At 45.4% G+C, this 60,948-nt stretch overlaps 1 protein-coding gene across 1 annotated transcript; it reads left to right on the top strand.

Moving 5' to 3' along the window:
• MIS18A (MIS18 kinetochore protein A) lies at window positions 2,894-19,159 on the top strand. Its single transcript, XM_021070912.1, has 5 exons — window positions 2,894-3,283; window positions 8,050-8,116; window positions 13,348-13,470; window positions 16,382-16,478; window positions 17,040-19,159. Exons 1-5 carry the CDS (start codon window positions 2,941-2,943, stop codon window positions 17,118-17,120), a joined length of 711 nt encoding a protein of 236 aa, XP_020926571.1. The 5' UTR covers window positions 2,894-2,940; the 3' UTR covers window positions 17,121-19,159.

Genomic DNA, 60,948 nt, shown 5'->3' with positions numbered 1-60,948 from the left:
GGGCCAGGGATCGAACCTGGGCCACAGCAGTGACAATGCCGGATCTGGGTTACTGCTAAGCCACACAAGAGCTTGACTACCCACTTCCTTGTACCAGAGGTATTGTGCTTCAAAACAGCAGAACCTCCACAAAAGAAGCAGGAGGGAAGGCAATTCTATGGATGAAATAAAAACCTAAAATATTTGAGGCATTTTCTTCCAGTTGGCGTTGAATTAACGTGGGCACGGTGGGCTACAGTAGTTTCATGCATATTGAACCACTCGATCCTTATACCAACCCTGTGGTGGTACTGACCCACTTAATCCATGAAGAATCAGACTCAGGGAAAGCAAGTAGCCTTTCCACAGTTTCCTATACAGTTATACCTTGCAGATGGGGTAGGTCAACCCAGGGCTTTTGACTCTAAATCTTTTGCTTTTTGCTAGCGGTCAGAGACATTTAAAGTAGAAGTCAAGTTTTCTTTGTAAATAGTTTATCTGACCAAGCAAAGTGGCAGAGACTTAGGACATACCCAAAGGACCAGAAGAGCAGACAGGGGATATCTTTATTCCAAGATACGCTGTCAGGTTGTCTGTGATGAAGCCCTCCCACCCTGATCTGCGGTGCTTTAAAGTCAGAGGCCAGTTTTCTGGGGCAGCTCGGGAAGGCTCTCCTCACCACCCAGAAGGGAGGCTTGCTAGGTGCAAGGGGCTAGTGTCTCCCAGATCCAGACAGCAGATCCAGTGTTCCACAGTTTCCAGCAGCACACCGCTTCCCACACCAGCTTCTCCAGCTTGTCTTTGCAGTGCTAGCCTGAGTGATCTGGGGCCCCTGCTGAAATGGCTCAGCATTTACGAGTTGAACCCAGCCAGAATCCAGATTGGGACTTGAACCCTCATGCCAGGACTCGAACCCAGCCCAAACCCAGACTGGCACTTGAACCCACAGTTTTTAAGTTAGAATCACTCACCTGATGTCTGGATTTACTGAGGTTCAGGTTCTTTTTGCCTCAGTGCAGAGTGAGTTCAGTGAGAGACAAAGTGATAGGCAAGACGTAGCTTTATTAAGATAAGACCCTTGGGAGAGATGCCAGCAGGCAGGCCAGGAGGCTCCGCCCCAAGGATTAGGTGGGCTATGTTTTTATAATCCAAGGGAAGCAGAGGGTGGGACAAGACCACCTCTTCCTCAGAGTAGTAGCTCTAACTTTGTATCTGGTAAGAGAGTATTTGACCATGTAAGGTCAGACTAGGACTCTTAAGGTGCTTATTCAAATCAGCAGAAAGGCAGTCCTTAAACTCCTACGCTTGGTCCTAAGGATCATTGTCTTGTTGAACTTGAATGCAGGCTTCATTTTAACAACCCGAGGCATATCATCTCATGCTTTTATTTGTGCTTGTCTAGTTAAGTAAGCCTGCCTCGTTCTGATGCCTTTCTCGAGCGAATATTAACTTACCGTGGTCTCCCAAGTTTCCCTAGGTTTTCCTATCTACGGTCCCCTATTGGGATGTCTACAACTAGCTGTGTAATTATCCTACTCTATCCCTATCACTTCCAGGGTCTCATCTGAGCAATAACATGGCAGAAAAAGAACCTGTGACGAGTGGCTCCCCAACAACCCCAGCCTTCTCCACCTTGGGGAAATTAGGCAGACAAACTGGAGCAGGGGCAACCAAAAGTGGAGGTGTCCTTACTGACAGTATTTGTGTCACCCAGGAGCTTGTTAAGCAAATTCTTGGGCCCATCCTGACTTTTTTTTTTGCTTTTTTAGTGGCGTACCCTCGGCATATGGAGATTCCCAGGCTAGAAGTCAAATCGGAGCTACCGCTGCCAGCCTACACCACAGCCACAGCAATGCCAGATCTGAGCTACAGCTGCCAGCCTACACCACAGTTCACGGCAATGCCGGCTACTTAACCCACGGAGTGAGGCCAGGGATTGAACCCTCAACCTCATGGTTCTTAGTCGGATTTATTTTTGCTGCACCACGACAGGAACTCCTGACCTATTGATCGAGAACCTTCAAAGGTGGTTTGGAGGAAGAATGTTGCCTGTCCTGTCAGTAAACAAAGGATGTTTCAGCTATCAAGCCATCGGCCACTGCAACCAACCCAGTTGTGCTTAACTAGATAGTTAAGATGCACATCGAAGGAATGATTTCGATGGGCCCAGATTTTTGCATCTTCCCAGTCTTAGAAAAGTGCTCAATTCGTTAACTTAAGTTGTCTGGTTTTCTTCAGTCAACAGCAATTTTTTGATGTTCCAACTATCTGGGGTTGCTTTTGTTTTGCAAAGACTCCTACATACCCTGGCTCCTCCCTTGCCTCTAGGAGCAGTCCCTCACAGCTATCTGAGAGGCTGACTCCAGGGCAGAAGTCCTTAAGCAAGTCCACCAAATAAGACAAAATTTTCAACTTTTAGGTTGTGCACCCCCCCCGCACCCCGCCCAGTGTACCGGGGGAATCAGAAATCTGTGTTTTAACCAGCTTAGGTGACTCTTAGGCATGCTAAATTTGATGGGTTGTAGTACTTGGAGATGGGACACGCCATAGAAAGCAGCAGTGTAGCCAACTCCTCTATCTCTAGGTGGTGGGTGGGTTGCACATTTGCTTTCCTAACCATTGCCAAGGTCTCCGCGATGGGTCGGTAGTTTAGTCTGCCATCCCTAATTTTTTCAAAGACTCCTCCCCTCCTGTGTTAGAGGGTGAACCCTCCTCCCGAAATAGCCTACGGAGCGGGGCTCCTGCAGTCTCAATTTTCTAAGGTTGGAAAACCTGAGGCAGGAGCATGGACCGCCTGGCTCAGCCCAGCTCCTCTGCGAGCATGCGCGCTACTAGGCTGCCCGCGGTTCCTCTTCCCTTAGACCCCGCCCCTTCGTCACCGCCTCGCTCCGCCCCTTCGCCTCGCGCATGCGTAGGGGCGTTTTTCCCGTCACGCTCCGCGGCGCGGGCAGTTTGTAGCTAATGGCGGTTGCTTGGTCTCCAAATAGTTGCAAAGGATGCTCCTCTACTAGCTGTGCATGTGGCGACAAGGGCAAGTGGAGCGACTCCTTGCTGTTAGGCAAGCGGCTCTCAGAAGACTCTAGCCGCCAACAGCTGCTGCAGAAGTGGGCGAGCATGTGGAGTTCCGTGAGCGAGGACGCGTCGGTGGCCTGCACGGAAAGGACGCGGCGCGAGGAGGCTGCGAAGACCGCGGACGAGGAGGACAGGCCGCTGGTGTTTCTGTGCTCTCGCTGCCGGCGGCCTCTGGGGGACTCCCTGAGCTGGGTGACGAGCCAGGAGGACACCAACTGCATCCTGCTGCGTTGTCAGTTCGGGCCATGGGAGCTTAGGGCTTAGGGCTGCCTTCTTCCCGGGGGTACAGTACCTGCGCGGCCTCGGAGGAGGCGGGGTGGGGGTGTGTGTTTTCTGGCTGCTTGGGGTCTTTAAAAGCAGAAAAGTCTGAGAGGATGAGAAAAGGGGGAGGAGGAGAGTCACCCTTGCACTTTGGGCTCACAAGTGACAAGTCCTTTTCTGGGGTCTCCCATCATTATCGCCGTGAGCATTTCTTAGAGAAAAGTGACAACTAGGTTGTAAGCATTTGGGGCGTGGCCACTCTGTATTACTCCTCGTGGAAATTAGTGGGCTGTTCATCGGTAAATAATAGTGTTCCTGGTTTATTTAGTAAACCAAGCTTCTCAGCTACCTGCTTCTTGCAAGAGATATCAGGTTTGATTTATCAAATCTTATTTGTATCAGCGGAGACTTTACAATCAGAAGTGCTGCAGCCATACAGTTGACAGAACATAATGCTATCCAGAAAATTAAAGGAGACTTGCAATGAAAACAGCAATGATCCCATCAAAATTGGAGAGGAAGGAGGATGTAGTAAAAGTTAAGAAAGTCGCGGCTTTAGCTTTTAATACTGGCTCTACCGATTATCTGTATGTTTCTCCGTTTCCTTGTTTTGTTGTTTCCATAGTGTTTCTTTATTTTTCCATAGTGTTTCAATATTTTTTCTGAGTTGTTGTGAAAATCTCTATTCTTTTTGGACTTGTGGTTTTCAAGATGAAGTTTATATGCTCTGTTTGGATTCTGCAGATAATTTGGTGGCATACATTCACCACCAAAATTTATTAACATTTGTGGAATGTTTGCCTTCCTGGGATATATTAAGAAGAAAGTAGGGCAGCGGGTGTCCACCTGAAACTTTTTGCAACCTATAGTTTTCCTTAAGGATGCATCAGTTCATTGACAATAATTGCCGGGAGTCCCTTTCAGTTATTAAACATAAGCCTAAGGACATACATTTCCCATAGTAATTCACTAAGATTAACCCTTTGCACCTATTAAATTGTGCAGAAGGATGTAAAAGTAAAAAGAACTTATCCTCCTGACCCTGATATTCTCATGGTCCCAGAGTTCAACGTGCTTTATTCTCGTTTATACTTCCAGATACTCTTCATGCATTTATGAGCATATTTAAACATATATCTTAAAATTTTTACAGTATAGTTGATTACAGTGCCAATTTCCGCTTCTGCGGTATAGCAAAGTGACTCGGTTATACACATATATACCTTCTTTTTTATTTTCTTTTCTATTATGGTTTATCCCAGGAGATTGGATATAGTTCTCTGTTCTATACAGTAGGACCTTACCCGCTGTGTGTGTAATACTTACATCTGCTAAACCCAACATCTCTCAGTTCATCCCCCTCTTCCCCTGTCTATGAGTCTAAACATGACAGTATGAGAGGGTTTTTTTTTGTCTTTTTGTCTTTTTAGAGCTGCACCTGTGGCATATGGCTAGGGGTCAAATTGGAGCTGCAGCTGCTGGCCTGCACCACAGCTACAGCAAGACGGGATCTGAGCTGCGTCTGTAATTTACACCATAGCCAATGGCAACGCCGGCTTAACACTGAGCGAGGCCAGGGAAGGAACCTCGAGTCCTTATGGATACAAGTCGGGTTTTTTAATTTTGTGGCCACACCCATGGCATATGGAATTTCCTGGGCCAGGGATTGTTACCTACCATGCAGCTGTGGTGACACTGGATCCTTTAACCCACTGCACCAGACAGGGGATGGAACCCACACCTGCACAGTGACCTGAGTTGCTACAGTTGGATTCTTAACCCACTGTGCCATGGTGGGAGCTCCAACATGTAAATTAAAACACACACACTTGAGATTATATTCTTTTTTTTTTTCTTTTTTGTCTTTTTGCCATTTCTTGGGCGTCTCCCGTGGCATATGGAGGGTCCAAGGCTAGGGGTCTAATCAGAGCTGTAGCCACCAGCCTGCACCAGAGCCAGAGCAACACGGGATCCGAGCCTCGTCTGTGACCTACACCACAGCTCATGGTAACGCTGGATCCTTAACCCACTGAGCAAGGCCAGGGATCGAACCCGCAACCTCATGGTTCCTAGTCGCATTCATTAACCCCTGAACCACAACGGGAACTCCTGAGATTATATTCTTTATACTTGTAAGAATCCTTACTTTTTTATCCTTCACAGATATTCCGAGTGTTTTTCTATATTAGTGCATATAGATACACTTTACGTTTTTAACAGCTGATTGTTGTACCCTTGCTGAGAGGGTTTGATATAGGTGATGGCCCTCAACTGCATGGGTTTGAATCCTGACCTGCCACTTACTAGCTGTGTCTTTTGGGGCAAGCTGCTTAGCCTCTCTTTGCCTCAGTTTTCTCCTCTGAAAGATGGGGGTAATGAGGAGGATTAAGTGAGTTACGGCGTGTCATGTGCTCAGATGACATAGCTGGTGCCACTTAGTGATTTATTTGATGGAGATGCCATTCTTCCTCCCAGTCTGCCCCTCTTGATAGAGGTCTAGGCTTTTTACCGCGTTGCCACCGTTAGAACAGCTTGTATGTATTTGAGTTGAGATTTTTTTTTTTTTTTTTGGTCTTTTTTGCCATTTCTTGGGCCGCTCCCTGGGCATATGGAGGTTCCCAGGCTAGGGGTTGAATTGGAGCCGTGGCCACAGCCACAGCCACAGCAACGCAGGATCCGAGCCACATCTGCAACGTACACCACAGCTCACGGCACCGCCGGATCCTTAACCCACTGAGCAAGGCCACGGATCGAACCCACAACCTCATGGTTCCTAGTCAGGGTCATTAACCACTGAGCCACGACAGGAACTCCCTGAGTTGAGATTTTGATGCAGTAGGAGAAGCTCTTTCTTTTAGTAGGTGAGTTTATGTCATTTATAGCTTTTAGGAAATAATATGTTTGGTGTTAAATCTTTAATTTTACAATACTTTCTGTTTTTATATCTATTCTGTCCCTTCTCACATGGGCTCTTTTCTTTTTTATATAAAAACACTATTCTGTTATTTTGTTTTTCCATACTGGTAGTTTTTAAAATTTAAAAACTATGTAAATATCTTTTTTTAAAATCAGCTTTAGACAAATTGATTTAACTCCCCCTTCACTTTCCTTTCCCCCCAATGACATAAAGATAAATGAACTGTTTCTATCCTCCCCCTCGCCCAATTTGAGTTAATTTAATTACTTTTACTTTGTTAAGATTTATAACATTTATATACTGTTCTGTAGCCATAGCATGGTCATTTTAGCTTGTATGCTTCTATCAACTTTCAGTTCCAGGACTCTATTAGTAATGTTCTTTTTGTTGTTTTGTTTTGTTTTTTGTTTGCTTTTATGGAGTTTCCCAGGCTAGGGGTGGAGCTGGAGCTACAGCTGCCAGCCTACACCACAGCCAGAGCAATGCTGGATCCATAACCCACTGAGCGAGGCCAGGGATCAAACCCCACAACCTCATGGTTCCTAGCCGTATTCTTTTCTGCTTGCCATGATGGGAACTCCTGGGACTCTTATTAGTAATAAGAAAGCTTATTAATAGCTTTCTCATCCCGGATTGTTTGATTACTCATCATCAGTGGTCTCCACATCCCCAAGGAAACTTCAAGTTTGGATGCTCGGAAATGGCTTTCTGTCAACATTGCTGCATCTTCAGTTCTGGGGTTGTGCTCCTTCCTTTTTGAAGGCACAGGGAGCAGCTAGTGCAAAGGCCTTGAGGCTACTGTGGCTGAAGAGTAGAAAAGACTTAGGGAGGAAGGAAGGGGACAGAAAATTCAGGGCCTTGTAGGCTCTTCTATGGAAGGAGAATCTATTCTAGTGAATGCAGAGTTTAAGCAGAAGAGTGATGGGACCATTTTTTCTTGGAGGACCCAGTGAAGAGAAGAACAAGCGTGCAAGTGGGGAGGTGGGTCAGGAGCTAGTGCCGCAGGAAGAGGAGATGATGGTGGCGGTTTGGGGGCTGGAGTGAGGGTTGTGAGGTCAAATCGACAGGCCTCATCCATGGAGTGGATGTGGGGAGCAGGGTGAGGAGACGAGGCCTCAAGGATGACACCTAGTTTCTGGTTAGAGCAATGGATAGATGGAGGGGCAATTTACTGAGTGAAAGTAGACTACACAGGAGGGGAAATCGAGTCTGTTCTGGCCGATTTAGGTCTGATGGTCCTTCTTGGTGTCCCCCAACCCCCACCCCCCGTCCCCTCCTTTAGCGTGTCCTGGACTTGGGCCCCCCAGGATTATTTACTGCTGCATCTGGGGTTCAGCTGTGGCCCTTGTCCAAGTTGCGATTGAAAAGATTTTTGGCTGGGTTCCCAAGGACCCTCTCACTTGCTTCTGGAGAAATGAGCTCTGTGTCTGACATCTGGAGATGTGTGCACAGGCTTTTGCCAGCGTCCTTGGGTCGATAACAAGTTTGCCGTAACTAGCAGGTATTCTTGGTAGTCTGTGGTTTGAGATTCTGATTGTTGCAAGTTTTGCTGTCCATCGAATTTCTCCTCCTAATTTTATTCGCTTTGTTAATTTCGGTGATTTTTCTGGGGAGGGAAGGAAAGAACTCTTACTCTGTCCTCTTTTTTCCAGAAGACCATTTACACTTAGTATCAAACCACCCTGGGCATGTGTGACTCTGGGCCCTTATTTTTTTCTGACCTTCTGAGTTTTAAAAGTTGATTTAGATGTTCTCTAAATGTCTGCATGTGCATTTTAATAATATACATTAACAAATTGTTGTTACTTTCTTTTTTCTAGGTGTTTCCTCCAATGTTTCTGTGGATAAGGAGCAGATACTGTCCAAGCGCAAAAATGAAAATGGTTGGTGAGTAAGGCTCTATATCTATGTGACAATGTACGTTAGAGAAAATGCGTATTTTTCCAATAAAAATCTTTAAAAAAAATCATGAGCAGTAAGATTAGGGATAAAACTTTTTTCATGATAATAAGTATGAAATCAGTCATTCTACTATATCCATTCTTGAGTGATAGTGGTTTTCTCTAGATACGAGATGGAAGAATCTCTAAATTTCTCAAGGCACATTCTGGCTCTCTCTTTTTGGGTCTTCGGACTTGAGCTGAGGGAAATCAAAAATAAAAATAGTAAAAGAATATATCTTTATCATGAAATCTCAGAGCCAGATAGACCAAAGCTCCCCACCTTTTTCATGTCCCAGCCGCCAGAGAAAATGCTACTGTCACATGTACCCACACATACGGCCTATTGAGGTAAGCAGACAAGGCTGCAGAAGCAACAGCACAGGGCTCCAGCTGGTGCGGGCCCGGTGCTGCCACTCTCACGGGTGAGGAGGTCAGTACCTTGCTCTGCCTGCCACCCATCTGCTTCAAGTGGCATCCTCAGCAAACTGAATGGGAAGCTCAGCCTTACAAAATTGTTGCCTGACATGTGTCTTACTGTGTATTTGAATGAGTGGGACACAAGCAAGCAAACAGCAATTAATAGTCATATGTATTACTGTAGATCAAATATATACACGTATTTTGTCTCTTTAGGGCCACACCCACAGCAAGGCAGTTCCCAGACTAGGGGTGGAATCGAGGCTGTAGCTGCTGGCCTACGCCACAGCCACAGCAATGCCAGATCCAAGCCGGGTCTGCGACCTATACCACAGCTCACGGCAACGCTGGATCTTAGCCCAATGAGCAAGGCCAGGGATTTAACCTGCGTCCTCATGGATGCTGGTCATATTCATTTCTGCTGAGCCACTATGGGGCCTCCAACAGTCTCATATATATATATATATATATATTAATATATATATATATATATATATTTATTTATTTTTGTCTTTCGTCTTTTGAGGGCTGCACCCTCAGCATGTGGAGATTCCCAGGCTAGGGGTCTAATTGGAGCTGTTGCTGCTGGCCTACACCAGCAGCCACAGCAACACAGGATCCAAGCCACGTCTACAACCTACACCACAGCTCATGGCAACGCCGGACCCTTAACACACTGAGCAAAGCCAGGGATGGAACCTGCATCCTCATGGTTCCTAGTCTGATTTGTTTCTGCCTAGCCACGATGGGAACTCCAATAGTCATATATTTTTAAGTGTATTTTAAAATACTGTTGTTTTTTTTTTCATTTTTAGTAATACTCTGTTTAAGGCAAATTAACTTTATTATAGTACAAGTAGTATGCGGATGTAACAAAAATTGTACTGGTGGCATACAGGTGATTAAAGTTTGGAAAACCCAGAGTTCCTGTTGTGGCTCAGCAGGTTAAGAACCCAACTAGCATCCATGAGGTTCAATCCCTGGCCTTGCTCACAGAGTTAAGGACACAGCGTTGCCACAAGCTGTGGTGTAGGTCACAGATGTGGCTCGGATCCTGTGCTGCTGGGGCTGTGGCGTAGGCCGGCAGCTGCAGCACCGATTCGACCCCTAGCCTGGGAACTTCCATATAGCACAGGTGTGGCCCTAAAAATAAAGACATAAATAAAATAAAATAAAATTTGGAAAACCCAGCCTTAGATCATTTCTCATTTTGTAGATGAAGAAAGCGAGGCCTGGGAAGGTGGCAGCTTCACTAAGGACACGGGACTAGTTGGGAAGAGCTGGGATGATGTGTGTTATCTCTCTTTGCTTCCCACACTTCTCTGCCTCCTGGTCATTTTGATGTCAGCTTCACCCTTTTTGCCATATCTGTGTAACAGTCGTGCTATCACGTACTCAATATTTTCATAAAATCGACTCCAAGTTTTATTTAAATGTATTTAAAAAAGAATTTTATATTACTGTCGTAAATGTATCACTTGCTGTAGGTAGAAAGTAGCTGTGAAGATAATTACAGCGAAGACACATCTTATTAAATTCTAGCTGAGATACTCTTGCCTGGCTGGTCCTGAGGCTGAGGTCTGTTCTCTTACTGGTAAAAGATTTGCAAGCGTGAGACACAAATTAAAGACAGTATAGCTCCAGACTCAGACTTTCTTCTTCTCATGGTTGGGATTGCTAGAGAATTGAAAAGGGATTTGACTCTTGCTCTGAATCAGTGTGTCTTAGTCCTGTTTACCTGTGTCACCAGAACCCACCCTTTTTGTCTGTTACAGCGTCTTGAATTTCACTAGGGTCATGTGTTCCCCCTTCAGGAACCAGCATACTGGTTTAGGATGCTGCTTAAATTTTGATTTTTGTTTTTTGCCTTTTAGGGCCGTACCCGTGTCATATGGATGTTCCCAGGCTTGGGTTCGAATCAGAGCTATAGCTGCCAGCCTACACCACAGCCATAGCAACACAGGATCTGAGCCGCATCTGCGACCTACACCACAGCTCATGGCAACTCTGGATCTGTAATCCACTGAGTGAGGCCAGGGATCAAACCCGCTATCTCATGGTTCCTAGTCGGATTTGTTTCTGCTGTGCCACGACGGGAACTCCACTGCTGAAGTTTTCGATACATCTGTCCTACTGAAGAGCTGCCTGGGCCGTTCTGCAGGTGGTTGGCCAGAGCACTCGTGGGTTTTAGAAATAAGCTGTAAAAGTGGCGCTGCTGATTCCTCTTTCCCTCTGATTCTGTTACTGCTACATTTCTCATAAGCTAGTTCATTCCTTGTCTAAAATTACCTTATGATCTCTGGCCCTGCTTTCTCAGTATTTGTGAGTTCTGGCCAAATCCTTGCCAGCTGTGAAAGCAGAAAGATGCTGAGGTAATAGTGGCTACATCTCTTCATTGCTTCTCAAGAAGTGGGAATGGGCTTGCCTGCCCTCTGCAGTGGTGTTTAGTTTGATTTTAACAATTCAGGATAAATTGGTCTTATCCATTGATCAGTGCCTTCTCTGTTTTAGGCTTAGCTAATTATCTTTTCTTATCTGATGACTCCTGCATTAGGCATCAGTTCATAATCTTGGTAATTGTGAGTGGCAGCCTCATAATGATCATAGGTTCGATTCAGAGCAAATTTTCCTTTCACTGTTGGTGGTATAGGTAGGATCCCTGCTCGGAGCTTGCTAAAATGCTTTCATAGTTCTTATATAAAAACATACAGAAGTTTATAAAAGCCTGATATGTGATTAGTGATGTATTATCTAGCTAATTATATCACCAGTGAGAACTTAGAACTTATTAGGCAGTAATCCATTTTGTTCTTTGTTCCATATATTGCTGTGATAACTAAAGATGTCTCTTGAGTATCTAGGTAAACAGTAACGCAATCTAGAACATGTCATTTGAGTCTTGGTCGCTCCAGTTTGTGGATGGCAGGAATAGCTGTTTAGTTATTAAAAGTGGCTCACATACCAATACGAATTACAGTACTTTCGAAAGAATAGCTATCTTTTGTGATGTGTATTGCATTATCATCATCATTATTAGATTTGAATTTCCAGGGAGCAACTTGCTATGCCTTGGAACTATAATTTTATCATATATATTTCTAGAATGGTACATTTGAGTGAGTCAGTTTGACCATACATTTGGGAGACAGAAACTTCTAAGTGCTCAAGGAGACATGAATTGGCATGACAGGGAAAGTATTTTCCAATGTGCAAAACCCGAGTTGAGAAGTACTGGGAACGAAGGAGCAGTTTTGTGGAGAAATAACAGTGGAGCAGGTGAGGTCCTTGTGAATTACTTATGAGGAAGACATCTGTAGAGGACAGAAGAGTGTGAGTGTCAAAGTCTCCTATTAGAAGGCATCTCTAGGAGTTCCCGTCGTGGCAAAGTGGTTGACGAATCCGACTAGGAACCATGAGGTTGCGGGTTCGATCCCTGGCCTTGCTCAGTGGGTTAAGGATCTGTCGTTGCCGTGAGCTGTGGTGTAGGTTGCAGACTTGGCTCGGATCCCTCGTTGCTGTGGCTCTGGTGTAGGCTGGCGGCTACAGTTCCGATTCGACTCCTAGCCTGGGAACCTCCATGTGCTGCAGGAACGGCCCAAGAAATGGCAAAAAGACAAGAAATAAATAAATAAATAAAAGGCGTCTCTAACAAATACATAGTACATGTCAGAGGTTTATTTAACTCCTTAATGAGGGAACTAGGGCCTGGCAAAGCTGGTTTTGAGGAGGATACTATAGACGACAAATCTAGCTAATAACCTACAGGACAGTAAAACCTCAACCTTGGGGTTGCCTTTTTCAGACACCATATGGTCTGCAGCCTAAAATATTTGTTCTGGATCATTACAGAAAAAAATTTGCCTACCCTTGCCCCAGAATGTTAATGATCCTTGGTGGACAATATAACATTAAAAGGACATGTAGAAGCTCCTTGTCTTATTTCTAAATTTTAGATAATTTTTCTTAATACCAGGCATTTCTAGAAAAACACCACCTTAGTATACTGTCTTCTTGTCACTTTTGTATATGCCCTTTGTCCCTGGGCACGTAGGCAATGTGGCCTGGGGGTGACTTTATATTTCTCTCTTTTAAAAATTTTTTGGAAGTAAATTTACTATATTGTGTAAATATATGTATTCTTCTGTACAGCAAAGTTACTCAGTTATACATACTACATATATTGTTTTTTATATTCTTTTCCATTATAGTTTATAATCGGATAATGAATATAGTTCCCTATTCTATATAATAGGACTTTGTTGTTTATCCATCCTGTATGTAATGGTTTGCATCTGCTAATCCCAAACTCCTAATCCTTCCCTCCCCAAAGGAATATATTTCTTTCTTTTTTCTTTCTTTTTAGGGCCTCACCTGTGGCATAGAAGTTCCCAGGCAAGGGATTGAATTGGAGCTACAGCTGCCAGCCTCTACCACAGCCATAGCAACACAGGATCCGAGCCTTCTCTGCAACCTATACCACAGCTCACAGCAACGCCGGATCCTTAACCCGCTGAGCAAGGCCAGGGATCGAACCTGCATGCTCATGGTTCCTAGTCAGGTTCGTTAAGCGCTGAGCCACAAAGGGAACTCCTGGGAATATATTTCTAATGTAAACATCTTACTATCATTTTTTCCTCCTTTATACACATGACTTAGTAGGGTCAAAATAACATATTTTAGAATTGAAACATTTATGGATCTCAGCAATGGGATTTTTGTTCCAATCACTTGCTAAAGCACTGGTGTTTCTTGTTGCAGCATCCTGGAGGCTCTGTACTGTGCAGGATGTTCACTCAGCCTTGGCTACGTGTACAGATGCACACCCAAGAACCTAGACTACAAGAGAGACTTGTTTTGCCTCAGTGTTGAGGCCATCGAAAGGTACGTGTGGTGTATAAGTGAATAGCTCCTCACTGAATTCTCAGAAAGTTGTCTGCAGAGAACGTGGTATGAAAACATCAGAGCTAAGTCAACACTGTATGGTTAAAATATATTTTTAAATAATAATTTTTGACAATAACGCCAGTGATTTTTTGTTTGGACCTAATTAATTTGGTATTGGAAAAGTCTGTCATTCTAAATTGCGAGAACATTTTTCAGAGTAAAAACATGTTCAGTTTTTCTTACAATTGGATTTCGTTTAATTGTTTTTTTCTTTTAAAGCAATGTGTGAGTCTATATTTTGTCCACGTAGTTTTTTCCTCTAGTTTTTAGTCTGTGAGAATATTATGAAGAAATAGGAATTTCAAAAACTGTCAGGAAAGAAGTCCCTTTGGTGTTCTAGAAAAAGTAGGAATATGAAGTCCACCTGTTTCCTTGAGGGTAGTAAAGAATTGCCTGCTTTTTCGAGAGATGCAAGGAAGTACCTTCACTTTCAAGATGTCTGAAAAGTGTTAGGAGACAAGGTGAATTAGGGTCTGATGACAATTGTCTTAATGGCCTTAGTGTCGGCATTAGCCTTTTTTAGTAGGAAACAAAATGAATTGACCCCAATGTATATTCACTTATCTTGGAAAAGACGTAATCCTTAAGACTTTAAAAATGCCTAGGAAACTTTATGTATCAGGAAAGAAGAATAGTTTAAGAAAACAGGGTGCCTAGACTTTGATTACTCAAAGTATTTTGTCATGCCTGCTGAGTTTCTTAGTCTCTTTAAAATTTTTATTTTATTTTATTTTATTTATTTTTTTAACTTTGGTACTATTTTTTTTTTTTTTTTTCTTTTTACAGCCACCCCCAAGGCATATGGAGGTTCCCAGGCTAGGGGTCAAATCGGAGCTGTAGCCTCCAGCCTACGCCACAGCCACAGCAATGCCAGATCCGAGCCATGTCTGCAACCTACACTACAGCTCACAGCAACGTCGGATCCTTGACCCACTGAGCGAGGCCACGGATCGAACCCGAAACCTCATGGTTCCTAGTCGGATCTGTTTCTGCTGAGCCATGACGGGAACTCTTGTCTCTTTAAAAATTTTAAAACTGTATTCTTTTTATTATAATTTCTCATTTAATTATTCTTTGATAACTGCAGTTTTGCCACTTTCTTTGAAACTAGACAGGTTTGGATCAAAATTATAAAATCTGCAAGCTTTTTATTGTCCTTACATAAAAAAATAACTTAGTAAGGACTGCTCACTGATATAAAGCATGTAGGGCCACTGCTGGGAGAGAGCAGATCTCTTTTGGTTTTAACATATAAATAGAAGAACTAGGCCCAGACAACTTCGGCCTTAACCTCCATGAGAACCGTACCAAGATTTGTGAAAATCATGTCAACAAGAGTACAGGTTTTGCCGACATGAAATCTCAGTCTAGTGTGGTTGGTACAAAATTTTGAAAGATACAAATCTGTATAAAAGAAAATGCGTGAGAGGTTTCTCCATAGAAGTTCATAGCATTGAAGCTGTTTTTTCCTGAACAGTTGAACTTAAGGTAGTTACCTCCTCTTGGGGCGGAATTTTAATGCCGGTGAACCTGGTCTGTTTTAGAAGTGGCTGCCCTCTGTAATATTTATTTACAGTTTTATAAATTACTCAGTGCCACTGAGTTTTCCCCTCATCTCATTTTTCTTTTCTAAACAGGATATGAATCGCCTTTCACAGCTTCACCTCCCATACCATTTCTCAGAAAATCAATAGGTTTCTAAGAGATGACTGGTTTTTTTTTTTCCCCTTTTGTTTAGGGCCGCCCCTAGGCTGTGGAAATTCCTGGGCTAGGGGTGGAATTGGAGCCTCAACAACAGGAACACCGGATCTGAGCCGCATCTGCGACCTACACTGCAGCTCGCAGCAGCACCAGATCCTTAATCCACTGAGTGAGGCCAGGGCTCAAACCCGCACCCTCACAGGCACTATGACGGGTTCTTAACCTGTTGAGCCTCAAGGGGCACTCTGAGAAGACTGTTCTTAGTTGACAAAAGAAACCAAAGTTGTCCCATGTGATAAAAGACTTCTAAAGCAAGGCAAATGAATCCAGGTTTCTTTTGAGCAACGCCAGCACCTTCTTCATTGTGTTCACATTTATTTGGTTACCAGGGCTGGACCTGCTTCCGTCCCATTGCCAGGCCGGTTTTTTATTCTTCCTATTTTCTAAATCATAGTATCTCATCACCCCAGAGAGTGGAGCTAAACATAGCTCATAGAATAACTGGTGCAGTTGCCCAAATCTAGGTAAGCAAGAGTGGACTCCACAAATCATGTACTCAAAGTCAAATGCAAAAATGCACATGTTCCTGCAAAGTTTTAAGAAGCAAAAAAGCACTGGCTTCTTCAGGATCTTTTTAAACTTTAGAATAGAATTTTGAACTATGAATGTTAATGTTTTGCCACTGAGCTTGTTAAATAGCAAGTTACTCACATACTTATTATATAGGACTTATAGAATACTTGTGTTTCCCAATAATGATAATAATAATAATAATAATAATATTGGGAAATATGTAGGGCAATGTGGACAAAGCTGTTATGGAAAAAAACATGATTTTATGTAATATCGCTTACTAGGTAGGTTGCTATTAACACAGTTTTATGTGTTTACTTGGTACAAATAAATTGTTTAATACACAAGTTTTAATTTTATTATTATAAATTTAATTATTATTTTTTTCTTTTTTTGACCGCACCTACAGCATGCAGAAGCTCCTAGGCCAGGGATCAAACCTGCACCACAGCAACGACCTGAGCCACAGCAGTGACAATGCCAGATCCTTAACCCGCTGAGCCACACAGGAACTCTTAATATGAATTTTGCATTTACTCTTTTTGGCTTTTTAACTTTGTACTGTATACTTCAGTTATATTTTAGGGTCCGCTGAAAAGCAAATTGTGTCAGAAGATAAAGAGCTTTTTAATCTTGAAAGCAGAGTTGAAATAGAAAAATCTCTAAAGCAGGTAATTTTGTTCTGCACTCTTTGTATCTTTGTATGAACAAGTGCTCCTCCGCAAATAATCCTTACCATGTCTCTGTTTTGATCTTAGCACTTTCACGGTAAGAGAGTGCTTATTTTTATTTTATTCTTATTATTTCAGTTGTTAGTCAAATTGATTTTGGGAAGCCACACTACAAGTTAAGCTAAAGCTTTATCAAAAAAAAAAAAAGACATTTCATGCTAAAATCGATAGTATATATTCTAAAACTATTAAAATAGAAATATGACTTCTTAAATCGGCATTTCATTTGATTCAATTCGTTCGGTAAAAATAGCCTCGTTTTTGGATGTTAACACCCTTTCACAGACAAGATAATGGTGAATGTATAAAAAAGCTATAGATTAGAGGTTGAGAACTGCTATTACTAGGCTATCTTATTTAAATAGAATTCCATTAAATAAATACTGAATATCCATATGTAATGCATAACACTCAGAAATTGTATTGATGCATATTTTAACCATATTTAACTGTATGATTTTATTCATGTGTATTTTTTTTATATTTTTTTCAATCCAATAGATGGAAGATGTTTTGAAAGCATTACAAACAAAGCTGTGGGAGGTTGAATCAAAATTGTCCCTTACCAGTTGCGAAAGCTGAAGTCTCTTTTAAATTCCCCACTCTGGAGTCCTCCGCCAATGGATAATTCTTCCATATGTAGCGATTCTTATTATAATTTACTTTTTTTAGAACCAAAAGAATTTGAAGTGGTCCTGTGCATTGTATTCTCTCTCTTGTACCGATTGACTGATCAAATGAGAAGAACGTAGAATGACCTTTCTGGATGTTTTTGATGGTAAAGAGGTGGTTGTCTCCTAAATTCCAATTTTAGAGTCATGATACCTGTCGGAAGTGAAATTCAGTTTTTATTTTGGGTAACAAAGTGCCATGGTTTTCTCCTCTGTACCAAATCCACTCTTCTTTATTTCCTATTTTTTTTAACTTTATTTCACCTTTAATGCTTGAACAACATTTAATGTCGAATGGTAAGAAACTTAGAGGTTTTCCACCCACTGTGTGGCTGAATCTTCTCTGAAAACTAAGGCATACAACTCTTTGGAGAAACAGGTCAGTTGAGCTGTGTGTCAGAACTATTTGAAACTTGGTCCAAGAGCCGAATGGCATGTATCCTAGTAGGGGTAGAATTCCGTTTGATCCTGTGTATTTACTACAGGATGCCCCCTAAATCTGACAAAATATCTACCAAAGGGAGTAACAGTCATCTCTGAGGGTGGAATTCCGGGGAAGTTTTCAGTTTTCCAATTTTCTCTAATGTAGACTTAGAAAAAATAAAGGAGAAAATAAAGGTTCAAACAAAATGCTTTACAATTGCTTTTTATGAAACTGAATTATTTAACTGAGCTCAGAAATCCTGGAGCCGTAAAATCCACACATTTACTGGGGGGGCCTGGTCAGGACATTTACGGTGTGGGGGTCTGCTCAGGACTGTAAAGGTAACCCCAAGTTTCCCCAGCCCCCTTTCTGTTTCTGAGTACAGACAAGGCCACATAACATTGGGACTTAGCATGTTTGAGTAACTAAACTCAGTTTCTGCTCAGAACGTCTCTCATTATGTCTGAGAATTCTCAAAGTTGTCATAGCAAAAGGGCCCAAGTCAGATTAACTTGATCCTTCATAAGTTTTCAGTTCTTTTGAGAGGTGGTCAGCAGCCTCTAATAATTTGCAAATAGTGAGCCCTCCCGGTCCCTTCTCAACACTTGCTGGCAGTAAAATAGTCATCCTGCCTCAGTAAGCTTGATGAAGCCCCAAGGGTCTGTCCTTTTCTGTGCTTCAGTGGCACTGGCATGAAAGTTCATTTAGAACAGATGGGAGACTATTTTAATAGCAAGATGCAGCTAACTTTCTGGTTGCAGGGTAACACAATTCTCCAACCACCACCTGCAGGGCTGTTCTAAAGAGGAAGGCAGTTTGGCTCCCTAATTCCTTTTGCCCTGTTCTTTCTGGGGCCGGATTTCTAGCCAATCCATTCACCTTGCAAACTCCTCATTTCACCAGTGAAAAGTCGTTTCCACTATCCACAGTGCTAACCAAGCCTCTGTTGCGGGTTGAGAAGTAAACTGCTGAAGTGCCTTTGTGGTTCTGCAAGGGAGGGCCTGTGGTTGGCCTTTCCCTGCAGACCCCCCCCCCCCGCCGCCACCACCACCTCCGGAGTTTTATTTCCAGTGAGATGAAGTTAATTAGCCATCCCTGGGGTGCCGGGGGAAGTTTGTGCACATTTGCATCACATCATCTTCCCTGAAGCATCTAAAGGCAAATCCCAAGAAACAGTCGAGCTTCCTCCTAAGGCTCCATCTGCATCTTTGGCCTCTGCCTGTGATGTCACCGAAGCGGTGGCCTCGCCATCACTGTGGGAGAACGAGCTCTGAGGCACCCACACGGCTTACTTTTGGGGTCCACCTGGGACTGCGTCCCCCTCCCTGTGCACTGCTCTGGGGCACTTAGAGGACAGGAGCCTTTCCTACCTTCTGGGCCGGCCTCTCCTGAGGCCACCGGTTTCCCTGAAGCCTGGTTTCCTGGCTTTTCTGGCTTTGCATTATGTCTCATCCAAATGCCCTGGTTTTTTGTTTGTTTCTCACTTGTTCTATAAATCCACATACTAAATAAAACCTATGCTTCGAGGGATGAGTTCTTGTTTCTGTTCCTAATAAGTGAATAATAAAGCTGTGCTCTGTTGTTTCTGGTTACCAAACCCTGGCGGAGGACTGCCTTGGGCAGGCATGAGGGTCCTGAAGCAAGAAAGGGACCTTCCAGCCCAAATCGCACAGGACCCAACAACAGACAGGATCTGCCTGGAATTTGTTTCTCTGGCCGTGCCTGTGAAGGCTCCTCCCCAGTCCTTTAAGGAGAAGCTGTGAGACTGGGATCAGGGCCTCTTACAGATTGTTGTAAATGCGTGTGTGTAGAACGTTGTACGTGGCTTTCACCCCACCGCGTGGCTTCTGCTGTTCTCAGCAAGCGCTCGTGTTATGGTCATACCTGTCCAAGCTAAAGAGCTGCTGTGGCTGTTGTCACCTGGGTGATGCAAGGCACACTCAGGGCATTTAAAATGGGGGAAACCAGGAGAGTGGCTCCTTGCAGAGTTGGGTCTAGGTGTTCAGTAGGAACCTCTTAACAGAAGGAGCCATGACGAGCAACGTGATGTATTTTTGAGGGAAGTCTAAGGGGTAAGACCTGGGCCAGAGTCCCCCCTTTAACCTTTTATTAGTTGTGTGACCTTGGGCGCAAATCCTTTGTTCATTTTGAGCCTTGGTTTCTTCTGTGAAATGAGGTACAATAGCCTGCTTTCCTTGCATCGAATAAGTTGATGCTGATGATGGTACTTTGAAAACAAAGCATCTCAAAAATAAATGACAGATTTAGCCTTGTTTTTTGTTGTTTTTTTTTTTTTTTTGCTTTTCAGGGCTGCACCTGCAGCATATGGAGGTTCCCAGGCTCGGGGTCCAATCGGAGCTACAGCTATCTGCCTACGCGGCAGCCACAGCAACACAGGATCTGAGCCACGTCTGTGACCTACACCACAGCTCACGACAATGCCAGATCCTTAACCCACGAGCGAGGACAGGGATCGAACCTGCAAACTGATGGTTCCTAATCGGATTTGTTTCCACTTTGGCGTGATGGGAACTCCTAGCCTTGTTTAAATAGAGCTGATCTGATTCAATCTTCTAGTTTATCTTTAAAATTGTATGTATGTAAAAGAAAAAAATATTAACACTGGATTTAGTTTTCTCCAATTACATGTACATGAACATTGTCGGAAATGTGAAAAGCAAAACAATAGCACAGGGAACAAAATAAAACACACACCATCTCATAACTAGAATAATTACTATTTGGAGTATACCCTTGCCATCATTTTATATGCAAATTTGGGATTGTTCTGGACATACTGTTTTAACTTAAAATATTTCACAAACATTTCTGCGTGATTAAACATTCTTTTATAACCTGATTTTTAATGACTGCTTAGGATGAAACATGCATTTTAAAACCTGTTTAAATGTGATTCTGTGGTATGAAATTCACGCTTCTTTAGTGGCTTAACAACTGAGTTTACTTGTCAAATAAGAGAAGGAATGAAAGAAATCTTAAACCAGTCACCTCCTTGTATAACTCTAGGATGTGCTGAGAGCCAATCGCCAGGAATTGGGAGCTGGTTGTTTAATCCTTGGTAGCTTCAAGTTGGCCGTGATTAGAAGAATTTACACCAGAGAAATCAGCAAGTTCTAAAAAAAATAAAAATAAATCAGGATGTCTTCCCCCTCAAAAGCCAGTTTGAATCTTTCTCCATACTGTTTGACTTAAAGTTTGAGAGGAGAGAATGACTTCTGCCTTCAGTGCCCAAAAGGCCCACGTCCTGAGATCTTTTCATTCAGTATGAAATCTAAAGCACTGTAGGAGTTCCCTGCTGGCCCAGCAGTTAGAGGATCTGGCGTTGTCACTGCTGTGGCATGGGTTCAGTCCCTGGCCTGGGAACTTTCTTGGGCCATGGGCGCAACCAAAAAGTTTTTTAAAAACATACTTTAAAACTGTTTTGCCTAAATTCTTGCGATAATCTGGGAGGCAGAGAGCATGACGTGAGGGGATCTGAGGAAGTAGTGTCCTGGAGTCCAGGGTTTTATTGGCCCAAATGTGATTTCTTTTTTTTTTTTTTTTTTTTGTTTGTTTGTTTGTTTTTTGTCTTTTTGCTATTTCTTGGGCTGCTCCCGCAGCATATGGAAGTTCCCAGGCTAGGGGTCGAATCGGAGCTGTAGCCACCGGCCTACGCCAGAGCCACAGCAACACTGGATCCAAGCCGCGTCTGCAACCTACACCACAGCTCACAGCAACGCCGGATCGTTAACTCACTGAGCAAGGGCAGGGACCGAACCCGCAACCTCATGGTTCCTAGTCAGATATCGTTAACCACTGCGCCACGACGAGAACTCCCCCAAATGTGATTTCAAAGAGAACTGGCCTCATTGCATTCCAGTCAGTCCCTATTGACCTCGGCTAGCCTGACAAAAATTACAACTCTCTCTTTCCCCGTGAACAATTACCACCACGGTTTTTAGATCCTCCATCTAATTTTAAGGTGGAGAGATGGACAAGGTAATCGCTCAAGGGCGCTTTGGACCTTATAACTCACTTAAGCCAAAAGGAAACCGGAAATAATTTGAAGGGGGGAAAAGAGAATCCAGGACCCGACCTGTAAGGTTTGAGGAAATGGGATCATTTAGTTTTCACTGCCATCACCGTCGCATCTCAGGAGCTACAGGCTTGTAACTTTGGAGGCTTCTTGAGAATCAGAAGTTCTGAAAAGTAGGATGTATGAGGGTTTTTTGGTTTTTGTTTTTTTTTGTTTTTCCTTTTCCCTTTTTTTTTTTTAAAGGCTGCACCTCCAACATACAGTGGTTCCCAGGCTAGGGATTGAATTGGAGCTGCAGCTGCCAGCCACCACAGCCACAGCAACATCAGATCCGAGCTGTGTCTTTGACCTACACCACTGCTCAAGGCAACCTGGATCCTTAACCCACTGAGAGAGTCCAGGGAGGCCAGGTTCGATTGAACCTGAATCCTCATGGAGACTACATTGGATTCTTAACCCACTGAGCCACAAAGGGGAGCTCCAGAATGTATGGTAATATTTTCCAAATGCAAGGGTGTGTAACCATCTTGAAAGCTTAAGAAGCCATCAAAGGGTTTCTGGGAAGGTGACAGACTGCTGCTTTTGACAGCTGCCTCCCCCGGGGGTGACCTGTCTGTTCTGAGCTTTTAGTGATTGTTTACTGTCTACAAAGTAGTGTGCTCAGAGCCCCCACCTAGGTTGCTCGCCCAATTCTCACAAAACCCTCTTTCACAGAATTCCTTATTCCCATTTTATAGATGCAGAAACTGACTCAGACTTGACATCGATTGCCTGAAGCCCTGCTCGGCTACTGACTGGAGCCTGTGCCATCCTGTGCACTGCTGCCTCCTCTACACCGAGTCTGTTGTGATGTCTCCTTACTTCCGAGTAAAACACATAAAGGGAAGCTGTATCTGTTACTGCAGGGCCAGCAATCTTAGTGTCCAGGAGGATTCAGAAGCCATGAGCCATTTTTCCTGCCTATAATTGAAGCTAATTCAGCCCCCTTGACATAAGTTCCCTTTCCTTCCCTTTTTTTTTTTTTTAAGAGCCACACCCAAAGCATATGGAAGTTCCCAGGCTAGAGGTTGAATCAGAGCTATAGCTATGCCTATAGCCACAGCCACAGCCACAGCCACGCTGGATCCCTGACACACGGAGTGAGGCCAGGGATCGAACCTGCATCCTCAAGGATACTAGTCGGCTTCATTTCCTCTGCACCACAACAGGAACTCCCTCCCCACCCTTCCTTTGTTCCTACCTTGAGAGTCTCCAGCTGCCGTATCGCCTAGCCTCTCTCCTCTGCCCAGGGTTGCTGGCTGGCCTCTTTCAAGTGCTCACCTCTCCATGCATCTTGGTCTCCTGTGCACCACCTCCTGTGTGTCATTGGTTTTACCTTATTGCACATGTCACATCAAATATCATATTTTACATTTGTTTCGGTGTTTACAGTCTGTCTCTTCCCTGGAGTTTTACCTCCACAAGAGCAGCGACTTTACCTGGCTTTTTGGTCGGTGCTGGATGGGATGCAGGCACGTGGCAGGTGCTCATTCGATGTCCAGTGGGATGAATGGTTGTTGCGGCATCACACACCTCTTCTCTCACATCTTCAGCCTCCGTCCTCGCTCTGTTCTTGACACTGCCCTGCAAGCGTACCCAGGCCTCTGGGGTGACAAACATCCTTCCTGTGGTCCTACTGCCCCCCTGAACTGCTGTCTTACTTGGAACCATATCCACTCTGCCCGCTCTGGTCTTTTGCTCGGGGCAGTACTCTTGAAGGCCATCGAGGAGTTCCTAAAAAGTGTCACTGTCTGGGGAGTTCCCGTCGTGGTGCAGTGGTTAACGAATCTAAGAACCATGAGGTTGCAGGTTCGATCCCTGGCCTCGATCAGTGGGTTAAGGATCTGGCGTTGCCATGAGCCGTGGTGTAGGTCACAGACCCAGCTTGGCTCCATCATTGCTGTGGCTGTGGTGTAGGCGGGCAGCTACAGTTCCGATTCACCCCCTAGCCTGGGAACTTCCATATGCCACAGATGCGGTCCTAACAAGACCAAATAAATAAATAAACTGGTACTCCCGTTTAAAATTCTCTTCTCAGGAGTTCCCGTCGTGGCGCAGTGGTTAACGAATCTGATTAGGAACCATGAGGTTGTGGGTTCGGTCCCTGCCCTTGCTCAGTGGGTTGACGATCCGGCGTTGCCGTGAGCTGTGGTGCAGGTTGCAGACGCAGCTCGGATCCTGCGTTGCTGTGGCTCTGGCGTAGGCTGGTGGCTACGGCTGTGATTAGACCCCTAGCCTGGGAATCTCCATATGCCGCAGGAGTGGCCCAAGAAATGGCAAAAAGACAAAATAAATAAATAAATAAACTTCTCTTCTCAGTTGTCCATATTTCTCAGTGATGCATGATGACACACACAGGGGCAAGACGCCATGAAGCCCAGGATTTGCTGTAAAAGATTTTTTTTTTTTGGTCTTTTGTCTTTTTGTCTTTTGTTGCTGTTGTTGTTGTTGCTATTTCTTGGGCCGCTCCCGCGGCATATGGAGGTTCCCAGGCTAGGGGCTGAATCGGAGCTGTAGCCACCGGCCTACGCCAGAGGCACAGCAACGCAGGATCCGAGCCGCGTCTGCAACCTACACCACAGCTCACGGCAACGCCGGATCGTTAACCCACTGAGCAAGGGCAGGGATCGAACCCGCAACCTCATGGTTCCTAGTCGGATTCGTTAACCACTGCGCCACGACGGGAACTCCTGTAAAAGATTTTAGTAAAGTAACCACACAGCAAGAGGGATCTCATGGGCATGGCTCGATCACTGGTCATTGTTGAATAGGTATCGGGCTTCCTTATACCTTTATTTATTTATTTGTTTGTTTATTTATTTGATGTCTTTTTGTCCTTTTTTAGGGCTGCACTCATGGCATATGGAGATTCCCAGGCTAGGGGTCTAATCAGAGCTCTATAGCTTCCGGCCTACACTACAGACACAGCAATGCCAGATCCAAGCCATGTCTGCAACCTACACCACAGCTCAGGGCAAGGCTGGATCCTTAACCCACTGAGCGAGGTCAAGGATCAAACCCACAACCTCATGGTTCCTAGTTGGATTCGTTTCTGCTGCGCCATGACGGGAATTCCATTATATCTTTGTGTGTGTGTGTGTGTGTGTGTGTGTGTGTGTGTGTGTGTGTGTGTGTGTGAAAGTTTGTTTCATCGGACAGAAAAGCAAATGCTTGGTGTTTAATGCTTGGTCTTTAATGGCACCTGACCTGCCCTCCCACCTCTGGCCTTTCTGGCCACTCTCCTTCCTCCTGCTTCCCCTTGGATCTGCCTTGTCCTTGTTTCCCTCTCTAGTCTCTCTTGGGTACTTCCCGCTCTGCCATGACCTCAGGGACCAGCCCTGGATCTTTAACCCCCAGTCTTGGGTCTGAATTCCCGACCCTCTTCGATCTCCGCCGCCCCTGGCCCCACGTCCTCCAAGAGCTTGGAGTGCGTTCTCTTCATTGGGAACTGATGGTTTCCTCTCAGGGTCCCACATAGCTCTGTCCCCTTCCTGTGCCTCCTCGGTTCTCAGTGACATTGTCCTCGTGCCCTGGACCAGAAACCCTGGAGTCATGTCAAGTCTCACCCTTCCTCAGATTTCCCATCACGGAGCAGCGGAAATGCATCCCACTAGGAACCATGAGGTTGCAGGTTCAATCCCTGGCCTGGCTCAGTGGGTTAAGGATCCAGCGTTGCCGTGAGCTGTGGTGTAGGTCGAAGATGCGTCTGGGATCCGGCGTTGCTGTGGCTGTGGTGTAGGCCGGCAGCTGTAGCTCCAATTACACCCCTAGCCTGGGAACCTCCATATGCCATGGGGTACGGCCCTGAAAAAAAAAGACAAAAACAAAATAAATAAGTAAATAAGAAGTCTCACCATTCCTCGCTTCCCCCCAGTCAGTTATCAGGCTCCTCTCTTCCTCCCCACTCCTGCCCATTTCTCCCTCATCGCTCATCCTCATCCCTTTGTTACCTTTTGCCAGAATGATTGCTTAGTTGGTCTTCATGCTTTAATTCCTACTCATGATCCAGTGAACTCACCCTTGTCAAATGAATCTTCCCCGTTCCGCGATACCCAGCAGCACACGGAATACCGTTCTCTTAATCCGAGACCCCAAGTGCCCTGATCTGGCCCCAGATGGCTTCCCAGCTCCGTCTCCCACTTTTCCTATCTGGCACGAAGAGCTTTTGCCAACCGGAACACTCTGCCTCTCACACCTTCCCCTTTTCTTTTTTTCTTTCGTTTTTTTTTGGCCACCCCATTGCATATGGAGTTCCCAGGCCAGGGATCCGATCTGAGCCGCAGCTGCAGCAATGCCTTAATCCACCGTGCTGAGCTAGGGATCAAACCTGCGTCTCAGCGCTCCGGAGACACCACCGATCCCTTTGAGCCACAGTGGGAGCTCCACACCTCCCCTTTTTTCTATATGTACATTTCTTCACTGTCCTGCAAGGTCTTGTGTGAACGCCACTTTCTCCAGGAAGCCCTTGCTGATTGCTCAGTTGGAAGTAACTTCTCCCACTTCATCAGCCCTAACTTACTTCAGCATGTTCTCCTTTCCTCATTTGATTTCATATTATAATTTGGTGGGAAACTTTCCTGCAAGACTAGCATTTTTCCCCCCCAAGAAGTTCCCTATATTGTGACCTGTGTGCTGGCAGTAATTAATACTCATTAAACAAGGAGAGACGCTTCAACCCCTGTCCACTTTGTTCATGTATGATGATAAATGGAAAAATGTGCAAAACATTTACGCTGAGAAAAATTTTATACCAAAGCATTCAGAATTGCTTTTCATATTTCAGCATTGATATATAAGACTAAAAAGGAACTACCCTAAAATGCAGTGGTGATGTGGGGTTAGAATTCAGCGTTAACCGTGTAAACAGGGATTCAAGAAAAATCCCCAAATTGAACTCATTTACATGCATAATTACCCACCTGTGATCATTCTACTGTCTTATCTATTCCGTTTTTCTCCTCCCACGTCAAGTTAAAAATACTCTGTATCAATGTTTTTTTTCTAACCAAATACAATGAATTCTTGGATTTGGGGGTGGGGCGTAGACGCCCCTTGAAAAAAGGTGCGGAATCACAACAGGCCTGGTGCACAGTCCGTGTGGGAGAAACAAAGCAGATCAACATCGAGCATGTTGAAATATACAAGAGGAGGCTTGGAAATAAGTGGGATTGGAAACCTCCTCCTGCTCTCAGCGATCAGGAAAGCCATGAAAGAAAACCACAGCTCTTATCAAGTGGAAATTCATAAGGCACAGGCCTTAAAGGAACCTGGAATTGTTTCCTCCGGCAAGAAGGTCCTTGACTGGGTGGAACGTTGTCCAAGGTTTTGTCTTCTCAAGATCCTTTCCTGGGGAGGAAAGGAGACCTCAGTCAGAGCTTGGGGAGCAAAAGAGGTCCTTGACCTCGAAGAAGCAAAAGAAAAGGGTTCCTCAATGTGTGGGTGCGGAAAGGAATTGTAACCTCTGGGGATGCTCTCAGGGCACCTGTGGTCCCTGGAATCTGGGGTCTGATGGAGCAGCCTGGCTCACCCAGAGGGCAGGGGTCTTCCTGCGAGCCCAGCCCCTGGCCACTCACCGCATGGGCATCACCACCCAGACCCCGAACCCAACAAGCCCCTCCTGTGATCCCCACGCACGTGCACACTTAGAGGACAGAGAAGAAACGTCCCTTCCACGGACTCATCTGTTTGGTCACGATTATTAATGACTCTGAACAGCATGGTCATTTTTTCAGCACCTCATTTGCCGCTTAAATAGGTTAGTATTACTTTCCAGCTTCGAGTTGGATTTTTTTTTCTCAGTCTGACCACAAGGGGCCGCATTTCACCGTGTAAATACTTATCATCGTCCAGCCTGGTCACATCCACAGAAGCAAACCCAGTAGCGGCAGAAGCCCCTTCCCGCGGGCGGGCTGCCACATCTCAACCTGGGGTTTCCCCCTCCCCACTCTTGTAACAAAGCTCCTTAACTCATTATGGTCAAGGCCTTTCCTCACCGCCCCCCCAGCAGTGCCCAGGGCATCATTCATCCTGAAATTGTCTGCACCTCCCCTCCCACCAGCTTTCCACCAAGAAATTTACATTTTACTGTGGGACGTGAATGATGTTTTCCCCTCAGTCACTTCTTCTGTTTCCACGGCTCAGGTTCATTACTAAGTCCCCTCCCCACCGTGCCCTGGGAGCCCTTAACGCTGGGTTTGCCAGCTCCGTCTGGAACGGCCAAGAGAAGGGGTGTCAACCTTCCTGGCAAAACACGTTTCTGATCACCTGGCTCATGTCTGACTCACAGGATTTCCCAGGAATCCGTGCCTGGATCAATGGCTTTTTTTTTTTTTTGTCTTTTTAGGGTCGCACCCACGGCATATGGAGGTTCCCAGGCTAGGGATCCAATTAGAGCTATAGCTTCTGGCCTACACCACAGCCACAGCAATGCCAGATCTGAGCCTCGTCTGCAACCTACACCACGGCTCACGGCAATGCCAGATCTTTAATCTACTGAGCAGGATCAAACCCACATCCTCATGGATACTAGTCAGATTCGTTTCCACTGAGCCACGATGGGAACTCCTATTATTTCTTCATAGGATGAGGCATCAAAAGCATTTTACTCAGATTAAAACCTTTTGTAAAACCTTAAAGTAAACTCTGATGATTTCATTTTAAGTCAGACGTTCATTCACTGAAACAGAAGACTGTTTTCCTGCGGTTCCCGTTGTGGCTCAGTGGTAATGAACCCGACTAGTATCCATGAGGATGCAGGTTCCATCCCTGGCCTTGCTCAGTGGGTTAAGGATCCGGTGTTGCCGTGAGCTGTGGTGTAGGTTGCAGGCATGGTTCGGATCCTGCATTGCTGTGGCTGCAGTGTAGGCTGGCAACTGCAGCTCCAATTCAACCCTGAGTCTGGGAACTTCCATATGCCACAGGTATGGCCCTGAAAAACAAACAAACAAAAGAAATAAAAAGAAGAGTGTTTTCTTATACTCGTGCAATAAATTTTGTTGCTTGAAAGAACACAGCCAAGGCAAAGAAATGTGCTCTGAGGTCAAACTGGACTGGGAGCCTGGTGCCTTGGGACCTGGGTCCTGCTGTGTCTCTGTCTCTAACTGGCGGAGCAATTTGCATCCTCATCCTCCCAACCCCCAGCCTCTGTTTCCTCGTCTATATCATGAGGAGGCTGAACTAGAATGATCTGTAAGCTTCCTCCTTTAATCGATCTAGTGAAAGCCATCGGGAGTTTTGTTGTTTTAATTAAGCATTGATTTGAAATGGAAAGGTTGATCAATAGCTGATAGAGGATCATACAGAGCATCTGTGATCTGATGGACGTTGACAATAGTCTCCCCTTTAGAAAACCAGGACCACAAAAGAGACTTCAAGTGGAAGCACCGCCCACAGTGGCTGCTGGTGCTTAACTAACAGTCGTAGGTGGCTGGCAGGTGGCACATCTTGTAGATGTTCTGGAATCGGCTCATAAGAATCCTGAATAGAATTAACACATGGGCACGTGAACACGTAGCATCTCTGATCACCAGCGTTTGCTGGAGAATCTTCATTAATCATTCGTGATTTCTTTTGTCACTACTTGAGTTGCTTTCAGTGAAAAATACATATGTCCTGCTATATTTATTTCCCTCTTGCTGGTCTTCCTGTTCTCTCCCCTTACCCCCCCCTCCCCATTCCTGTGGCCCCTTAGCAAAGCCACATCCAACCAGAACTTAATTTGGTCGGGGTTGGATGTCAGCCACAGAGCAGGGTGAGCGAAATCCCGTGATGCCAGCTCACCGGGCAGAGTTTCCAAGGCAACCGCTGTTGTCTGTGTCTCCGCTCAGAGGGGAAACCTAGGAGAATCTAGTCCTGACGTGGCTCCAAAGAAAACCAGCGTGGAGTGAAACGACTTGTGAATAAGGCGACTTTGATTCCAGACCTGTGTTTGTTTTATCTCTGTAAGGACAGGTCTTCTTCACATTGATTTTTCTCTCTCTGAAATGAGGATTTCAATTGAACTATTCGGGGATGGGCAGTTAAATCTCTATTTTATTTTATTGTATTTTGTTGTATTGTATTGTATTGTATTTATTTTCTCTTTTTAGGCCTGCATCCGCAGCATATGAAAGTTCCAGGCTAGCGGCTGAGTCGGAGCTATAGCCTCCAGCCTACACCACAGCCACCACAGCAACGCCAGATCCTTAACCCACTGAGCGAGGCCAGGGATCAAACCTGCAACCTCATGCATAGTCCCCTGAGCCACAGCAGGAACTCCAAAAGCATATTTTAAATATATACAGGCTTCCAGTCTGAGAATCACTGGATGCTCTTTTAATATGAAGCAGAGACAGTCAGCATCTTCGCAGGACAAAGAAATAGTGTTTCCCATTCAATGAGGGAAGCACTGGTTTGGACCAAAATGCAGAGGAAAGGACGGAGAGCAGTCCCCAACCAGAAGAGCTCTCATCCTCGTTTTTCTCATTGTTAGACCATCATGTGGTGCAAGACAAGGTACGTTAGAGGCTGGAGGGGGACAGTTAATTAAGGGTCAGGCTGGGAGGACAGGCACATACCTTCCCAAGCAGCCCCTGCACACATCAGCTGTCTTGTGTGCAGCATGGGGAGAGGGCTTTGGAACAAAGATTAGCTGGATCTCCTCGGCTAATGGGGTTTGAAAACCGCTGGGTGCAAGTGATGAAGCTTCCGGGTCCTCTGATGAGATGCAGTCAGGCAGGAGCGGAATAGACAAATGGAGACACGTGGGAGGGTTTGGACAGCTGCTCAGGGGAACTTGACAGGGGATCCAATGAACAAATTTGATTTTGTTTTGTCAGAAATGAACAAAAAGCCTTGGAGGTCTTGGTTGTCTCTGAGGGAGCACCATTTGGAGTGGCCCCAGTCAGCAGATTTGTGACTTTGTCCAGTAAAGTAATTATGATTTACCTTTGAGCAGGTTTTTTTGGGAAAAAAAAAAAAAAACCCAACACAATAAACATGAACAGTGTTTGTGGTTTATGAGGCATCCTGTTTCCTATAAAGAAATTCACTTGGGAGTTCCCATTGTGGCTCAGCACGTTAAGGACCTGATGTCTCTATGAGGATTCAGGTTCAATCCCTGGCCTCACTCAGTGGGTTAGGGATCTGGCTTTGCCACAAACTGCAGTGTAGATCGAAGCTGCAGTTTCCATTCGACCTCTGGTTTGGGAACTTCCATAAGTCCAAGCTTATGAAATATGTTTTTTGTTTTGTCTTTTTACGGCCACACCCGCGGTGTATGGGAGTTCCCAGGCTAAGGGTCAAATTGGAGCTACAGCTGCCGGCCTCCACCACAGCTACAGCAACACCACATCCAAGCCTTGTCTGCGACCTACGCCACAGCTCACAGCAACGCCAGATCCTTAACTCACTGATCGAGGCCAGCGATCGAACCCATGTCCTCATGGATACTAGTCAGGTTCATTTCCACTGAGCCAAGACGGGAACTCCCAAATATGCTTATTTTCATCCTCAAAGAAATAAACGGGGTTTATCATCTGTTGTGAGTTAATGAGAAGATAAACTGGAAAGGCTGCCATCCTTTTATGTTAAATATATTTATTGTGGGTGCAAACTCATGTTTGTTTCACCAGATGCGATTTCTGGATGGAATAAACGTCAAAGTTTAAAAAGTATGTCTTAGTTCAAGCTGCTATGACAAAATACCACACACCGAGTGCCTATAAACAACAGAACATTATTTCTCACAGTTCTGGAGGCTGGATGTCTAAGATCGGGGTGGGCAGGACAGTTGGGCTCTGGTGAGAACACCCTGCTAGGCTGCACACGGCTGTTTATCCTCACAGGGAGCACAAAGGGTCAGAGAGCTCTCAGGGGTCCCCTTTACCAGGGCACTCATCTCATTTATGGAGGTTCCACCCTCCTGACTTCATAGACCTCACCCCCTAACACCATCTCGTTAGGAGTTAAGGTTTCAACATACGAATTTTGGGAGGACACAAACCTTCAGTCCCCTGAAAAGGAATCAAGAAACGTACCTTTACTGTAGAGAAGTTAGAAGGTACTGGTCACTGAAATGAAGACAATCAAATCACCTGTAACGGAAATACTGTTTTTTAATTTTTATTATTTATTTATTTAGTCTTTTTAGGGCCTCACCTGTGGCATATGGAGGTTCCCAGGCTAGGGGTCGAATCGGAGCTGGAGCCGCTGGCCTACGCCAGAGCCACAGCAACGCAGGATCCCGAGCCGCGTCTGCAACCTACATCACAGCTCACGGCAACGTCAGATCCTTAACCCACTGAGCAAGGCCAGGGATTGAACTCACAACCTCATGGTTCCTAGTCGGATTCGTTTCCACTGCGCCATGATGGAAACTCCAGAAATACCATTAATATTTCAGTATGTATCTGTCCATATTACTTCCTGTGCATTTCATTTATATGTATAAGTATGAAAAATGACAGCTACAATAGGAATTATTTTATTTTCTGAAGTTTTCCATGTTAACAAACATGCTTTTACAATGCTGTTTTAATGACTGTGTAATAGTTTGCAGTATTGCTTAGTTCATGTAACCAAACTCCTGGCATTAAGTGTGAGTTTTTTCCCCAGACTTTTTGTATTATAAAAATTGTGGTGTTGAACATCTTCTAGGAAATCTTTGTGCACATAGAACACACGAATCTGAGGTGTGTGACATAGTGGTAGGTCTGAGATCTGAGATCTGTTAGCCCTGGGCTCTGTTTGCAATTTACCTGTGAGATGAACAGACAATAAGGACGGAAGAGGAGATGCGGGTTTTGGTTCCCAAGACACACAATCCCGAGCTAACCTCTTCATAGTTCATTTTTCTGATTTGTACTAACATTTCAAAGAGCAGAGATAACAAGTGGACCTGCCCCTTGAACTGGATGCATGTGAGCCTTAGATACGATAACATTGTGAAAAAAAATCATTTAAGGTTATAAAGCACTTTATAGAGATTGCATATTTTCTTTTTTCTTTTCAAAACGCTATTTTAAAGTTTTCTCTTAAGTCAACTAAAAGGGTTTGCAATTTTTGAGATCCTCCAGGAAAAATGGATTTTTATGAGCCAGTCAACACGTGTTGGGTAATTTGGAAGTTGTGGTGCCTGAATGGGGATCTCAGAGCAACACTACCGGGAGCATTTCAGGCTGATCAGACAGCCTGGCTGCCTCCTGGATTATCAAAGACCAAAGGCAGAGGGAGCCTGTGGCTTACAGAGGCGGGGACCCCTTGCTGTGTGATCCTGGGGGGTGGGTAGTTCTCGCCCTTGTCCCCTCCCCCTCCCTCCTGCTCCCATCAGCCAGGAAGCTGCTCGGAAGCCTGAGACTGATCTGAGCCTGATCCTGTCCAGCCGGAGAGAGACAGAGGCCAGCCTGCTGTCAGAGATAACAACGGCCCCGCTGCAAAGGAAGTCTGGGGAAAATCTTTTAAAAAAGAATCCTAGGAATTCCAGTTCTAGTTGGGTGAGGGCCCCCAGGGGGCACGTAGGGAGCATGAATGGAAATGTGCAGCCTGAATTAACCCCAAAGGGACACTGCATACCCCCTGTGAACTTGTCACTCATCCATAAGATGGAAAAGCCAGGGGGGCAACTCTATTCACCAAACATGAGGGAGTCTAGAACCTTCCTCCCCTCTGACCCTTGACCCCAGGGTACCAAACCCTGATGATGGGAAGGGCACTGAGAAATTGTATCCCCTGGTACTGGAGAGGCCCCAGGGACCACTCTGCTTCTTTCCTCCTCCCCTGCCTTGGGGAAACGGGAGCACCTAATAGATGCTCATTGCGTGCTCACGGGATGGAGGAGTAAACAGTACAGGGAACAGAGAGGTGAGGCTGAGGACCTCCTGCCCATCCATGGGAGACCTTGGCAGTACCAGCCTGCAAGGACTGCACAGTAATTCTCTGGTCCCTAAAGAAAGTAACTTTTATTCCCATCCACTCAGGAAGATATCCCGGCTTAGCAGGAAAGGAATAAATGCAAAATTGCAAAGACAACAATTCTGAGTTCCCTGAAAGGTGCTGTGTAAAGCTCACATATTTTCCATCTCTGGAAAGGTCCAAAACCCAGAACTCAGTGTGGTGGGAGGCTAAATTAGTTAAGTAAGAGAGAAAACAAAGGATATTTCTGGTCACGCGCTAGAGCTGGCGGACAAGGGTCCACTCATTTTGCTAGAGCAGAGATGGACAAGGTTTATTTATTTTTTATTTACCCAATACATTATTTTTTTCTACTGTACAGCATGGTGACCCAGTTACACATACATGTACACACTCTTTTTTCTCACATTATCATGCTTCATCATAAATGACCATAGTTCCCAGTGCTACACAGCAGGATCCCACTGCTTATCCATTCCAAAAGCAATAGTGTGCATCTATTAACCCCAAGCTCCCAGTCCATCTCACTCCCTCCCCCTCCCCCTTGGCAGCCACAAGTCTATTCTCCAAGTCCATGATTTTATTTTCTGTGGAAAGTTTCATTTGTGCCGTATATTAGATTCCAGATATGTGATATCATATGGTATTTGTCTTTCTCTTTCTGACTTAATTTACTTAGTATGAGAGTCTCTAGATCCATCCATGTTGCTGCAAATGGCGTTATTTTGTTCTTTTTTATGGCTGAGTAGTACTCCATTGTGTATATATACCACATCTTCCCAATCCAATCATCTGTTGATGGACATTTGGGTTGTTATCATGTCTTGGCTATTGTGAATAGAGCTGCAATGAACATATGGGTGCATGTGTCTTTTTAAAGGAACGTTTTGGACAAGGTTTTTTAAAGACTTTTCTTTGCTATAGATTTCTCTGTTGCAATTATTTTAAGTTCTCCTTTTTTGGGGGGGTGCTACACCCATAGCATATGGAAATTCCCAAGCTAGGGGTTGGATTGGAGCTGCAGCTGCTGGCCTACACCATAGCCACAGCCATAGCAATGCCAGATCCGAGCTGAGTCTGTGAACTACACCACAGCTCACAGCAATACCAGATCCTTAACCCACTGAGAAAGGCCGGGGATCGAACATGTGTCTGCATGGGGACAAATAGGGTTTCATACTGCTGAACCACAACGGGAAATCCACTCTCCCAGTAATTTTAAGCGTGATATACAATGCTGACCAACTAAATGTCCCATTTCCAGCATAGTCCCCCAATTCCTTTAAACTATACTGGTGACAGTGTGGACAAAGGGGAGTCCTATTAGTAAAACTCATCTTTATTTTATTTGTTATTTATAAAGAGAGACTTACAGTAGCTGATAAATATGAGGCAGTGTCCTATTATAGACCATAAACCGCAAAACATGAAAGCTTCCTAGAGTCATTAATCCTTTGAACACACAGAAACAATCTCCTGCCTTTAGGAAATAGCCTGGAAAAAACCATTTGTTTGGAGTAAATAGCTCACTTTTGGGTGGCCTTCAAATATTGAGTTTCTATTTTTGTTTGATGACTTCATTTTTTTTCCAATTGCTGACACACAATAAAAGGAGGGACGGATTGTCTATGGGTTTATTCTCTAAAATGTTAAGTTCACAAAGAGCTGTTCGGAAGCTCCATTTGGGGGCTGAGAGGTTAAAGGTTACATCACTGTTTTGAGTGTCCCGGGCCAGGGCATAAACTGCTTAAGGGGAATCATTTCTTTCTTCTTCTGTTTTTTAAAAGCTGAAGTGTAGTTGATTTACAATGTTATGTTAGTTTCTGATGTATAACAAAGTGATTCAGTTATATATATATATATATTATACGTACATTATTATATTACATATGTACATATATAAGATTGGTTGATTGATTGGTTGGTTGATTTACCATGGCCATGCCCACAGTGTGTGGAAAGCTCCCAGGCCAGGGATCAAACCTGTACTATAGCGATAACCAGAGCCACAGCAGTGACAACCCGAATCCTTAACCCACTGAGCCCTGAAGGAACTCTCTCTATACATTCTTTTTCATATTCTTTTCCATTACAGTTTATTATAAGATATTGAATATAGTTCCCTGTGCTCTACAGGAGGTCCTTGATGTTTATCTATTTTATATATAGTAGGGTGTATCCGCAAATCCCAAACCCTTAATTTATGCCTCCCTCCTTTTCCCCTTTGGTACCCATAAGTTTGTTTTCTATGTCTGTGAATCTAGGTTGGATATTATATATACATGGATATTACTCAGCCATAAAAAAGAATAAATAAAATAATACCTTTGCAAATATATATTATTTTATTCTTTTTTATGGCTGAGTAATATCCATATATATATATATAAAATAGCCATATACATATATATATATATATATATATATATATATGCGCCACGTCTTTATTCATTCATCTGTTGACGGACACTGAGTTTGCTTCCATGTCTTGGCTATCGTAAATAGTACTGCAATGAACGTATGAGGTGCATATATCTTTCTGAATTATAATTCTGTTCAGATATATGCCCAGGAGTGGGATTGCTGGATCATACTGTAGGTCTATTTTTGGTTTTCTGAGGAACCTCCATACTGTTTTCCATAATGCTGCACCAATTTACAAATCTAAGGGGGTTCATTTCCTTTTTTTTTGGTCTTTTCTAGGGCTGCACCCGTGGCATATGGAGGTTCCCAGGCTAGGGGTTTAATTGGAGCTGTAGCTGCTGGCCTATGCCAGAGCCACAGCAACGTGGGATCTGAGCTGCATCTGCAACCTATACCACAGCTCACAGCAATGCCGGATCCTTAACCCACTGAGCAATGCCAGGGATCGAACCCGCAACCTCATGGTTCCTAGTCAGATTCGTTAACCACTGAGCCACACGGGAACTCCGAGGAGGTTCATTTCTTAAGGGGAAGTGTTGGTTAGTGATCTAAAGATCTGGAGTTGGGCAACTTGAAAAGAGAGAGTATGAGAGAAGAGAAAAGAAGAGAGAAAGACAGACACTGTAAGTTGAATTGGTACCTTCAGGAGCCACAGAAATCATCCTGGAATCTTGTTTCCTCAAGGCTGTTTGCCCAGGTGAGAGAAAGACTCACTGATACTTTGTTGCCTCCTAAGAGACAGCCTTGGAAGAAATCTATTAAAAACCCTTCCAGAGTTCCCTCATGGCTCAGGGGCTTAAGGATCTGGTGCTGGTGCTGCTGTAGCTCTGCTTATAGCTGTGGCGCAGGTTTGATCCTTGACCGCAGGAATTTCTGCAGGCTGCAGGCACGGCCAAAAAACAAAAACAAAAACAAAACCCAAACCCTTCTTTCCTCTTCTTTGCCGTCTCCAGAGCTCACAATTCTATTGAACTTTCTGGACTGAGAAAGAAGAGAGAGAGTAGTACCAGAGTGATCCCCCCAAGTCGTCTGGGTGGTTGAATAAAAATTAGATCTTACACCCTTGTTGGGAAAGTCAGACAGTCATATGTAAGTCAACGAAGTTAGGACACACCCTCACACCATACACTAAAGTACACTTAACATGGCTTAAAGACTTAAACATAAGACATGACATCATAAAACTCCTAGACGGGCTCATAGGCAAAACATCTCTGATTTAAATCACACCAATGTCAGTCTCTCGAGGCAGTAGACATAAAAGCAAAAACAAACAAATGGGAGCCAATCAAATTTACTGGCTTTTGCACAACAAAGGAAACCATAAACAAAATGAAAAGACAGCCGACGGAATGGGAGAAAATATTTGCAAATGATGCAACAAACAAGGGCTTAATTTCCAAAATTTACAAACATTTCATACAACTCAACAAAAAACAACCCAATCAAAAAATGGGCAGAAGACCTAAATAGATGTTTTTCAAAGAAATACAGATGGTCAATAAGCACATGGAAAGATGCTTAACATTGGTAATTACTAGAGAAGTGCAAATCAAAACTATAATGAGGGGGAGTTCCCGTCGTGGTTCAGTGGTTAACGAACCTGACTAGGATCCATGAAGATGTGGGTTCCATCCCTGACCTCGCTCAGTGGATTAAGGATCCAGCATTGCGGTGAGCTGTGGTGTAGGTTCACAGACATGGCTTGGATCCCGTGTTGCTGTGGCTGTGGCATAGGCCAGCAGCTGTAGCTCTGATTTGACCCCTAGCCTGGGAACTTCCATATGCTGCAAGTGCAGCCCTAAAAAAAGCAAAAAAAAAAAAACAAAAAACAAAAACTGCAATGTAGTACTATCTCACACCAGTCAGAATGGCCATCATTAAAAAGTCCACAAATAACAAATGCTGGAGAGGGTATGGAGAAAAGGGAACCCTCCTATGTTGGTGGGAATGTAAATTGGTGTAGCCACTGTGGAAAAGACTATGAAGGTTCCTCAGAAAACCCAAAATAGAATTACCTTATGATTCAGCAATCCTACTCCTAGGCGTAGATCCAGAGAAAACTATAGTTCAAAAAGATACATGCACCCCTATGTTCATAGCAACACTGTTCACAGTAGCCAAGACATGTTCACAAAACCTAAAAACATAAACCTAAATGTCCTTCCACAGATTAACGGATAAAGAAGATGTGGTACATATATACAATGGAATATTACTCAGCCATAAAAAAGAACAAAATAATGCCATATGCAGCAACATGGATGGATCTAGAGATGATCATACTAAATGAAGTAAGTCAGACTGAGAAAGACAAATAGCATGTGATATCACTCACATGTGGAATCTAAAATATGACACAAAGGAACCTATCTATGAAACAGAAACAGACTCACAAACATGGAGAACAGACTTATGGTAGCCAACAGGGAGGAGTTTAGGGGAGGGAAGGACTGAGTTGTTGGGACTAGCCGATGTAAACTATTATATATAGGATGATAAACTGTTATCTATTATATGTATCACATATATAGCTATTATATATAGGATGGATAAACAACAAGGTCTTATTGTACAGCACAGGGAACTATATTCAATGCCCTACGATAAACCATAATGGGAAAGAATGTTAAAAGGAATGCACACATATATATGCATATATGTGTATATAACTAAATCACTTTGCTGTACAGCAGAAATTAAAACAACACTGTAAACCCACTACACTTAAATTTAAAAAAGAAAAGGTTTTATACCAATGCAATCCACCTACAGGCCATGTTCCTTCTAGAAGCTCCCAGGGCTCCTCTGGACACACCGGGGGAAGCAGCGCTGGAAAGGAAAGACAAGGGGCTGCATGTGAGCCCCTATGGAAATGGGAAGTGGCAGTGGGGTGGCGGGGGGTGCACGGATTCTGCAGCACCAGGGCGGGCTCTGGGCTCAGGTGCTGGCACCCTGGATGGTCAGAGCAGGGTGGCCAGGTCCAGATCCTGGCTGGTCATCATGGGAAATGGCCAACATGCTGATTACACATACGTGTCTCTTCAAAGACAATCAGCTGTCCTTAGGGATTTGCTATGGGGAGAGGAGGCTTGATTGGTACAAAACATCTGTAGTGTTCGAAAAAAAATTTTTTTTTACTTGTATTTTTTAATGATTTTTATTTTTTTCCATTATAGTTGATTTACAGTGGTCTGTCCATTTCTACTGTCCAGGAAAGTGAGCCACATACATATATACATGCATTCTTTTTCTCACATTATCCTCCATCATGTTCCATCACAAGTGACTGGATATAGTTCCCCGTGCTATATAGCAGGATCTCATTGCCCATTCTTGTGTATTTTATAGCTAGGAGAAAAAAATTCCAGTATAGATATTTTCACTTTGGGGGGTGGGATGGGGGTGTGAATGAAAGTTCCATTCAGGTTAACAGCTGGGGGCTGCTGGGCCCTACGCTATTGGTTGGCTCATGGGCTGGACCTAACGCTTGGGGAAAGGGTGTTGAGTTGGAGTCAGAAGATGGGGCTTTTGTTTCTTGCTCACTCCTTCCTTTCAGGAAGCAGCCATCTTCTGAGCCTCAGTATTTTCCTCTGTGAAATGGGTGGTTGAAAGGCTTAAGGAGCACCTCATAGAGTGTGTGAGAGGCTCAGATGAAAACTGCCCATAAACACGAAAGTTCTCACCAGCCAATCAGTGTGTTTTTTCCCTGCTGAGGATGGAAAATTCATGGGGCCCCCCTTCACCTCTACATCCGCCCCTAAGGCAGGGTCAACTATGGCTGACGTATGAGATATGTCCAAATGTTGTCCAGGAGAACCTGCCCACATTTTAACTGCCTTTAGGCTGGCTTCCTTCTCCCAGCGGTCCTGTTTTGGGGTGATGAGGAGATGTGGCAGATATGCAAGGCTCTGCACAGAGCATGGCACCAAGGGGAAAAAGCCCCCACGCTTAGCCTCTCTCCTCTGGTCTGTGGAATGTCAGAGAATAATGAGCTGCTCCCTCATTGCCCTGAGAGGCTGTGGTATGAAGCTGAGGTCCCTCGCCCCAACTTCAGGCAACCATGTTGACCTGCAAGATGGCAAAGCCCAACCAACCAACATTTTCCCTGCCAGCACACCCTGGAGTTTTGCTCAGCCTGGGAAGTTTAATGACAGCCAAGCAAGTGATGTTGGATTTACGTTGGGGGCTTTCCAAAGCCAGAAGGGAAAAGTAATTTTATTTTTATAAAGAAGAAAAACAAAACAAAACAAAAAAAAACCACCCAGAAACCTTTTGCCAGCTGAGGCCTTTCTTCATCTTTTTTTTTTTTTTTTCTTTCTAGCTCCTTGACTCCCGCAACTTCCTAAGTCTGATGGAAGGCGAGTTTACTGTCTCGAACAAAGGGTGGCTTATATCCTTTTGCTCTGAGACCAGTGGGGGAGGGGGAGGAAGTAAGAGAGACTCGGGGGTTCAGATCTTTCTTTCTTTCTGGAGAGTAGGAAGTTGTGCTGGCGGAGTAGCTGCCCTGGTCCATAGGTTAAATAAACATCACACATATGGGACGAGTTAGAGAAGACTTGTGAAGTCAGCAGGGCCAAAACTGTGTCTTATTGAGTTCCATTGAGAGCCTGGGTTAAGATCTCTGACCCCCTTAGGTCTGAAATGAAGAAAGGCAGAAAGAGGGATGACATTCTGACACTAGTTTTATTTTCCCTTTGGCTCCAGTGGTTTGTCCACGTTCTGGCCTGCAAATGGAACCTGACTGCTTGGGTTCAATTCAATTCTGCAAGTGTCCTAGCTGAGTATCATAAGGGGACACCAAAGAGATGTCCCGTCAAGGAAAGTGTGGAGAATAAGAAGAGCATGAGTTCGAATCCTAGGTCCAACCCTGTGGCCTTGGGCCAGCTAGTAATGGTGTGGGGTCTCAGTCTCCTGGTCTGCAGATGGGGAGAAACTAAACTGCATGAGGTACCATCTGTAAATGCCATGGTTAAAGTGCTTCGGGTTGCAAGGAACAGAACCCACTTCAGACAAATTTAACCAAGAAAGGGAGTTGGGTGTTAGAAGGGAGTTGGGTGGGGGGGGTGTGTCTCTCCTGGAATTCACTGAAGTGTGGGGGTCACAGGGAGGGTTCGACCGGGGCTGTTCTGGGGTCTTAGCAGAGGATGGGGGGTGTCTTCCCCACAGTCCCCAGAATGAGCTTCTGTTCCAGTGCTGCTCCCTGTGCCTCGCTGAGCTCTGCCTCTTGTTCTGGTGAGTCTGCGTGGCTGAGTTAGCTCTGGCCAGAGGTGCAGGGGCCCTGTCTAGAAATATGGACAGGTGGAGAACAGACACCTATACTCGTTGACCAGGGCCTCCATAACAAAGAATCACAGACCCGGGCTTACACAACAGAAATTGGTGTCTTGGAGTTTCCATCATGGTTCAGATGTAACAAACCCAACTAGTATCCACGAGGACGTGGGTTTGATCCCTGGTCTTGCTCAGTGGGTTAAGGATCCGGCCTTGCCATGAGCTGTGGTGTAGCTCAACCCCTAGCCTGGGAACTTCCACGTGCCATAGGAGCAGCCCTGAAAAAAAAGAAAATAAAGAAAAAGAAAAGAAAAGAAATTGATTTCCCCACATTCCTGGAGGCTGGAAGTCTGAGATTGCAGTCTGGCTCCTTCTGAGGCCCCTCTCCTTGGCTTATTGATGGGAGCCTCTCGCCGTGGTCCCCACACGGTCTTCCCACTGTGTGGGTCTGAGCTCTAATCTCCTCTTCCGACAAGGACACCAGTCAGATTGGACTAGGGTCCTCTCTAATGACCATATTTTAACTTAAACACCTGTTTAAAGTCCTTCTAGCCAGATACAGTTGTTCTTGGGTGGCTGTCAGGTGAGAATGCTGAACCCCAACCACTTGATGTAGGTCCCCAGAACTTTGTCCCTTTGGAGAAAGAATCCAGCAAAAAGACTGAGGGTAGTGAGGCAAATAGTATTTCTTTAAAGGGAGAAGAGAGAGGATAGGTGTGGAGAAAGCAGGGGCAGGCGGGGGGTGGGGAGAGGGAGAAAGAAAGAGACAGAGAGAAGAAGCAAAAGAGCAAGAGAAAAAGAGAGGAAGCGAGCAACACACGCATTAGAGGTCCTTTACATCACTCGTATCCGGACGGTCCTTCCGGGCTTCCTCCGGCCAATCGTCTTGCTCCGTCTGACTCAGGGCCCTCCTCTGCGCGTGCGCATCCTTCAGCCAGGATGGATTTTGGCAGGAGGGTCTCTGGGACGTTGACGCGATGGACGATGGTCTGGTGCCCTCCTTCCTGCGAGTATGTAGTTCCGGAGTCTCCCTGACCTCAAGGATGAGAAAAAGATGGTCTCTATCTTTTATTCAAGCAGGATGTGGCTCTCATCTTGAAGTTATCTGTCCACAGGGAACAGATGAGAGTTGCCCAGCCCGGGACCCATCCATCTCCTGCTTCGCATCACATTCCATAGTGCTGGGGTATAGAACTTAAAGTTTGAATTTTTTTTTTTTTTTTTTGGTCTTTTTGTTATTTCTTGGGCCGCTCTGGCGGCATATGGAGGTTCCCAGGCTAGGGGTCTAATCGGAGCCGTAGCCACTGGCCTACACCAGAGCCACAGCAACGCGGGATCCGAGCCGCCTCTGCCACCTACACCACAGCTCACGGCAACGCTGGATCCTTAACCCACTGAGCGAGGCCAGGAATTGAACCCGCAACCTTCTGGTTCCTAGTCGGATTCGTTAACCACTGCGCCACGACGGGAACTCCCTAAAGTTTGAATATTTTTGTGGTACAGGGTTCAGTTCATAACGATGCCAACAAAGAGGGTTGTGGGGGCGGGGAAGACCAGCCCACAGCCGCCTTCTGCTCTGGTCATGGCCCGGGGTCAGAGGTGGAAACGCAGGAGGTTCTTTCCAAAGGTGGGTTCTTCTCCTCTCCTCTCTGCACAATACTCACTCAGTCATCAAGGCGCTCCTCCAGGGGAGAGGGTGCCTGGGACCCTGAAACAAATCTGGAGCCTGGGAGGGTGCAGACCTGGGATTCAGGTGTTCGGGTCTAGCTTGCTCACCGAGTGGGTAAGAGATGTCACTGTTGGAGACTTTGTCGTGTGTAGAATGGGGAGGGTGGGTAGAGGGAGTGGGCTCAATGACCCAAGGGTTCAATGATTCCAAGCCTTGAGTTGGTTAAGGGCAGGGCGCCAAAGTGATGGGTGAGGAATTGGTGCTGGCTTTCTCAGGGAAAGGTTTTGTGCTAGCACAGAATTGAGTTCCTGTCGTGGCACAGTGGTTAACGAATCCGACTAGGAATCACGAGGTGGCAGGTTCCATCCCTGGCCTCGCTAAATGGGTTAAGGATCCGGCGTTGCTGTGAGCTGTGGTGTAGGTGGCAGACGCGGCTCGGATCTCCCGTTGCTGTGGCTCTGGCGTAGGCCGGTGGCTACAGCTCCGATTAGACCCCTAGCCTGGGAACCTCCATATGTCGCCGGAGCAGCCCTAGAAAAGGCAAAAAAAAAAAAGAATGGAGTGTTCCCACAGTCTTCGCTTGGGCTGGGGCCAGCCATCCTCCATGACTGACTGACTTTTTTGGTCAAAAGCAACTCATCTCTTTTTCCTTTGGCCAGAAAAACCAAACAAAAACCATCCCCCATCCCCCACCCCTCCCCCAACAAAGAAACTTCTGCCCTTCAGAGCCAAAGCAGCACATATTTTGGGAGGAATCCCAGAAAAAGGCACTTTCTGCTTGTTTCGTTCAGTCATCACCCTGTCTGCCAGGCTCCAGCTCTGGCTCCCACACTCCTGGGGGGCTCTGCACAGCTCCAGATGCTGCCCTGGAAATTCTGAAGGCCAGTTAGTGACACAGAAGGCTCTGGAATGGTCTGCCCGGACTCTGGTGACAAAGCAAGGGAGTTTGAACAAGAGACAAAGACAAGGAAGATTTCCTCAGCACTGGTTCTGGAATATTCCTTCAAGGAGCCCGTTCGCTTGAATGACCCTTGGGGCTTTTATTTTACACAGACACCCTTGAGGGGCTTGGGGCCTCCGCAAACCACACCGTCCCTCCTTGCCCGAATCCTGTGGTGACTGATGATCAGAGAAAAGGCAAAGAGGACGAACCCCAAGACACACTCTTGTTTCCTAACAGAAACCATGGAGTCACACCCAGGCCGGTAAAACAGATGGTAAGATGGTACAGACCAAGCGATGTGTCTATAAAAGACGAGGGAGGGAGTTCCCCAGTGGTCTGGTGGTTAGGACTCTGTGCTCTCACCACTGCAGCCTGGGTTCGAGCCCTGGTCTGGGAACGGAGATCCCACACCAGCTCTTGCACGCTGCAGCCAAATAAATAAAATAAAATAAAAATAAAAGGGAGGGATTCAGGGACTGAGTGGGTGATGCTGGGTTGGTGATTCTTCCCAACAAATGAAGAGTCACTAGGATCTTTCCAGAGAGAGGCTGAATGTTGTGCTAAGAAATGTTCTGCCTCGGGAAACGAAAGATAAGGACAGGGAATAAAAGATCCTTCTCCACACGGCTGTCTCCCCAACCCACGCACCCCACTTCCATGTAAGAAGTTTGATTTGACAGAATCGGGGATTCACCCTGCAGGACACCAACCACATTTTTTTTTTTTTTTTAATGGCTGATCACAAGGCATATGGAAGTTTCCAGGCCAGGGACTGAATCTGAGCCGCAGCTGCCACCTACGTACATCACAGCTCTGGGAACACTGAATCTCTTAATCCACTGCTGCAGGCTGGGGATCAAACCTACACCTTCATAGAGGCCTGAGCAGCTGCAGTCAAATTTTAGTTTATTTTTGCTTTTTAGGGCTGCACCCATATGGAAGTTTCCAGGCTAGAGGTTGAATCAGAGCTGTAGCTGCTGGCCTATGCCACAGCCATAGCACAGATCCTTAACCCACTGGAGTGAGGCCAGGGATCGAAGCTGCCTCCTCGTGGATACTAGTCAGATTCATTTCCACTGCACCACAGTGGGAACTCCCTGCAGGCAGAGTTTTAACCCGGTGCCCCACAGCAGGAACTCCAGGACACCAACAGCTGAACACTGAGTATCAGCCGCTGGCCCTGCTTGTCCTTGGACGTCCTCTGGCTGCCATCAGGAGTTCCTCCCCAGCCTTCTCCTTTCCAAACTGCGGACTCCTTGAGTTGCAGGATCCTTTGCTCCTTGAAGAATTTCTCACGCACAATCCTCCCTGTTAATGTTAGCAGTTCGCCCCTTCCACGGGACAGCCATGGGGCATTAAGGGCCTCTGCTATCATCTACCCTGGCTTTCAGCCTTAAGCATCTCAGAAGAGCCAGCAGGGCTTCTGCCGTGTCTAGCTCCTTTGTCTGCGCAGGTGGAAGGGAGCAATTTAGTTACTTACCTTCCCATCAGGATGGCAGATGCCACTTCCCAGAGTTCCCGTTGCGGCTGAGCAGTAACAAATCCAGCTAGTATCCATGAGGATGCAGGTTGGATCTCTGGCCCCTCTCAGTGGGTTAAGAATCTGGCCTTGCTGTGAGCTGTGGTGTAGGTCCTAGACGAGGCTTGGATCTGGCGTTGCTGAGGCTGTGGCCTAGGCTGGTGGCTATAGCTCCGACTGGACCCCTAGCCTGGGAACCTCCATATGCTGCAGGTGCAGCCCTAAAAAGACAAAAAAGAAAAGAAAAAGAGGCCACCTCCCATTAGAAGGCAGAAGTGACCACAATGAGTTTGGGTATTCAGTAGAATTCATTTACAGTCAGACCCTGCCATGTCATGCTAAGTGATCCCCTAAACACTAATCAGGGGAATTAAATCAATGGAATGAGCCTTCACAGCTAAGCCCATGGTCAGGTAACTGATTAAGATTTTACTTTTGAGAATGGCATGAATCACGGAGCTAACGTGATTCTTTTTCTGAATGGAATCTGGATTTCAGTGCCAGGGATTCAATAGTCCGTTCCTTCCCCATTAATTTAAATTGCTGCCTAAGTTATTTACTGAATATGTATGTTGATCTCTCTCTCTCTTTCTCTTTGTTTTGCTTTTTAGGGCTGAACCTGAGACATATGGAAGTTCCCAGGCTAGGGGTCAAATTGGAGCTATAGCTGCGCATCTGTGACCTACACCACAGCTCACAGCAACGTCAGATCCTTAACCCCCTGAGTGAGGCCAGGGATCAAACCCGAGTCCTCGTGGATACTAGTCAGGTTAATCTCTGCTGAGCCACAACAGGAACTCCTGGGACTCTCTTCTTATGTCAATTGATCTAGTTGTTGCTGTGCCCACAGTGCACTTTGGAAAGTATGATAACGTTATGGTATATTGTTGATATTTCCTAGAGCAAATCCTTCCATTGTTTTGCCTTTTCCAAAATTTCTTGGCTTCATGTATGGTTTTTTACCTCTAGTTGAATTTTTTAAAAATCACCTTTATTGAGGTGTAGTTTATGTAACATTAGTGGAAAATGAAGTTAGTGTCACTTTGATGAGTTATGACATTGGATGCAGTCACGTGACCGCCATTCCAAAGAGGACCTAGAACATCTCCAACACCCCCCAAAATTCCCTCGAGCCCTTTTGCAGCCAATCTCCTCCCCTCTGGCCCCTGGCACTGCTGCGCTTTCTTCTGTCACTAAGGTTTTCCCTCTTCTAGAATTTTCTATGAAGGGGATCAGACTGTGTGTCGTCTTCAGGATCTGATGTTTTTTCACTGAGCATCATGTTTTGAGATCATGCATGTTCTTGCAGGAATCAGGGGTTTGTTCCTCTTTATTGCCAGTAGGGATCCACTGTTTGGAGGTACAGCAATTTGTTGACCCAGTCGCCTGATGATGGGCATTTGGGTTGTTTCCAATTTTTTGTTTTTATCAAGAAAACTTTGAATGAATATTTGCATGCAAATGTTTGCGTGGACAAATGCTGACCTTTCCTTTGGGTACATACCTAAGAGTGAGACGGTCATGGTTGTAGGGTAAGTTTATGTTCACCTTTATAAGAAAAGTTGAGGTGTTCTGGTTTCTCTGCATCCTCACCAGCACTTTCTATTGTCAGATTTTTAATTTTAGCTATTCTGATGGGCGTGCAGCGGTACCTCATGGGCGTTTTAATTTGCATTTGCCTAAGGACTAATGATGAACCCCTGTTCATATGCTTGTCTGTCACCTATAGTGTTTTTTGGTAAAGGGTGTCTGCTTAAGCTTTTTGTTTTTTTTTTTAAAGTGGGATTGATTTCTTACTGCTGATTTTTTGGAGTTCTTGATGTATTTTTTTTTTTTTTTTTGTCTTTTTGTCTTTTTTGTTATTGTTGTTGTTGCTATTTCTTGGGCCGCTCCCACGGCATATGGAGGTTTCCAGGCTAGGGGTCAAATTGGAGCTGCATCTGCTGGCCTGCACCACAGCCACAGCCACAGCCACAGCAACTCAGGATCCGAGCTGCATCTGCGACCTACACCACAGCTCATGGCAATGCTGAATCTTCAACCCGCTGAGCAAGGCCAGGGATTGAACCTTCGTCCTCATGGATACTAGCTGTTTTTTAACGTGCTGAGCCACAGTGGGAACTCTTGATATGTGATTTTCAAATATGTATCTTGTCTTTTTATTCTCTGTCTCTCTCTCTCTCTCTTTTTTTTTTTTTTTTTTTTTTTTTTTTTTTTTTTTTTTGTCTTTTTAGGGCCGCACCCTCGGCATATGGAGTTTCCCAGGCTAGGGGTCAAATTGGAGCTGCAGCTGCCTACCTACACTATAGCTCAGGGCAATGCCGGATCCTTAACCCACTGAGCAAGGCCAGGGATTGAACCTGCGTCCTCATGAATCCTAGTCAGATTTGTTTCTGCTGAACCAGGACGAGAACTCTGTCTTCTTATTCTCTTAAGAGTGTTTTCACAGAGCAGACATTTTTAATGTGATGAAGTCCAATTTAACAATTATCTTCTTTGAGCTCCTATATGTCCTTTGCTTAACTGCAGATCACACAGATTTTTCTCCTGTGTTCTAAAAAGTTTAAAGTTTTACATTTTTAATGTCAGTTTATGATCTATTTGTTGGTTCCACAGTGTGCCACAGCTTGATGAGGAATCTTAGTTCTCAGACTAGGGTTTGAACCAGGATGCAGCAGTGTAAGTGCCCAGTCCTAACCATTAGACCACCAGGGAACTCCCTCCAATTATTTTTTGTAGAAAGTATGAGGTTTATGCGGACATTTGTTTTCTTTTCTTTTGTTTTGTCTGTGGCTGTCCAGTTGCTCCAAGGCCATTTGTTGAAAAGGTTATCCATCTTTTACTGAACCATTTCTGAACCTTTGTGAAAAGTTGGTTGGTCCGGAGTTCCTGTCATGGCTCAGTGGTTAATGAATCCGACTAGGAAACATGAGGTTGTGGGTTCGGTCCCTGCCCTTGCTCAGTGGGTTAAGGATCCAGCGTTGCCGTGAGCTGTGGTGTAGGTGGCAGACGTGGCTCGGGTCTCCCGTTGCTGTGGCTCTGGCGTAGGCCAGTGGCTACAGTTCCAATTAGACCCCTAGCTTGGGAACCTCCATATGCCATGGGAGCAGCCCTAGAAAAGGCAAAAAGACAAAAATGAAATGAAATAAAATAAAATAAAATAAAATAAAAATAAAAATAAATTGATTCGTCCTATTTGGATGGGTCTGTTCCTAGATGGAACTGTTTTGTTCCATCAATATCGCACTGTCCTGGGACAATGGGTGAATAAATGAGCAGAGTTCACACATTTGTTGGGACTCTGCTCACACCTTTTTGGAGAAATTCTCTTAAAACATGTCCAGGTAGAACTGGCCTCCCCACCTTGAATCCTTGAATCTTCACTGCCCTTTCCTTCTGTCACAGCCACGCAGCCCTGTGAGATTCTCTCTTTTTTTTTTTTTTGCTTTTTAGGGCCACACCCAAGGCATATGGAAGTTTCCGATGCAGTGGCCGGCCTACACCACAGCCGCAGCAACTCAGGATCAGAGCCACGTCTCTATGATCTACACCACAGCTCACAGCAACCCCGGAACTTTAACCCACTGAGTGAGGCCAGGGATTGAACCCTCATCCTCATGGATCCTAGTTGGTTCATTAACTGCTGAGCCACGAAGGGAACTCCCAGCCCTGTGAGATTCTTGATGGCAGGAATGGTGACGGTATTTTCTGTAAGCCCAGGACAGGGCCTGTCACATAGGGGTCGCTCAATAATGTTTGTTCAATAAAATGAATAACTATGGACCAGCTGAGCACTGTCTATGTTCAAGAAGACACAAGAAGGCACATTTTGAGGAGTTCCCATTGTGGTTCAACAGAAACAAATCTGGCTAGCATCCATGAGGATACAGGTTAAATCCCTGGGTCTACTCAGTGGGTTAAGGATCCAGCGTTGCTGTGAGCTGTGGTGTAGGTTGTAGACATGGCTTGGATCTGTGGCTGTGGTGTAGGCCAGCGGCTACAGCTCTGATTCAACCCCTAGCCTGAGAACCTCCAGATGCCGTAGGTGTGGCCCTAAAAAGACAAAAAAAAAAAAAAAAAAAAAAAAAAAGAAGTCACATTTTGAGGTAGGGATTTTTGCTCACAGAATAACTTTCACAAATGAGCAGAGATATTTTGCTGTGCTTTTGTGGTGAGAAATCATTTTTTTAGTCTAATTCAAGTGAAGAAATATGTTGATGTCACATGACTTCATGGTGACGTTCCCTGGTAGCCTAGGGGTTAAGGATCGGGCGTTGTCACTGCTGTGACTCGGGGTGCTGCTGTGGTGCGGGTTCGATCCCTGGCCTGGGAATTCTACATGCCACAGATAAAGCCAAAAAAAAAAAAAAAAAGGGAAATGACTATTTCCTGTGAAAAAAATTGATGATATGTTTTTATATCTAATATCATTTAATAGAAGAATATGAATGAGAAGGCCAGCACTGCTTACCAGCTTCTAGAATGTCTATATCCAGGTAAATTTGAGAAGTGACAGCTGCTAGAAGCTTTCTTATCTTCCTCCTTTCTTATCACGGCTGTTTCTTGCTGCTGTAAAGAGTTTGCTTGGGTTTTGCTGTTGTTTCATTGTTTTGCTTTTTTCATTTTTGGCTGCCCTACAGCATATGGAGTTTCCCGGCCAGGGATCAGATCAGAGCCACAACTATGACCTACCCCACAGCTATGGCAACCCCAGATCCTTTAACCCACTGTGCTGGGCTGGGCATCAAACCTACATCCTGGTGCTACAGAGATGCTGCCGATCCTGTTGTGCCACAGCAGGAACTCCAAGAGATTTTTTGTTTTGTTTTTAAGGAATTGGTTGTCGAGAGATTAACAAAGTAGAGTTGCTTTGACCCTTCAGAGAAACGTGGATATAGCGGGCTAAGGCTGTCTTTCAAAATAGTGCACTTGATAATTACATTTTACCTGTGATGCCTCTGAGCTGTTGAGGGCTGACATGTGCTCTCTTCTGCATGTCAGGGGAGGAAGGGCCTTCAGAAATCCAGCCTGAGAATCCCTAGTCTCTGCTCTGAGGCTCCGTTTCTCATATCCTTGCTTCAGACAGCTGGGTCTAGCAGACAAGTGATAAGACTAGAGAAATTGGTTCTGAGTCTTTCTAAGTTTTCAAAGACTCTATGCCTCTTCCTTCTCAAAAGGGAAACACTCAGCATGTAACACATCCTACTATCACCCCATCCTCCTTGATGGAGAAGTGGGGGAGACTGACCCTTTTCAAGCTGCCAGGTGGTGTCACATCTATGAATGCTGGCCCTCTTCCCTTCTTCTTTATTTTTATTTTATTTTTTTAGGGCTGCACATGCAGCATGTGAAAGTTCCCAGGCTAAGGGTTGAATTGGAGCTGCAGCTGATGGTCTATACCACAGCCACAGCAACGAGGATCCAGTTGATTTGCATCTGCATCCTACACCACACCTTGTGAAAATGCCGGATCCTTAACCCATTGAGCAAGACCAGGGGTTAAACCTGAATCCTCATGGATGCTAGTCAGTTTCATTATCTACTGAGCCACAATGGGAACTCCGCCCTCATCCCTTCTTGAGTATCTCTGATTGTCAACTAGATACTTTGCTTCTTCAAATAAAGCAGTGCTCCGCTGGAAGTTTGCTTGGATTTTATTTTATTTTATTTTTTAGGTTGTTTTAGGGCAGCACCCACAGCATATGGAGTTTCTCAGGCTAGGGGTTGAATCAGAGCTGTAGCTGCTGGCCTACACCACAGCCACAGCAGCATCAGATCTGAGCCACGTCTGCGACCTACACCACAGCTCATGGCAATGCCAGACCCTTGACCCACTGATCAAGGCCAGGGATCGAACCTACAACCTCATGGTTCCTAGTCAGATTCATTTTCACTGCACTATGACAGGAACTCCCAGATTTTATTTTTTTAATTTTATTTATTTCTTTTGGTCTTTTTAGGACAGCACCCAAGGTATATGGAAGTTCCCAGGCTAGGGGTCGAAATGGAGCTGTAGCCTCTGGTCTACACCACTCGGGATCCGAGCCGAGTCTGTGACCTACAACACAGTTCACAGCAACACTGGATCCTTAACCCACTAAGTGGGGCCAGGGATCGAACCCGCATCCTCATGGATACTAGTCGGGTTTGTTACCGCTGAGCCAGGATGGGAACTCTGGTTGCTTGGATTTTAACTGTGTTTTCTTTGGTTGGTGAAGAATTTGAAGTTTGCTGGAATCTGACAGTGAACACTTAGAGCTGTGAAACTGTGTATGAAAGTTACAAACGGGTAGGTACCCTCCAAAGGATACTTTGAAAAAAATATATAAATAAAAAATCAGGAGTTCCCGTCGTGGCGCAGTGGTTAACGAATCCGCCTGGGAACCATGAGGTTGCATGTTCGGTCCCTGCCCTTGCTCAGTGGGTTAAGGATCTGGCGTTGCTGTGAGCTGTGGTGTAGGTCACAGACGCGGCTCGGATCCCGCGTTGCTGTGGCTCTGGCGTAGGCCAGTGGCTACAGCTCCCATTAGACCCCTAGCCTGGGAACCTCCATATGCTGCGGGAGCGGCCCAAAGAAATAGCAAAAAGACTAAAAAAAAAAAAAAAAAAATCACTCTGGCCTTTCTGAAAAATACTGAAAGCCAAATACAACCTTGACATTTAAAGGTGACTTTGAGGGGTAGGACCATAGTTCAGCAGCTTAAGCAGCCTCATTTTTAGCTCCCTTCTTGAAAGAGTAATATCTAAATATTTAACTAGCATCTGTCAAGTCTCCCAGAAAGGAGGCCTGAACAAGACTTCCTGTATTATGGGGATTGTAGTGCCTGCTAGGAAAATAACCCACCAATAAAGGAATCTAGGGAGGAGGCATGTAAATAGACTCAGTTGTAATAGTTCACTGAGAAGTGAGCTCTGGACAAATTTTCTTTTCTTTTTTCTTTTTTTTTTTTGTGTGTGTGTGTGTCTTTTTATCATTTCTTGGGCCACTCCCGAGGCATATGGAGGTTCCCAGGCTAGGGGTCTGAGCTGTAGCCTCCGGCCTACACCAGAGCCACAGCAACGCGGGATCCGAGCTGCGTCTGCGACCTACACCGCAGCTCACGGCAACGCCGGAGTGTTAACCCACTGAGCAAGGCCAGGAATCGAACCTGCAACCTCATGGTTCCTAGTCAGATTCGTTAACCACTGCGCTATGACAGGAACTCCCCTGGACAAATTTTCTTGAGTAACTAAAGAGGAAGGAAAAAAAAAAAAAAAGGCAAGCCAACCAGTGATCAAAACTTGCAATGAAAATGTGACCTAAATAAACCTTTTGGATATGGCTGCTTGTTGCAGTTCGTGTGTATAAAGCACGTGTCAAATGCAGATATGGAGACAGATGATTAGGGAGCTGTTGGGCTGCACCCTGAAAGCCTACATAAGGCTTGTACTTGCCCAGCTGCAAGGTCAAAGAAAGAGCTCGGAGTTGGCCATGGAGACATCAGTGGTTTAATGGACCGTGGCTCTTCCATGTCTGAAGAAGGTCCTGGGGTGACATCCCACCCTGTGAGGCAGCCAGTGGGCTGGACAGGGCAGCAGTCTATGTTCCTGGTGGGGCTGGGGTTGGGGGGGAAGGGAAGGGAACTGATGTCAGGTTGGCTTATCGGTTACCAGGGAAACCAGCAGAGGGGCACGCCCCTCCCCACCCCTATGATAAGCGTAATGGAGAGTTCTGATCTAAAGCTAGAACAGTCACAAGCTGGGGCCCAGAGCAAGTATGTAGGAAGGTCACATAGGTAGGAAGGTCATTCATGTGAGTGGCTGTAGGTGAAGCCGGCACTGGTCCAGCAGGGGAGGTACGAGGAGCGAGAGACCAGCCATCATGAGACCCTTGACCATACAGGAGCCAACGTTTATTGAGTACCCAAATCTTATCTCATCTTGATAACGATGTCGTGAGATGCTATTATCCCCATCTTACAGATGGAGAAACAGAGGCTGGCTAGATCCCTTGATTTTGCCCAGGGTGACATAGCCCTCCCAGCAGGACAACGCTGATGTTCGAGAGTGTCCCCTATGAGCTTGGGCCCATGATTCCCCTGTGGTGTCCAACAGCTAAGATCCAATTCTACTGATTTGTTTATTTATTTATTTATTTATTTATTCGGGCCACACCTGCAGCAGGTGGAAGTTCCCAGGCCAGAGGTTGAATTGGAGCTGCAGCTGCTGGCCTACACCACAGCCACAGCACCTGGGGATCCCAGCCGTGTCTGCGACCTACACTGCAGCTCACAGCAGTACTGGATCCTTAACCCACTGAGTGAGGCCAGGGATCAAGCCTGCGACCTCATGCGTACTAGTCGGGTTCATTATTGCCAAGTCACAATAGGAACACCTAAGATCCAATTCTTTTTTTTTTTTTGTCTTTTTTTTTTTTTTTTAAGCTATTTCTTGGGCCACTCCCGCGGCATATGGAGGTTCCCAGGCTAGGGGTCGAACCGGAGCTGTAGCCACCGGCCTACGCCAGAGCCATAGCAACTCGGGATCCGAGACACGTCTGCAACCTACACCACAGCTCTTGGCAATGCCGGATCGTTAACCCACGGAGCAAGGGCAGGGACTGAACCCGAAACCTCATGGTTCCTAGTCGGATTCGTTAACCACTGCGCGGTGACGGGAACTCCATAAGATCCAATTCTAACATCAAATCTTCCTCTTTCTTTTGTTAGACCTTTTGTTTCTGCAGTGCCAAGAAGAAATAGAAATCTATGGTTTATGATATATAGTGGGGACTAACCCTGGAACCTCTTACAGTCAAATGGCAGCATTTTTTTCCTTTGAAACCACTAAAGACTTTCTCCTTAGGAAAGTCCCTGAGCGTGTAGTTAATGTGCTATCCTGTAGCACTTTTTCTCGTGGAGGACTGGATAGAGTGGGAGGTTTCTTTATTAAAGAAATAGCAAATACCAAATGTGAAGAAGGAAATCCGAAGAGACCTTTTCCCATTCTGTTTCTTCCTTGTTGCTTCTCTGTGGCCAAAATACTATCAAAGATGCCAGGAACACATCCTGTTTGTGGCTCAGTGGGTTAAGAACCAGGCTAATATCCATAAGGATGTGGGTTTGATCCCTGGCCTTGCCAGGTGGGTTAAGGATCTGGCATTGCTGCAAGCTGTGGTGTAAGTTGCAGATGTACCTTGGATCCTGAGTTGCTGTGGCTGTGTTGTAGGCCGGCAGCTGCAGCGCCAATCTGACCCCTAGCCTGAGAGCTTGCATAGGTTGCAGGGGCAGCCCTAAATTCTGCAAACTTTTCAGAGGTTTTTTTTTTTCTCTTTTTAGGGTGGCACCTGCGGCATATGGAAGTTCCCAGACTAGAGGTCGAATAGGAGCTGCAGCTGCCAATCTATGCCACAGCCACAGCAACACAAGATGTGTGCCATGTCGGTGACCTACACCACAGCTCATGGCAATGCCAGCTCCTTAACCCACTGAGCGAGGCCAGGGATCGAACCTGCATCCTCATGGATACTAGTCAGGTTCATTTCCACTGAGCCACAATGGGAACTCCCCTTTTCAGAGTCTTAAAAGAACAGACAGGGTGGCCCAGGAAAGGGTAATGATGAAATATTAACATTTCTGGGTGAAAATAATTGGAATTTTATTTTCTGTCAAAACTTATCAGTATCAGCTAGGCTCTGGTTTTTTTCTTTTTTGGTGCGCCCTAGGTTACACAGAAGTTTTCAGGCCAGGGATGGGACCTGTGCCGAAGCATTTTCCCCGGAAGTGCTGCAGTGACAGTGCTGGATACTTCACCCACTGCACCACAAGGAATGTCAAAAGATTTTTTTTTTTTTTTTTTGGAGATCCCGTTGTGGTGCAGTGGAAATAAATCCGACTAGTAACCATGAGGTTCCTGGTTCGATCCCTGGCCTCGCTCAGTGGGTTAAGGATCCAGCGTTGCCATGAGCTGTGGTATAGGTCGAAGATGTGGCTCTGATCTGGCATTGCTGTGGCTGTGGTGTAGGCCGGCAGCTGCAGCTCCAATTCGACCTCTAGTCTGGGAACCTCCATGTGCCGTGGGTGCAGCCCTAAAAAAAAAAAAAAAAAAAAAAAAGATTTTTTTTTTTTAAATGGTTTGGAAGACTGTTTCTGGGAACCAAAAACCACATAGATGGCTTCAACTTTGAGTTCAGGTAAAATACTGCCTCCCCTGACCCCGATCCCTGGCTCCTGCCTCCACACCGGAAAGTGAATCCCTGATCACGATAATACTTGGTATCCGAGCTGGGGACCAGCTTCTCCTGGTCCTCCGGAAAGCCAAAGTAATGAAAGTCACTTTGGAGTTGTAGAAAAGCTTTTTCTTTTAGAAAGTCCCTCTCCCATCCCTCCTGAAAGGGTTACACTTGTATGGTAAGAAGAGAGGAGAAATGACTTAGAGTCCCATTGCACAGGTAGAAGCACTATTCGTATTTTGCTAAGACTTCTTTCTGGTGTACATATACGATTTTTTAAAGACCACTGAAATTAAAAATTCAATTTTATGTCGACAGGAGGAATCTGCATTTCTTAGAGCTAAGAAAGGGTTTTTGTTTGTTTTGTTTTTCCCCAGGAAACGAATCCGCACAGTTTGAGGCTGGAATGATTATTTAGACATTTTGGGAAAAAGCAAACTGTGCCTTGACCTGGAGGACTCCTGACATCCTTCTTCCTTTATCCAAGACCCCCTAGACTCCCCCCTCCCTCTTCTTCTTCTTCTTCTTCTTTTTTTTTTGTCTTTTTAGGGCTGAACCCACAGCATATGGAGGTTCCCAGGCTAGGGGTCTAATCAGAGCTACGGCCGCTGGCCTACACCACAGCCACAGCAATGCCAGATCCAAGCCACATCTGAGACCTACCCCACAGCTCATGGCAATGCTGGATCCTTAACCTGCTGAGCAAGGCCAGGGATCAAACCTGCCTCCTCCTGGACGCTCGTCAGTTTCATTTTTTGCTGAGCCATGATAGGATCTGCCCTCACCCCCCACCCCTGCCTCCCTCTTCTTGACAGCAACAACTGGCAGAGGAAAGAACGCTTTTGACTTCATACAAGTCACCGGAGGTGGTGCCTTCATTCAGATGCAGGAGTGTTACCTGGAAACTGGGTTTGCCTCTTGATGGATGTTGAGCCAAAAGACACAACCAAGCCCAAGATCCGGAGAGGGAAGGATTTATTATTATTTGCTTGAAGTGAGGAGAACATTGGGGATCTTTCTCAAAGCAGGGCTTCCTGATTAGCAAAACTGGGCGGGTTTTAAGCTAAGTGTACATGCATTTTCATGAAGGAGCTTGGGTGGTTTATGGAGTCCAAGCTTTAGTTGATTGGAGTCAGGAGGGTCAGCAAAGGTCAACACCGGAGTTCCCATGTGGATCAGCGGGTATGAACCTGACTGGTATCCATGAGGGTGCAGGTTTGATCCCTGGCCTCGCTCAGTGGGTTAAGGACCTGGCATTGCCCTGAGCTGTGGTGTAGGTTGCAGAGGAGGCTTGGACCCTGAGTTGCTGTGGCTGTGGCCAGCAATTGCAGCTCTGATTTGACCCCTAGCCTAGGATTTTCATATGCGGCAGGTGCAGCGACCCCCATCAAAAAAAAAAAAAAAAAAAAAAAAAAAAAAAAGAAAAAGAAAAAAGAAAAGAAAAGAAAATCAGCATCATTATCCTTTAGGGTCCAGTTATCTGGTGGTTGAGGCTTCAGGCTAATCTTTGCCATCGAAACAGAATGGCGCGTCTTTACAACTAACAGATTATCTTTGCTGTTGTTACTCCCCTTGCCTGAAATGGGTCATTTGTTTCTGCTTTCTTTTGTTCCCTTAAGATCATTAGTTACTGAGCCCTGTTCAGGGACAAGCATTGTGGCCAGATCACAAAGGGGCTTAGGCCGGAAATGGCTTCTCTTTTATCAAGAGAGACTTGCCTGCTTCTCTTTCCCTGGAGGCCCTCTACGCTTTCTGGTTACAGAGGGACTTGGGGCCTGTGGATCCCACCCCTCTGATGAAATGAGGGGTGACAAGGGCTAGAAAAACAAGGGAGGAGTGGGGATGGTATTGGGGTTGACCGAGGAAGGGGCTAAGGGATAACAGAGAGGGAGCTGTGATTATGGGGTGTTAAAGGGAAAACCAGGGAGTTCCCTTGTGGCACAATGGAAATGAATCTGACTAGTATTCATGAGGACTCAGGTTCGATCCCTGGCCTCGCTCAGTGGGTTAAGGATCTGGCATTGCCATGAGCTGTGGTGTAGGTCACAGATGCGGCTCAGATCTGGCGTTGCTGTGGCTGTCCGGTCCAATTAGACCCATAGCCTGGGAAACTCTATATGCTGAGGGTGCAGCCCTAAAAAGACAAGAAGAAAAAAAAAAAAAAAAGGGAAAGCCACAGGCCCAAGTGGCGGCACTTGTGCTAAAGCCCATTATATCAAACCTAGATTTGTTCTTCCCAAGGAATGCAACCCTAATAGGCCAGTCTGGAATCTTCTGGTCAGAACCAGTGAGGTCATCTGTCAGGTGGGCCCTCTCTATCCAGCCCTTCCCCCACCCACCCCACCCCAATCCCCCCCAAGAAAGCAGAGGTAATCTGCATGACAGACCCTCTCCCCATCCCCCAAGCAAGGAGACCTGGCCTGAAAACAATTCTTTATTTCCCCTTTTGCCAATAGCTTCCTTCTTCCCCCACACTCCTTCTGCCTATAAAATCCTTTGCTTTTGTATGACCCCTCAGAGTGCTCTTCTAGTTACTGGATGAGTTTCTGCTCCATTCATGAATAAAACAATTGGATCTTCAAATTTACTCTGTTGAATTGTGTGTGTGTGTGTGTGTGTGTGTGTGTGTGTGTTTTGGCCACACCCATAGCATGCTAAAGTCTCTGGTCCAGGGATCAAACCTGAGCTATGATAGTGACCCAAGCCACAGCGGTAACAATGCTGGATCTTTAACCACTAGGATCCACCAGGGAACCTCTGAATTGTGGGGTTTTTTGGGGGGGCGCTTTTTAGAGCCACACTTGCCGTGTATGGAGGTTCCCAGGCTAGGTGTTGAACTGGAGCTGCAGCCGCTGGCCTACACCACAGCCACAGTAATGCCAGATCCGATCCATGCCTGTGACCTACACCACAGCTCATGGCAACGTCAGATCCTTGACCCACTGAGGGAGGCCAGGGATTGAACCTGCATCCTCATGGATACTAGTCAGATTCATTTCCGCTGAGCCACAATGGAAACTCCCTGAATTAGGTTTTTCTAAGGGGAAAAGCCAGCCTGGCAGAGACCAGGATTTCATCTTCCCCTGCATCCCTTCCAGCTGGCTCACAGAGGGCAGGGTCATGGGACAAGTTGTGATTAGAGCAGGTGGAGTAATGCCAGTTACTTCCAGGTTGACATAAAGAGGTGAGTCAGCCTCCAGCTGTCTCTTGCTCTGCTGCGGGGCTCATGTTATGAACGGTGTACTCTGGATCCCTGATGGACTCCATGGACTTTTTCCAGGAGAGTATAAAGCCACTGAGATTTGGGGGTGTTTTTCACTGTAACAGAACCTACCCTCTCCTGACTAATTTAGCCATGCATGTTGCCGTCCACATCCTGCAGCATATGGAAGTTCCTGGGAAAGTGATCAAACTTATACCACAGCAGTCACAACATGGGGTCCTTAACCCACTGAGCCACACGGGAACTCCTGAAGATTCTTGTTTTATAAAAGAATTGGGAGTTCCTAATGTGGCTCAGTGGTAACAAACCCGACGAGTATCCATGAGGACTCGTTCCATTCCTGGGCCCCACTCAGTGGGTTAAGGATCTGGTGTTGCTGTGAGCTGTGGTGTAGGTCCCAGATATGGCTTGGATCCCACATTGCTGTGGTTGCGGTGTAGGCTGGCAGCTACAGCTCCAATTCGACCCTTAGCCTTGGAACTTCCATATGCCGTGAGTGGGGCGCCCCTAAAAGACAAAAAAACCCCAAAGACCCAAAATACAAAGAAAAAACCCATCAGGTAGTGTTGTTTCAAAATGCAGCAACCTGTGTGCCATTCAGTGATGAATTATAGAGTGAAATCATTAAGAACCATCTGTTCTTGATTATCAAACCCAAGTGAAGTTTAATGATAATGAAATTATTAGGGCTTAGCTCTTTGTAAGTGTTGCAGAGAAGGCAACCATTAGTATCATTATGCTTATGGCAATGAGCTATACTTTTTGAACAAAGATGCTACTGGCAGGAAGATAGGAACGCTGAATCTGCCAGGCTAGGTGCTATATATATAGCAACAACCTGGCAACCTCAGCGGCTTACAACAACATCAAAGTTTATTTCTTGTGCTGCAAGCTCCTCTTGGGTCACTTGGGGCTCTGCTCACATCCTCTGGGATTTGGAAGCTGATGGAACAGCCTCTGTCTGGAACATCACGGGTCTTTCTCAGCGAAGGGACCAGCGAGCCCAGGCATCACGTGCAGACCTTTAATCTTCTGCTTGGAAAGGGACACACAGCTCTTTTGCCCACATTTCATTGGCCAAAGAAGCTGATGGGGAAGGAACACCACAAAGGGAAGATGACATTTGGTGAACAGTAATACAATCTAGGGAGGCACCAAATGGGAGTGTTTGAGATTTTTAAGTCAGCCTCGTGTCCCTAAGAAGGACAGTATCCTTCTCAGGCTGTTACTAGCATTCCTGCCATCTCATCTCTCCAGTAACTGTCCCCCAACAGCCATTCGATTTTCTGTCTCAGAAACAGAATGCTCAATTTGTGGTCCAGATCGTCCTCTTTACTTTTTTTTAAAGGGTTGGAATGTATTTATTTATTTATTGACAGAAACTGACACTGGAGCCAGTCATCTATAGATAGATGAAAATACAGACATGGATCCTCTCTCTTTCTTTTTTTTAAGTTTATTTTCATTAACCCACTGAGTGAGGCCAGGGATCCAACCTGCCTCCTCATGGATACTAGTTGGATTTGTTTCTGCTGCGTCACAACTGAAACTCCCACTTTTTAAAATTTTTCTCAGGGTGTAGTTGATTGACAATGTTGTCAATTTCTGCTGTACAGCATAGTTATGCAGTCATTCATATATATTTTTTTTCTGATATTATCTTCCATCATGGTCTATCCCAAGAGATTGGATATAGTTCCCTGTGCTGTGCAGCAGGACCTCATTGCTTATTCATTCTAAATGGAATAATTTACACCTACTAACCCCAAACTCCCAGTCTATCCCAGTCCCTCCCTCTCCCCCTTGGCAACCACAAGTCTGTTCTCCATGTCTGTGAGTCTGTTTCTGTTTTGTAGACAGGTTCATTTATGCCATATTTTAAATTCCACATATATGTGATATCAGATGGTATTTGTCTTCTCTCTAGGACTTACTTTCCTTTCCTTAAAAGGAAAGGGTGAATCCCTCCTCCTCTACCCCTTCCTACCTCCAGGAAGCTGAAATTGAGAACCATGCTGGACCACCCTGGACAAGAGTGACAAATTAACTAAGGATCCAACTCAGGGTGACAAATCAACAAGGAGTTTGT

The sequence above is a fragment of the Sus scrofa genome, chromosome 13 (genome assembly GCF_000003025.6).
Source record: "Sus scrofa isolate TJ Tabasco breed Duroc chromosome 13, Sscrofa11.1, whole genome shotgun sequence".
Classification (NCBI taxonomy): Eukaryota; Metazoa; Chordata; class Mammalia; order Artiodactyla; family Suidae; genus Sus; species Sus scrofa.
Note: the sequence above shows the minus strand (reverse complement) of the source record. Positions and strands in the feature narration are given on the sequence as shown.

Coding starts and splice junctions, on each gene's coding strand:
- MIS18A (XM_021070912.1), top strand. CDS start 2,941: ATGGCGGTTGCTTGGTCTCCAAATAGTTGCAAAGGATGCTCCTCTACT. Junction 3,284..8,049: donor CAACTGCATCCTGCTGCGTT/GTCAGTTCGGGC, acceptor TCTTTTTTCTAG/GTGTTTCCTCCAATGTTTCT. Junction 16,479..17,039: donor TAGAAAAATCTCTAAAGCAG/GTAATTTTGTTC, acceptor TCAATCCAATAG/ATGGAAGATGTTTTGAAAGC.